General features: G+C 50.8%; 1 protein-coding gene across 1 annotated transcript; it reads left to right on the top strand.

Annotated features, from left to right (window-relative positions):
- Positions 1–22,985: 22,985 nt before the first annotated feature.
- Positions 22,986–63,353, top strand: SMAD6 (SMAD family member 6). Its single transcript, XM_032699885.1, has 4 exons — positions 22,986–23,837; positions 26,538–26,594; positions 28,319–28,396; positions 62,727–63,353. The coding sequence occupies exons 1-4, from the start codon at positions 23,093–23,095 to the stop codon at positions 63,266–63,268; spliced, it is 1,422 nt and encodes a 473-aa protein (XP_032555776.1). The 5' UTR covers positions 22,986–23,092; the 3' UTR covers positions 63,269–63,353.
- Positions 63,354–70,114: the final 6,761 nt, after the last annotated feature.

Raw genomic sequence — 70,114 nt, 5'->3', positions numbered from 1 at the left:
TGATAGGCAGCTCTGTGGTGCTAAATGGGAGCCATCAGAGTTGCCAGACTGACGCCAGGCCCTTCATCAACTGCCTCCCAGATAAGGGGGGAAGGCTGCAATCTTCACGTAACACAATGTTTCCCCAGTGGGTGAACTTGAGTATTCCTGGCTGCATCTTTCACAGACATGTCCTGGGGCCAGCGAGGGGATAATATACAGTTTCATGCTACGAGGAGTCCAAAAGTTCAGTGTGAGGGATCCTGTGGCAGCCACACGTGGCTCACGGTGTCTGCCCAGGCTTCAGCCTTCCCTGGAACAGCTCCAGGTACCATCCCAGCAGAAGAGGGTGTACCCCATGGATGGTGCTGGTGTTCCAGGCTCTGAACTGCCCTGCATTCCTCAGGGTGGGAGCCTGCCTGGCCACGGCACACCCCATGTGATAACCCACCTCAAACCCCTCGAACCAGAGAGACAAAAACAGGAAAAACTGACCTGCAGTGAAGGACCCACTCAGGCTCCATGGGGATGCTCCAAGAGAGCCCTGCCAGGGTCCCCATCACTGCCAGCTCTGCCCTTGCAGGTCGACTGATGGGCTGAGCCCTCCCAGGCCCCTCCAGGGCAGAGTGGAGGTGCCTTCAGCGATGGAACTGCAGGTTGTGTGTTGCTCCGGTCTGAGCTCTGAGCTCTGGCTTTCAGGACGGTGGGAGTGGAGCAGGTTCTTGTTCCCTGAGACCTGGTGTAGTGCTGGTAGGGTTTGGTCCATAAACTTATTGTGCAGAGCCAGACAGATGCTCTTCTGCGGGCCTCCCACCCCCAGGATATCCAAACCTTTGGAGGTGTAAGCCAGCAAAATCAGTCACCCCAGCCCGTGTGGCCACTGCTGCTTTCTGCCACTGCCTGGGATCTGCAATAATGGTCACAACCCGTCTCTGTGCTTTACTTAGGTGTGTGGTGGATGCTCCTGGTACCACAGCTGCCTCTGTAGCTTTCCAGGGATCCCTGTAGGCTCAGCACAGTTTCTTCCACCATTACCTTCCCTGCATGGTGACAGCTCCAGTGAATGAGCCTTCTAAAGGCTTTTAGGACTTGACAGTGGGTGAAGACTCTCATAAAACCTATAAACCCTCCCTAGTGAAATGTATTGTGATCAGGATCTCAGGTACTCTGGTTCCAGTTAGTTCAGAATGTGATCCAAAGGCACCTACAACTTACAGGATCCAATGCCAGCTGTTTCTAGGAATGTGCTGGAAGCACAAGGTAGACCTGAAGGCTACACAGACAATTGCATTTCTTCCTTAAGCCTTATCTTTTTCCACACCCTAGAAAAACCTTAGAGCTTATTCATTCATTAAAACAGAAGGGAGCTTTCCTCTAATCTTCTCTGGGTGACTCAGAGGCTGTCAGAGCTGCCACAGAGGCGTGACCAGAGTGTGTGTGGGGATGTTGACCCAAGTTGCCTCTGGTCTTTTCAGCTTGGGTGCCCCAGCAGTGTTGTCATGGCAAGAGTGGATTTCCACACTGGTGGGAAAGAACTGAATCCCGGGGACAGAATTCCTTGGGTTTGAAGAATGCATCCTCGCCTTGGTCCCGATGGGATGTCTGGGCAGCCCCCCACGGCCACACGTGTGACACAGCCAGGCTGTGCTCGCTCACAGCCACGTGTGGGCTCCTCTTAGTCATTGTTTGCAAGGATTTGAGTGATGGCCAGGGCTGATAGAAACGTCCACAGAGCCCTGAAGGTTCATAACTGTGGGCACAGAAGAGACTCCTACTGAAAATCCTTAACCTTAAATCCCTAAATCCAGGGGTCGGGCCTTTCTTGGCAGCTGTTTGCTGAGGCACCCAGGGCTGGGATGCCAGTGGTCCCTCTCTGGCTGCTGGGAATGCAGCTGGAAGGTTGGACAAGCCACACAGTCAGATGTTACATGTAGTAGGTGTGAAGCTCAGTTTAACTGAGCTGATCTTCAAACAGAAAAAAAAAAATAGGGGTGACATTTGCAGCAAAGGTCACTCTCGATAAATAACGTCCCTCAGCTCAGTGCACTGAGTTTACTTGGGGCTTGTTTTGTTCTTCTCTTGCTTTGTGCTTCCTCTGCCTCTTCTTTTTGTTTGTTTGTTTGTTTTTTATTGTCTTTTCCGCGGAGTAACTGTACACCATTAATTTTTCAGTGAGATTTCACATTAAGTTTGTTTCTGATTTCTCTGAGCTGCCAGCTTAAGCTCTGTGAAGCTGGTGCTCAGTTTGAGGGGGGTTTTGAGTGGGTGCAATTCAGGTGCAATGCATTCCTCAATATAAAAATGAAAGGAGCATAATTTTGGGGGTACTGATGGATGGCATTGCCTCTAACATCCAGTGCATGGCTGCCTGGGGCTGGGACATCTCCTGCAGCCAGAGAAGAGCTAAAAGAGTGCCCAGAAAGGGAAAAGAAATACAAGTGCATTTCTTGCACACCTGCTGGGAGCCTGTACTTCTGTGTCTGTGTGGGTTAGGCCAGGTTTTAGAAGCAAGTTTAGAATTTCAGCTTTGATTTTGAAGGACATTCCAGCCACCCCTGTCACAGACATCCTGTCCCATGCTGATGCAGGGGAGTGTGGGCTGCTCTTTCCTGGGAGCCAGTTTGAAAGCCAAGTTTAAACATGCAGCCCACTGTTTATTCCAGTGAATCACGAGTGCTTAGAACCTGACCCTGCGAGCTCCAGAACATCTCCTGGGAGATCTCCAGAGCTCTCCCTGATAATGCAATTATCCCTTTCCAGTTGGAAGACTAAGGCAGCAGCTCTGTTGCTTGGAGAATTGCAGGAGAGGGCTCGGTGGTTTGGGTTCTGCTGATGAAAACCCATTAGGGGCGAGCTGGGCCCGTTAATTGCCCAACGTGTGGACAAACAAGCGGGTACATGAACAACAGATGCAGTTAAACACACACAGCCAGGGGCTGTTCCTGCTTGTTTGCTCTCTGCTACATCACAGGTAAATTTGAGGGGCTGACTTCAAGACCATCACCCTTTTCAGCAGCAGAACCCTCCCAGGTGGGAGATGGTCACAGCCACAGCATCACGAGTTCTCCCGTCACGTTGTCCATTCCCAGCCTGGTGGGAAGCTCAGGACTGCCAGTGGCAGGACACTCAGGGGTTTCTGTGAGGTCTGAATACAGCCCTGATTGACTGTAAATCATCATCTTTCTTCTTTTATTCGGACAGAACAGATCTTGGTGCTAATCATTGGGCAAGACCTGATAAACCCAGCACAAGCCATAAACCCAACTTCCACCCCTGGAAGTGTCCAAGGCCATATTGGACGGGGCTTGGAGCAACCTGGGCTAGTGGAAGGTGTCCCTGCCCATGGCAGGGGTTTGGAACAGGATGATCTTTGAGGTCCCTTCCCACTCAAGCCATTCCAGGACTCCATGACTCTGAGAGCATGCCCATATTCAGGGGGTTTATCTCTTTCTTTTACTGCACCTCCTGTTTGCTGCTTGGCAACTGGAATAATATTATTTCACACACACACATGTTATGTGAGGTATTACCTGCAGTTAGAATTTATTTATCATGTTCATTTAGCAGACCCAAACCCTGCCGTTTTGAACACTGCTCTCCTTGCAGCTGCCAAAAAGGAGGCAGCTCACAGCATTAAGGGAATGAGTCACATTCTTACACACTCAACAGGATTAGACATTTCACTCCTTAATGCTTAAATGGAAGGTCATTAAAACAACCCTGTGGTTTGGGGAGGATAGCAATTCCATAATTTGCTTATTTTGGTGGCAAGTGAAAAGCTTGGTTTAAATCTAAATGGGTTCACGCCGTGGGGGCAGAGCAGAGCAGCACAGCACAGGCTCTGCCTCGTAGCAGAGGGTGCAGTCAGTCTTTGCTGCCCCTGGTCCTGCTTCCTTGTGTTCATCCACGGCTCTGAAAAGTGGGAACTTCACTGACACTATCTGTGTTTATAGCAGGGTCCTGCTGGAGCTCAGAAGCTGGCAGTGCCCCTGCTCCAAGAGCACACTGTGCAGGGATCAGACAAAAGAAGGGATATGGGAAACACTGGGGACGGATCCAGGCTGGAGGGAGACTGTTACGTTTTATGTGGGGTCAGTGGCCACCACCTTTTCCAGAGGGAGGTTTAAGGAAGCCATTGGTACTCCCCTACATATATAAAAATAATTGATACTCCCCTACATGTATAAAAACAATTTGCTCCACGAGCAGCAGAAGTTTTGAAGCTCTGGTTTCCTCCGTGTTTTTACCTCGTGCTGGGATTTCTGGTAACAAGAAAAGCGCAGCCTCCACTTCCAGCTTTTTCTGACACAGTATTTCCATCCTGCCCGTGGATTCTTTGGTGTCACATCTCCTGAGCTGCAGCTTGGCCCTCCCCCAGCAGCAGTGCTCGGGGACTGTCCTGCTCCCAGCTGGGATGTTCATGGAGCCCCTTGGCTGTGGCAGAGCCAAACCTGCCACGCCACTGACAAATTAGGTGGTGAGGGACCCACGGCTTTAAAAGTCCCTGCCCTGTTTGGGGGACCATGTGCTCGTAGTGACATCCTCTGGGAATGGCTACAAAAGCTTTGGCTTTCTGAGAGGACCAGGGTAAAACATGAGAAGCGTGTTCTGGGTAAGGCCATGTGGAGTGAGATCTCCCAGTTTCCCAAGCTGAGTCTGGAGAAGGGCTCAGGGGAGGCTGGAGCAGCAGTGGAGGGTCTGGCTGACCCAGAGGCTGAAGGACATGGGAAGTGTGTGCTGAAAACAGCAGCCACTTCGGGCTGGGTCCTCACAGGGCACAAAACATCTGCAGCAGGTTGAGGAAAAGCACCATGAAAATCGTTTTCACAGCTAAACACCCCCATATATCTAAGACCTGTCAGGCTGTGTCTCCATCACAGACCAGAGTGTTGCTCCAGTGGGATGGAGCCATGAGCAATTCCCAAAACCAAACACCTCTCGCCTCCTCACGGAGCGGCTGAAGCGGAGGGATGGGTGATGAAACATTTCCCTTTAATCTACCCGGATTAGCAATTTCATTGCTCACTGGGAAGAATCAGCAGCAGGATAAGTGATGTTAACAGCAGCTAATCTGATGGTGCCAAAGCAAGTTCCTGCAGATCAGGCACATGGAGCTGGGGGGGAAGAGGCAAAGCCTCGCTCCATGGGGAGCAAGGGGAACGTGTTCCCAGTCTGTAGGTGAAGCACAGGAACAAGATGTTCTGAAGGCTGAGGGCAAGTACAGATGATCCTGGTGGAGGCACCAGCCCTCATCTGTGAGCAGTGATTTCATTTAAGAATAGGGAGGAAAATAGAGGTGACCCGTGTCAGTGTTGGTTGGGGGAGTTAATGCCAAGGGAGAGGCAGCTGTTGAACCAAAATGAAGCTGCCAGGCCTCTTGATGAGGGAGGTTCTAGAAGAAAGTGAAATCTGTAGTTATTCAGGGGTTTTGAGTGAAAGATGTTTTACAAGCTTTAGGCTCAGGTGTGTTTTGGGAGGTGGGGAGGGGGCAGGTACTGGTTTGTGGTTTGTGGGTGTAAGTTGAACACTTGGCTTGCACAGTTTCTTGTTTCACCAAGATGTCTGTTAATTTTTTAAGTTTTAAAAAGGAAAAGGACTAAACCCCTCTGTTCTTTGGGAGATCCATCCCAGAATGGCACATGTACTCAGTGTTTCAACCTCCTCTCTTGGTCTTACAACCATGTGTCATTTTTGCATGCATCTCCTTCCAAAATTAGTGCTAAAATCTGGTTCTGGCTTCTCCAAGATGGGTCCAGAGCAACTCCATTGGCTTCAAGTATCACTTGGAGCAAGATTTCACGCACGGTTTTCTTCCTTTTCTGCTTCCATGGGACCTCTGGTCCCACCTGTAGGTTGGATGTTGTACTTGCCTCTATATATTCTAAATACCATCTCACCCACCACCAAAGTAGCCTCTCCCTGTGATCCCTGACTGTTTCCTGCTGCTGGACACCCTTGGTCTTGTCAGAAGTGGCTTCAGCCTGAGAGTCTGATCCTGTACCTGGAGCAAGATTTGACAGTGAATGTGCACCAGGGGCTACAGCTGTGCTCTCATCCCCACTGGCTGCTTCAACTGGACCTTGGACTCCCAAATAACTGAGCTGCTTTTCTTTTTAAAACCTAAAGCTGATGTTCTGCAGAACCTGGTGGGGCCAGCACAGAAAACATTGATACCAAAGGACTGTCTCAACCTCCTGCCCGGACCCTGACTCCCAGCTCTGCGCCTTAACCACAGGGCCACCCCTTGTCCCCTTGCATATGACATCTCTAGATCCAAAACAAGCTGATAAAAGCCACCAGGCAGCATCCAACCTGGAGAAAGCATCTGCTGTGCCTGCAGACCTCCTTCAGCCCAGCCCCAGCAGGGCTGTTGTGGTCCATGGCTCCCTGTGTCACTGCTGAGGTAGTGACATTCCAGGGGTGGATAATCACTACGTGTGCCTGGGAAGGTTCCCAGGGATGAAAAGGCTCTGAGCAATTGTAGATTTTACTTTGTTTCCCCTCAAAGGCCGGCATTTGGCTTGGACTCTCCCAAGCAGTTAAGTTTATTAATAGTCTTGTTTCTGGAGCCGGAGTGACTCCAGAGAGGGGAGTTACTCCATGCAAAACAAAACAGGAAAAGCAAACAATGTCCAACTCCTGTGTGCTGGAGGGGTGCTCAGAAGGCAGCATTGTTCCACCTTCTCATGTGAAGCAGAGGAGACCCCAGACAGAGCAGCCCTGGCAGGAGCAGGGCCTGGAGGTCCAGCCCAGGGACACAGAGTGAAGCTTCAGGGATAAAATGGGACTGACTTCTGAAAGGGAGTCTGTCCTGGCCAAGCCACTGCTTTAAGCATTCGGTGGGAGAACTGAAAAGGGGAACTTCACAGGCAGCAGCACAGTCTGTTGTTTGGTGGGATCCGAGAGCTCGTCCCCTCAGAAGGCAGCGGGATACGTGGATTCCCATCATTGCTGTCGAGGTGTTTGCTGGGCAGTGACACCCATTCCATTGACAGCAGAATCGTTTAGCTTGGAAAATACCTTTCAGATCATGGAATCTCAAACTGGTTTGGGTTGGAAGGGACCTTAAAACTCATCTCGTTGCACCCCTGCCATGGGCAGGGACACCTTCCACTGTCCCAGGTTGCTCCAACCTGGCCTTGGACGCTTCCAGGGACCCAGGGGCAGCCACAGCTTCTCTGGGCAACCTGTGCCAGGGCCTCCCCACCCTCCCAGCCAGGAATTTCTTCCCAATATCCAGAGCAAGATCCAATCATCAAGTCCAACCATTAACCCAGTTGTTTCTTTTTGCAACTGATGTTGTGGTTTTCTGTTTATGCCTTCCAAGTCTCCTTCCCATCGTGGCTAATAAAGCCACGTGGGCTTGGAAGGACACGGAGAGAGGAAGCAGGATTGCTGCAGCTCTCCATCAGAAGCAGCCTGGTGTATGAAACACAGGAGACAGTTGTTCACCAGGCAAATAAAGCATGGAGCTTTTCCCATGGCAGGGAGGAACGATCCTCATCATGGAAACCCCAACATCATCCAGCTCCTGCCTTTCCCCTCCTCTGACTAAATATAAAATATTCTCCACGTGCCTCGTTCCGCAGGGATTCTGCAGCAGTTGGAGCATTGCTGACTTTTTTCACTGCCGTATTTCAACATGTGCCCCTATGACAGACAGCAACGTGCCTTCCATCAGGTTTAACTCTTGGATTTATTTCCCTACACAGGGAGAATAAGCTGCAAACATCCCTCAGACAGGGCCCCACTGAAGCCTGAGGTGAGTTTGGGGAATTCCAGGATTAAAAAACGTCATGAATTTTACTGACAATGCAAGGCACCCACTTAATGACATCAGCAACTTCCAGCAGCTCCAGAAAGGAAGGTCTATAACAACATTAAATCTGGGATAAAAATGAGTTATTGGCAGCTGCAAATTTGTGTTCTATTCTGAATAAAACCAACGATTTACAGTTTTTCTGGGAAATGAGGACTTGGACAAAAAATGTTGGTTTGGTTGGATGCATGGCTGGGTTTGCTCTCAAAACTTCGTAGCATTTTAAAAACAGAATCAGTTGGAAATGGAGATGGTTTCAACTCGAAGAGTCAAAAATGCTTCATTTTGAAACGCTTTGAATTTCTTCTGATCGAAATTCCGCATCCGTATCCTAAGGAAGCGACCGACCTTGGGCTGGGGCATGTCTGAGACAGCTAATTTGGAATCTTTAACTTAAAATCACTCGTGTGGGTGGAGGAGCTCATGAGCCATCACCAGGGATGTCTGAGGGAGGGTGAGCTGGGCACCAGGCAGGCTGGAGGCAAATTAACTCGTTAGGCCACAGACTCGTCAGCTCCTTTCGCTCCCTTTGAACGGCACAAAATTCCTACTCCTTAGTCACTACTTACACAGTTGCACACAGATTCTTTCTTAAGCATTCACATATTTTATGAAGTCAGAAAAGACTTTTAAGATGCAAAAAAACCCCCGATGGTTTTAATGAGTGTAACAATAAACAGGCAGAGACTAAAGCGTGCGCAGTCCTGGGGTCAAACCCACATGGAATTTCCACTGGCCTCAGCTCAGAGGAGCTTCAAGCCCGTGCTTTCACTTCCAGATCACACTGGACTGGTGAAAACAGAGTTTTTAGTCAGGCTTCACATATAAAGGGAGAATTTTGGGGGTCGCTTGGAGCTCATTGTGTGCTGGGCGCTGCTTTGGTTCAGTTTTTGCAGAGGAACCCTCCGGTTTGGTGGTTCCTGGTGGCATCCAGCACAGAACTTTCTTCACATGCCTTTGCATTTAACTGGGGCAGCTTAATTGTTACTCAGTGAAAGCCCAAATCTGCAGCAGAGGCATCACTCCACTCCGGGGAGAGGAGCTGAGATTAAAGAGCTGGCGGGGAGAGACCCTTATACAAGGGCAGGAAGATCATTCAGAAATATTCATAAAACACGAGGCAACTCTTGAAATATTTATTAAAAACGAAGTTTGACTGTTAATTCCCCCTCACACATCACCCGTGAAGGAGATTCTAGAGATGGGGAAATGAAACCACAAAGCCAGTAAGTGATTTGCCCGAGGCCTCTGCTGTAAATCAGGCTCTGAACTGGAGAGCAGCTCCTCCCTCAGTTGCCTGTCCCCAGACAGAGATGCCACCTGGGAGTGATGCTCATCAAGGTCCCAAACCTCTGTTCTGCAGGGAGATGAACCCTGCAGCTACACAAGGAGCACAAGGGAGTGGCTGTGATCTCGTTATTTCTCCCAAATCTTATCATGCCATGATGAGAGAACTGGCCTTCTCCAGCTGGGGAGTGCTCTCCTGGCCTTATCAATGAAAACACACCTGATTTTCAGTGCTTTCTGTAATCAGTGGGGAAAACGATTGGTGTTGGCAGTTTTCTGTTGAGAAAGAGTGTTTAAGTCTCTTTTTGGAGCCTTTCTGGTTTTGCCCAACTGTTTGGTGAACAGTTTGGGTGGTTCAAGCCCTACCTGTGCAACCACAAGGCCACCGACGACCAGGAGCGCCATTCCTCCTCCTGGAGGCAAATCCATGGATCTCCATTCCCTTTTGCGAGCAGGTTGGGCTTGGACCCCAGCACCCCTGAGCAGCCAGGCTCCCCAAAACCTCCCGGGCTCCCCCAAGCCGGGGCCGGGTGTCGGTCCCCGCTCCGTGCCGTGTCACACCGCGCAGCAGAGCCTGCGGAGCCTCGGCCAGATCCGCTTCCTCCCGTGGGACTCTGCAGATAACTCGCTTGTGTATTAAAAGTTGTTTACCCCGTGCTCAGAGCAGGATGCTTTCCTTATCTGCAGGCTGAGCAAATTCCCCCCAGTGCCTCCTCACGTCATTCCTGGCCCGCTCCTGGCTCCGGGCTCGGCGCTGGTGGCTCTGCGTTATCTCCGGGCTGCAGCACAGACAGACCCTGCCTGGAGCAGCCCCCGGGCTCGGCAGCACCGACACCAATGGCTTCAAAGGCTCCAAATTGCCCCTGTAATTTGAATCTTTAATGACACGTGGAAAAATCTGCAGGAGCTGGCCTGTGTCGTGTCTGCGAACGGGCTTCGTAAATACCGCGCTGAGGAATTTGGATACTCTCGTGTGTGTGTTGGTGATGGATGTTTGTATCCTAAAATAATGCATTTTCTGCTTTTCTCTATCTCTGCAGAGCAGCTCAGATCCACTGTGCAGCTCCTTTTCCTGACTCTTCCTTACCTCCAGCCCCTGTCCCAACTCACCAGTCGCAGAGTTTAGCCCCTGTCCCTAATTCCCAAAGCCAGCGGGATCTGGTGGCTCCTCCTGGGCCACCACTGTGGTCAAACCCCCATTCCCGTCTGCCTGAGATGCAAAAGCCACAGATGCAGAAAGTCCAGATAGAAAAAAGCTCGATGGAATGTATTTATCTGAAAACAATAGTGTGTCTGGATGGAAAAATCAGCATTTTACACCAATCATGTGGTTGTTATTAATGTTTTCCAAAACACCCAGAGGTACCTTGTGTGTTAAGTAAGAGCAGCCTGGACTGTTCTGCTTAAAAAGCAAAGAGTGCATCTCTGCCCCCAAAGCTGCTCTTGTGTTCCAGCCCTGCCCTGATGCTCAGACGGGACCAGAGGAATTTCCCGTTCCCCCAACTCTGCAGTCACGGGGTTCCATTTCAGCCCAAGACGCTGCAGCAAATCCTTATGGGTGCATTTCAACACTTCTTTTCAACGCTCCTTTTCCAGTCCCTTCCTTAAAGCAGTCCTGGAAGTGTGGATGGAGCCTGAGCTGTGGCCTTGGCGGCCCTGCTTGGCTTTCAGCTGCCACGTGGGCTGAGGTGCCATTCCCAGCGCCGGTGTGCCGGATGGAATCCTGTGCCATGTGCTCTGGGATGACCTTGCTTGAGCAGGGAGGTTGGACCAGATGACCCCACCAGTGGTCCCTTCCAACCTGATCCATTCTGGGGTTCTGTGCTCTGGGGGGATGCTGGGGGACACCAGTGGGGATGATGCTCGCAGGCAACGCTGGGCGGTGCCGTGGGCTCCAGCTGGGTTTTACAACCTGTGCTCTAACCAGCACAGAGCTGCCACGAGGAGGGATTGTTTGAAGCTGCTCCAGCAGCACAGCCGAGCTGGAGGGTTCATTTCCTCGGCCGTGGCGCTGCGGCAGCCCCAGAAACCCAAGATCCACTGATAGCCATGGAGCAAGGATTTCCATTTTTGGTGCGGGCTCAGACTTAAAATAGACAGTCTTGAGCAAGGAAGAAACTCTGTTGACAGAACATAGGGAACATTCCTCCAGTGTACTTTTGCAAAGGACTATCTCTGTCTTTAATCTCCACGGCGTTTCCTGCAGGTCTCCCGGGCTCAGCTTCCCTCTCATTGTTAGTGGCGCTTTTGGAAATGACCTCAGGCAGTTTGCAGTGACTGGCGACCCACGGTCAGAATGACTAACCCAGTCTGTCTCCATCCCTTGGACATGTCCCATTGACTAAATAAATGACAGGCACTGACATGTGAATAGAAACAAAAACAGCCTGACAAGTGAAATCTTAACTCTTTGGAGCAAAGAGACGTCTGGACGCGGGTTCATCCTGCCCGTGGAGCGAAGGGCATAGCTCCAAAAAGTCCTGACAATGGTAAAAATGTAGCCAGCCGCCCCTGAACTGCTCAGGACACATGCAGATTGGGTAGACAAACACCTCTAATATTATTTTTAATTGTTGAAAATTGTTTTCTGCAGCTTTTTATCTCGGCACATCTTTAATTAAAAGGGCAGCTCGGTGTTTATGTGGCCATTTGGGTGTCTGGGCTCAGCATGAATAATTCCACCGAACGTTGCGATCAAGGGTCAGTGATGAGAGAGGCTGTCACAGGATCCCAGCCCTGTGTTGTGCCCATAACTCACCACAGGTGAGCCTATAGGTGCTTCCTGCCATTCCTATTCCCACCCTTTGCACATAACCACCCATTGGAAAGGTGATCCTGGCTCTCCGAGCCTGTATGGACCCCACTGCAGTCAGCTTTAGGGAGGACAGAAGGGGAGATGTAACTTATAGGGGGGATGTAATTTGTAAGAGGGATGTATGGATTTATAGATTTATGGATTTATGCCCCTCCTAACTGGGGGCTGTCGGGCTTTGAATTCCTCATCTTGCCAAGGTCCCTCCATCCCCACCCCAGCTAAGCCACACCAGAGTTTGGGAACATGCCCTGCCATCCCAGCATGATCTACTTTTTAGGGCCCAGACCAGCTGCCTTTGAAATCTAACAATAGTTTTACCAATATGAATAGAATTAGTGTTAATAAGCTACATTTGTGGATTTTTTTTCTTGGTTGGAAAAATAGGAAAGTATTCTCTTTAATATCATCAGAATAGATTTTAAATGCCATAATTACAATAATTAATAATGCTGCTTAGCAGTTATTAGCACTGGGTGCATTGTTAGGATGTCTGTGTTAGCTAAGGTTTAATAATGAGCTTCATAGAAATCCAAAAAGAAGAAAATAATGATACGGGGAGTGGTTGTGGGGTTGTGGTCTGATGGCTTCTTGCTTTAATGTAAGTAAGAAATAATTCCCTCTGGCTCTCAGCATTTGTGGATAAGGCCATAAAAAAGGAAGGGGAAAAAAAAAAAAGGGGGGGAGGAAACCTCAGCTAATAAAAATGCCACCCTGGCTGAACGACCAGGAGGAGCGTTTGTTGTTTGGCTGATGAGGATGGAATAACCTGTGTGGGGACGGATGGCTCACGTCACCCTGTGCTCCTGCTCGTGGAACGTGTGTGTGGAGAGCACAGGGATGGTCCTCCTTGAGATCTGGGTCATTGTCACACACCTCGTGTCACAAGGAGGGGGTGTGGGCACAGCCCTTGACTTTGGGATGTGTTGGCAGGTCCTAACCTGGCCTTGGGGATTATTCCTTTTAATGCAGCACAATTTATTGTCTTTCCTTCCAAATGACTCTTGTCCTTAGCTGGTGTTGACCCGCTGCTGTCCCACCACAGGGCTGGGTGAAGCTCAGTGAAGAGAGAGGTGGTCCCATGAAAAGTGGGACAAAAATTACTGGGACCTGATTCCTGCAGATCCAACACCCAATCCCTGAACCAAGCTCTTCTACACTTTCCTCTCTCTCTCCTTACATATTTGGTCTTGGTTCACCACATCTGATCACTGAGCATCAATCATTTGCCAGTGAATAAAAAGAGGCTGAGAACTAAAACCCACTCACCTTATGTAGAATTTGTTTCCTATCAGGTATCATCACCAAGTTTCTGCTCCTGTCAGCGCTCCATCCTCTCCTTCTCATCCCACGTTACTCCAGGACAGCCTGATGGGTCATGGGACGCTGTTTCCAGCCAGCAGGTCAGTTTTCCATCCCTGTGCCAGGTCGGTTCTAACACGGGCTGAATTTGGGAAGGGTGGGCAAGGGCCAATGTGACGGATCAGGCTGGATGGTGAGGGATGGTCCCAGGTCATCACCCACCTAAGAAGGTAAATAATGGTCAGATTTTGGCTGGGAACTGTGCATGGAAGGTGAAAGGTGCTACACCAGTTTACACCCTCCAAGGGATTGACTCACCAAAGTACCAGTGAAAGAGCTTAGTGTCATAAATGCATGTCCAGCTATGGAAAATCCCAGTCATGGTGCCCAAAGGATGGAAATGGGTCTGCAGAGAGGACCTGCACCCCCAGAGCTGCCTGGCATGCCCATGTGTGGCCAGGATGGTGGCCAGGATGGCTCCCAGCAGGGAGAGGTGCTGCTGGCACCCACAGAGCCTTAGGGAAGGAGCTGCTGCTTCTGATCATCTTGCAACAGCCTGGGATGTCAGAGCCAGCAGATTCCTGGACAGAGACAGCTTCTCAGCACAATTGGAGACCAACAGAAGGACCAACCCCTGAGGGTGCCTGCTCAGAGAGGGGTTTTCTCATTCCATGGTGTGCCAATGGGATGGAGAAGATTCCCTGGAGACCCGACTGGCTTCCAACACCATCTCCATTCTCAGCAAAGCCTGTGCCGGGTGTCGAAGTAACAACTGTGCTACTGCTGGGCCAAACTGTGTCCTGCTGTGTCCTGGTGTCTATTTAAGGGTGATTTGCTCTCAGTAACACCCAGCAGTGCCAATGACTTCGGGGTCAGCTCCTTTCCTCCCTAATCCTGCTTTCTATTTTCACATACTTCTGCATGAGCAAGCCCTGGAGATCCCGCTGCCAGCAGAGACACTCAAAACACAGTTTCGACACAGAAGGAGATGCAGTTTTGGTTCTTTAGCAATGAGTGCCTCTGGCTCCCTTTGGTCCAGGCTCAAAACAAGAGAAGACAATATTCTCTTTCTCCCATAATGATTTTCATGTCCTCATTCTGAGGTTTCAAGAAATTTGGGGAAGCATCAGCGCCGTATGTGCTGATCCCGCAGCCGCGTCCTGGGACCGGCTTTTGAAGCCTTTTTTAATCTTCTCTTACTGGGTTCAGTCTCTCCAGCCAGTGACTCACTCACTATTTCTATTCTCTTCCCACTTCTGTTCCTGCTTCTCTAAAGTTCTGGTCAGTGGCAGCAGCTTTTGCTCATGTCTTTGTGGCTGCTTCTCCCCGAGTTATTATTGGAGATGCCTACGAAATAACAGTGCTGCTCTGTCAGACGCTGCTGCACCACTGCAGAAAATATTTACCAAAGCTGTGGTGAGCAGCTCTTTGCTGGAGTGACTGGCGTCTGCTCTGGGGCGGCCCAGACGCCACTCAGTCACTCCAGCAAAGAGCTGCTGCAACACAGCAAATTGCCCAGGGCAGCAGATCTTGGGAAGGGAGAAAAGCCAGCAGCCCAGTCTGTCTGTCTTTGTGTTTTCTGAGGGAGAAAAATTATCTTTTTACAAGCCTGCCCTAGTTGGCTCGGACCAGCCCTTCCCAGAAAATACCCTCAGAAAGAGGAGAGCAAACTATTGCATAAATGGACAGGTTGCCATTTAGGTCTGACCTTTCTCAGGTCTGCTTTGAGGTCAACCTCCCTTCTCCTCCAGCTCCACTGTGTTTTTAGCTCCTTCTTGTAGCAGAACACCACTGGACACAACAAACCTCAATTAAAATCCATTTTGGACCTACATATATATATATATATATACATACATACATATATATATATATGTATTTACATATAGTCCCTTTGCTCTCTGGACTATCTCCAAATAAAATAATCCTTTTTTTAATCCTCCCCCCCACCCGGGGAACTTCCAGTTTTGTGCTTGCAAATTGTTTGGGTAAACATGGAGAGGGGGGAAATTTATTTTTTTTAAGGACACTGGGCTTGGCACATTCCACAGTTTGTTGCTGGATCGGCGTGGTGGCAGCACACACAGAGCTGGGCTGTTTTTCTTACTCAAATAGTCCCTTTCCAGCTCAAAAATGACAATTCACCAAAGCCAAGCCAACAGAAAAGTAAAGGGCAGTTTCAGAACTGGGTGTTATCTGCCTGGAAAAGGCTCCAGAAAGGCAGACTGTCTCCACAGGCTGCTGGATAAATGATAAAAGGACAAACTCCTGCGTGCTTGTGAGGGGTGGTGTGATTTTTAGATGGCTCCTCTGGTTGTAATTCCCTTCCCTTGGAGCAGAGCAGCTGATTTATGTGATATTTGTGTGATACTGCTCAGCTCCTCCAGCCAGAGGGGTTTTTGGTGGCTGCTGGTCCTCCTGCAGCTGGGGAGGGAAGGGATGAGGCTGAGGGAGATGAAGAGTTTCTGTGGGTCTGGAGACCCCCAAAGTGCTGTCATGCAGGTGGGTGGCTGCATTCAGCCTGTCCATCTGTCTCCTGCAGCACCCTCAGAGGCTGCACCATCCTTGGAGTGGCTGAATGGGACTTTTCCTCCCCATCCCCTTCTCCACCTTATAGAATCATAGAATGGTTTGGGTGGGAAGGGACCTTAAAGATCAGCTTTAATGCCATGGGCAGGGACACCTTCCACTGTCCCAGGTTGCTCAGAGCAACATCCAGCCTGGCCTTGGACACTTCCAGGGATCCAGGGGCAGCCACAGCTTCTCTGGGCAACCTGTGCCAGGGCCCCACCACCCTCACAACCAAGAACTTTGTTCTGATACTCCATCTAACCCTCATCTGTGTCAGTTTGAAGCCATTGCCCCTTGTCCTGTCACTCCAGGCTCTTGTCCCAGTTCCCTCTCCATCTTCCTTGTGGGTTCCTTCCTGCTGGAAGGATCTTGCTCCGGTTCCTCCCCGTGCGAGTCCCAGGAGCCGATCCCGGTGCTCACACCCGTGGGATCCATTGGAGGCTCACAGTTCACCACGAGGCAGGAAATCCTCCCGGACAAAGCACTGGATTGAGGCTCAGGAATCAATGCCTTCATCCTCTCCATTCACATGCCTCGTTTTATTGGATCATCCATTCAAAAGGACAAGGAAAATCCCTGTCAGTGGCACCAGGGAAGACGTGGAAGGTCTGATGGCAGCCACGTGTCCGTGCCCAGTGGAAAGCCCATGGGCTGCCAGCCACCTTCCCCATGTCTCCAGGGAAGGACTCCACACTTCATGGAGCTCTTCATCCTTTTCTGCTTTGCTGAGGTGACTCTGGATTTTCTGAAGGTGTCTGAGGCTGCTCAGAGAGAATTGGTCTTCCCAGATGGGATTTTCAGCACCATTGGGAAAGACAGGAGAAGATGCTTCACTTGCTTCATGTTTCACTGTGTGACTGACACAGTCACCCTATGACTGACCAAGAGCCAAGGTCCCTTTGGCTTATTCCCCCATGGGAAAAGAATTAAAATTAATCTTCTATTAAGGGGAGAAAAACACTTTTCTCTGCTGTGGAAGCTGGCACTGGGTTTGGATGAGGGCAGCCTTCCTGTCCTAGGAAACCTGAGACACCAGTGCTTTCCTTGGATTGCAGCAGGGCTTTTCTGGGATGGCTTGAGTTTGTTTTCCTAAAAATGAAAGCAGCAGCACAGGGGATAATCCTGTACTCGTGGCACTGCCTCACTTGTGGCTTTTAATCCCTGTTTGTCCTGCCCCAAACCAGGGAGCTGAACCCAAGATCTCAGATCAGGGCTCTCATCTCCAACCTTAAAGTTGGACTCTTTCTCCCTGAATAACTGATTAATTATTTATACAAATTGGCCCAGCTCCACCTAGAAGGGATTTAAAGAAATCCATGTCCCTGCTCCAGGCAAGGGGCCTGTCCTGGGATGGGGACCACCATGGATAGGGGCCACCACCTCCCATGAGGACCAGTTGGGAGATGATTTCCCCCCTGTGGGTTTGACTAGAAATCCAGGCTTGCTCCCAAGAAAACTTTTGCAAGCAGCAAACTTGTAGTTTGCTACCAAAAAAAAAAAACAACCACACAAAAACCCCCACAACAGAAAACAACCAAACCAGTTTTGGTTTTGCCAAACTGACGTTTTCTGACCCAAGAAAACATTTTGTCAAAAAAACTTCCCAACCGCTCTGCTGGGAATGTGCTCTTTGCCATCAGTCCCCAAGGCTGGAGCGCCGGGGTGTTGAAATGTTACTACAGCCCTGGAAACTGTGAGTCAGCTTGTCCCCACCCACAGCAGATACTCGTGGGAAGGGCCTTGAAAAGCCTGGAAACTCAGCAGCTCCTGCCTTGTGGAGTTTCCATTAACCCATTACCTTTAATTCCTGGTGAAATGAGGCATTTGGCGAATTTCTATTGGATTTTGTCTCTTTTTTTCTCCTTCCTGATTCTGATCAGTTTTGGAGGATACTTCGTTTCAACTCATCCCTGAGCAATTTGGCTGCTGTGGCCCCGATTCACCCCCCCAAGGTCCATGGGCAGCAAATGCAGCACCTGCCGTGGTGCCACTGGATCTGGTGGGGTTTGGATGGGATCACTGGATGAGGAACCTTGATCCCACCTGGAGGAAAGGTGCCAGTGCAAAACTAATCACTGGGCTGGGATTTAAAGGCAGCAAAATGGGCATCTCCTGGCAAGGCAAGAGATGTCCCAGGTTCTCTGTGTGGCTCTGCTCCCACTGGGAATGCAGCAGAAGCCACGTGGATGCTCTCAGCCCTGCCAGCAGCTGCCCATGCCACAGTGGCCACGGTGTTGTCACACATCAGGGATGCCCCAAACAGATCCAAGGGTGGGTGTGATGCTGCCCCTCTGCTCTGGAGCCGGGTTGGGAGAGCTGGGAATGTTCACCTGGAGAAAAGAAAGATCCGGGAAGACCTGAGAGCCCCTTCCAGGGCCTAAAGGGGCTCCAGGAGAGCTGGAGAGGGACTGGGGACAGGGGATGGAGGGACAGGACACAGGGAATGGCTTCCCACTGCCAGAGGGCAGGGTTAGATGGGATACTGGGAAGGAATTCCTGGCTGGGAGGGTGGGGAGGCCCTGGCACAGGTTGCCCAGAGAAGCTGTGGCTGCCCCTGGATTCCTGGAAGTGTCCAAGGCCAAGTTGGAGCAACCTGGGACAGTGGAAGGTGTCCCTGCCCGTGGCAGGGGGTGGAACTCCATAACCTTTAAGGTCTCTTCCAGCCCAAACTGGTTTATGGTTCTACCTCCCAGGAGAGGTGGCCCAGAGTGGCTGCACCCACCGGGATGGGCTTTGCCACGGCCGCAGCTCACCCAGGATGGGGGCACGTGCTGAGGTGCTGGGTGAGATCACACCCCCTGCAGGAAGGGTTTCAAGATGCCAGGGAGGTCTGGGGATGTGGAATCCAGCACTTGGGAAATTCTCCGTGGAGGAAAATGCTTCAAACATTTTTTATTTTTTATTTTTTTAAACTTTGGATTTATCAAAACGCCTTGTTCTGAGTTTAGCTTTTTCCATTTTGAAGAGGGTCCAAGCTCCCATCACAGTGTGTTACTGCACGGAGTGTAACATTTGCAAGAGTAAAATGCAAAGTCGGTTTGAACTGGAAAATCGTGGCAATGTCATCAAAACAAAGGAAACGGGACATTCTGATGTTGTCAAAACTTTTTTTTTCCCCCTGGTTCCTTTCAAAATCAGCTGCCAGCAAAACCAGCCTGATTTTATGAGGCGTTTTAGTTTTTGGCAGTTGTGGCACAGCAGTTTCGTGGTGGTTTCTCTGGCTGGGCTCAGACACCCCGTGCTCCTGTTCCCTGGCAGTGACATGGGGGTGCAGTTTGTCCCCCCAGCCTCCAGCACCCCTTGGCATTGAGATAATGGGGGGATCCATTTCTCCACCCCATTTCTGAGGCACTAAAATAACCTATAAATCAAGCTGTTGCAACATTATATATGTGGCAATTATAACGTTTCATTTATTCGTTATTTAATTTTATGTTTTGACCCCTGCATCCTTCTTTTTGACCAGAAATATACAAAATAGTAGAGATTAAAAAAAAAAAAAAAAAAAGAAAAGGCAGAAAATGATGAAATTGATTTTCCTTCCTGAAAACCTGGAGCATTCCCAGTCTGTGCCTGCAGGTTTGGGCTCTGCTGATGGTGCTGAGGGTGGTGGTGTGGACACAGTTGCAGGGCTGGTCCCTTTTCTCCCCAGTCCTGGCTGCAGTTTGGCTTTGGGAAGAGGCTCCAGTGCCCTCCTGACCACCCACAGTCCTCCTGGACCCAGGAGGGTTTGGCTTCCTATAGTACCTGGGAGATCCATGTCAGATAAGACTGGCAGGCTTTCAAAAGCTTCTCTCCAGCTTTTCTGCCAAGACCTATAGGATGTGTTCCAGAGCATCTCCCAGGAATGTTTGTTATTATGACAGGCAGGGGAAAAAAAAAAAAGGGGGGGGGGGAAGGCAGTGAAAGAGCACATTGCTGTTAATCACTAGAAATCCTTTAATAACCAACATTACTATAAATTATATGTGCATTGTGACAAGCACAATTGAGGGCTCTGTTTTTCTTGCCCACATTAGAGCAGGGAACAATGTGCTGTTGTTGCAGGAGCCGGGATGGATGGCACTCCTGGTGGAATGGGGACTCCATCACATACCTGTGCCCCTGGAGATGCTGGGCTGCTCCAGATCCCATGAAAGCTCCATTGTTCTTCCTGCCATAGTGCACATCCATGATTATATAGCGTTGGATAAGCAGTAAGACGCTGCTTGCTGAAATAATACCCTGTCCTTGGTTTAAGCAGCGCTATATTTAAGATTTATATATATTTAAATGCTGGCAATTGCACATTGGTGGCATGTTATAATTTGGATGACAGTTTGTAAGGACAGCGTTGGGAAGAAAAGCATCAGCTGCGTTTAGGGAGGTGAATCTTGGGGTCATGCAGGACAGGGAGGTCAATGTGGATTTTAAACAAGTGTTGGAACCTCTCTGCAGCAGCCTCAGGATGGGCAGGGATCGTGTCTGGGTCCAAGATCCATCCCTGGGAGTGTCCAAGGCAGGTTGGATGGAGCTTGGAGCAACCTGGGCTAGTGAAAGGTGTCCTTGCCCACCCCAGGGGGTGGAATGAGATGGGCTTTAAGGTCCCTTCCAGTCTAAACCATTCTGTGATTCCATGAGATCCAGGAAATCCCAGTTTCTGCTTCCACATCTGAAGCTGGATTTTCTTTGCAGCTGTTTTGTGCCTTTTCACTTGCTTTTATTCCCTAACATGAAAAAGGCATTTCCCCAGCCCAGTGGGATGTTGGGTGACCTCTGTCAGGGGCTCCAAACCGTGCTCCAGGTGTGAAATGTGGCTGCTCTGGGGGTGGGTGAGTGCTGGGTCTGAGCCCCCCCGGACAGCATTTCCACATAAAGTGGGTCAGTGCCCAAAACCAGCGTCATCTGGGTTTACTCACAGTTGTTTCCTCCTCAAGGCAGGAGCCCACTGGAGGAGGACAGTGCTGGATGGACCATCAGTCCCTTGGCCAGAGCAGTTTGGAACCCAATGGCAGAGGCAGCAGGTCCCTTACAGGTTTGACATGATTTTTGAGATTTTTAACCAGGGAAACCACACATTTCCTCAAACCCACCCAAAAATGGCAGGGAAAAAGGAGCTTTGCCACTGGTCCTAAAAGGTCAGAAGGGGCAGAAGTGACCCCAAAGTCATAAGGCCTATTTCATACTGCAGTTATGTTGGTGCAAACTTCTGTGGCACACAGAGTATTGATTCTAAATGGAGTATTTAGGGATCCCTAATGTTACACTGATTAAGTTTTCCATTTAAAAAAAAGTACTGTTTTTATCCATATTTAAATTATGTTCTTGGGTGTATTAGGGCAGGTTTGGGGAAATGTGACAGAAATTTAGACAGAAGCCTTCAGGTATGGAAAAAGCCACTCAAAGACTCCAAGAGAAAAACCCCTGACCATTCAGGTTGTCCAGGATTTGTTGGTTGAAATGATTTTATTGGTTTGGTTTTGGGCTGTTTTTCCTTTAACTGATGGAGAATTAATTGCCCAGATTTATTTTTGCTCGTGAGTGAAAGTACTCAGGCTGGGTGGGAATCGCTGATTTAGGTGTTTAATTTATTTTATATTGGTGGGGGTTGCTGGGGGGGGGGGGATGTTTAGAGGAGGGTCTCGTCTGGGGGGGTGTTTAGGGGAGGGTCTGTTGTACTTCAGGGTCACACCGGGAGGGGTGTTTAGGGGAGGGTCCCACCCGGGGGATGCTTAGGGGGGTACCACGCTCACACTGCGCTTCCCACGGGCACCTCTCGCCGTAGCCGCGTGAGGGGGGATTCCCCCCGCCACGGAGCCGCCGCTCCCGTCCCTTTTGCCCCCCACTGCCCCCCGTTATCGCCCCGTTATCCCCCTGTCCCCCCGTCCCGTCCCCGCGGACCCCCGCGCGCCGCTCCATTCACGGGCACTGCGGGGTGGGAGAAGGGGGCGGGGCCTCCCCCGCGCCTCCACCAATGGGCGGCTCGCGGCGCCGCGCGTCACGCGGGCGGGGGCCAATGGGGGCGCGGCGGGCCTGAACTTTTGGCAGGGCCGCCAAGGCGCCGCACGGCGGGGGCGTGTCCGGCGGGGGGGGGCCCGAGCCGTGAGCGCCATTAACCCCCGCCGCGCCGTGACCTATTTTCCCTCGTCACATTCCCACCCGCCACCGCCGCCGCCGCATCCCCGCGGGGCTGCGCTCGGAGGGCACCCGGGGAGCGGCGTGCGTGGGTGGGCGTGTGAGCGAGTGCGTGGGTTCGCGCGCGGGGCGGGCGGGCGCTGCCGCGGGGCGCGCGGTGCCTTTAAGGCGCGGCGGGTGCGGGGCGGGGCGCGCGCGGGGCCGGTGGCGCTCGGGGCCGCCGCGCTGTCTAGACTGGCACATGATGGGGCGGCAGCCAATGGCGGCGCCGCTCGCGAGGGGGCCCCGCGCGCGCGCCCCGGCCACACAAAAGCCGGCGAGGGGCGGGCGGGCGCGAGCGGGCGGCGGCGGCCCCGGGAGCCGCGCACGGACCCGCCGGGCCGGGGCCGCGCCCTGCGATGCGGACGAGGGACGCGCTGACACCGGGCTGTTCTTCTGCTGCTGCTGCTGATTCTTCGCGTGTCTGATTTATTTCTTCGGGTGTATTTCCTCCCCCCGTTTTTTTTTTTTTTTAATTTTTTCGCTATTATTTTTTGCCTTTTTTTCCCCCACTATTTTTTTACTATTTCTTTACTAATTTTTTTTATTTCTTTACTGTTTTTTTACTCTTTTTATTTTATTTTTTTTTTTACGATTTTTGCCTTCCTATTTTCTTCCTAATTTTCTTCCCACTTTCTTCCTATTTTCTATTTTTCCTTCCTATTTTTCTTCCCCTTTCTCCTTCCTAGTTTCTTTTCTTTTTTTTTTTTGAACTCCCTTTTAAATTTGTTTTTTTTTTTTTAATATATATTTTTTCTTTTTAACTATTTTTGGCTGAAGGGGGAAAACCCCGGCGCCGGGCAGCACCCACACCCCGCGACCTCGTACGGTGGAGCGGCCGCGGGGTTGCCCCGGGCTCCCCCCGGCCGCCGCCGCCGCTCCCCGCCCGGCCCGGCGTTGGCAGCCGATGTAGGGCACGGCGCGGCGCGCCCGAGCCCCAGCGCCGCCACGGGAGCGGCCCCCGCGGCGCCGTCTATGCCCGCGCCGCCCCGCCGCCCCCCCCATGGTGCGCTCCGAGAGCCGCTGGGCAGCGCCGCGGGGACTCCGGGCTGCGCCGGGGCTGCCATGAGATAGAGCCGGCGGCGGAGCGAGGAGCCCCGCGGAGGAGGGCGCGGGGCGGGGGGGAAGCGGCGGAGAGCGACGCGACCCCCCGGCCGCCCGCGGGTCGTATGTTCAGGTCCAAACGCTCAGGGCTGGTGCGGCGACTTTGGAGGAGCCGCGTCATTCCGGACAGGGACGGCGGAGATGGGAGCGCCAGGAGCTCGGGCCACCACGACCTCGGAGCCGGCGGGAGCTGCAAGATCGCGGAGCGGAGCCCCTCGGTAGCGCGCTCGCTGCTGCTGCGGGAGGCGGAGGAGCGGGGCGAGGCGGCGCCGCGCGGGGACCCCATGGCGGAGCGGCGCGGGGCCCGGCTCCGCAACCCCGCCGGGGCCCCGGAGAGCGACGGCCGGACCGTGACCTGCTGCCTGTTCTCGGAGCGAGAGCCGGGCGGCCCCCAGCCACCCCCCGCCGCCGCCGCCGCCCCCTCCGGCCCCGACGGCGCGGCCGACGGCGGCTCCCCGGAGCGGCGGGGCCGGGAGGCGCGGGCGCGGCTGCTGCTGCTGGAGCAGGAGCTGAAGGCCGTCACCTACTCGCTGCTGAAGCGGCTGAAGGAGCGCTCGCTGGACAGCCTGCTGGAGGCGGTGGAGTCCCGCGGGGGGATGCCCGGAGGCTGCGTCCTGGTGGCCCGCACCGAGGTGCGCCTGGGGGGCCTGGCGGCGCCCCCGCACCTCCTCCTGGGCAAGCTGTTCCGCTGGCCCGACCTGCAGCACCCCGCCGAGCTGAAGCCCCTCTGCGAGTGCCAGAGCTTCGGCGTCGCCGACGGACCCACCGTCTGCTGCAACCCCTACCACTTCAGCCGCCTCTGTGGGCCAGGTGAGCAGCGGCGAGTTGGGTTTACCCCCCGAAAACACACGCCGATTTGGGGGTTCGGGGCTTCTGGGCCCTTCCTGGGCTTATCTGAACCCTCGTGGATCAGCGCTGCCCCGGCCCCGCGGGATGCCCGGGGGGAGATGCGCCTGGCGCGGGGTCCCCGCCGGGCATCCCCCGCTCCCCTGCCGCCAGCGGTTCCAGTTGTGCGTAAAAAGCCCTTTCTCTTTTTATTTCCTTTTTTTTTTTTTTTCCCCTTCCCGCGGAGTTTCCCCGCGCTCTGGGAGCCGGAGGGGCGATAATCGGCGGCTCCATCCCGCTGGCGCCAGCCTGGCTCGCCCGTATCGGAGCCGGGCGGTCACCGCCGCCGGCTTAAAGCCGCAGGACCCGCCGGGCGCCTCGGGGGGGGCTGCGGGGATGCCCCCGCCACGGGGATCCCCGACCCGCGGGGGAACCGGGGCTCCTGCGTTTCTCGGGGGTTTCTCGTGGTTTTTTTTTTTATTGGGTTTTTTTTTTTTTAGCGTTGGCAGACTGTGAGCGTTTTCAAGGAGTGCGTTTGGTTTTCTCGAGGGTTTTGTGTTTCTCTCAGCAGCGCGCGATCGTGTTTCCATGTGAGCTGGGAGCAGTTAAATGGAGCAGAGGCGTGCTCATGGTTGAGGTGCAAAAATCGAAGTGATACTTACAGGGCTGGATAAAACTCTGCGACAAAACTGGACAGTTGGATTCGTGCTGACAGAGGGTAGCATTGGGTGGGATCTTAAGAAGAAATTCTTCCCTGTGAGGGTGGGGAGGCCCTGGCACAGGTTGCCCAGAGAAGCTGTGGCTGCCCTTGGATCCCTGGAAGTGTCCAAGGCCAGGCTGGATGGGGCTTGAAGCAACCTGGGCTAGTGGAAGGTGTCCCTGTCCATGGCAGTGGTGGAATGAGATGATCTTTAAGGTCCCTTCCAACCCTAACCCAAACCGCTCTGATGCTGATGGTCCCTTTTTTTGGCAAGAACTTGGATTTTCTCTCTTATTTTGCAATCTGGGCTCCCGCCTCACTTTGTGCTTTGCATCATTTCTTTCAAAGAAACTTCTCTGCTGGGCGTGCTTCCCCCAAAGGTCGCTAGAGGCTGGAGGCAGCTTTTTTACTCCAGTTGGATGAGAGTTGCGTTTGTAAGAACGGGGCGTTTATTTTAGAAACGAGTGAAGTTTCCCAGTGACTTTGCTGCAGCCGTGGTGGTTTTCCCAGCCGTGTGCGGCTGCCAGCCCTGTGCTGGGAGTAGTAGAAAGCAGAGCTGTTATCAAGCGGCCCCTTATCGCTTTGATAATGGGTGACTGTGCCAGGCCCCACCCGCGCCGGCTGGGCGCTGGTGGCAGGAGCCAAGAAAAGGCCCTGATGCCCTTTTCCACAAGTGGCTCCCTGCAGGGATCATCCGCGTTCGTGTTTCCCACCCAGTTTACTGTGGGGTGACGTAGCTGGGGGGTGTGAAGGCAGCGAGGTGCTCTGAAGAAGGTCCCGTGGCAGCAGCTGGGACCAGCACGGCACAGGTCCGGCTGTTACATCCCCATGGGGACTGTGGCACCATTATTTTTTATTTTTGAGACTCCTAAGCCCCCTGTGAGAAGAACATCCTGCTCCCTTAGGGGAGATGGGGAACCTTTTCTTACAAGCAGTAGATGACCCTAAAGCCATCCCATGGGGAAAGCTGAGGTTCTCTTTGAACTCACCCAAGCTGAGCTGCAGTTGTTGGCCGAGTGCTTTGAGATCAGGGTGGGAGCTGAGGAGCACACTCGTGTTTTGGGTGTCTGGGGTTAATGTGATGCCACTGATTTTCAGTACAATTTCTCACTGAAGTCGGTGCCTGCTCAATGCTGGTGCCATGGCTTAGCCCAGCTGGCTGCACACTCAGTTTTGCCAAATTATAATTCAAGAAACAGATCATTGTCATATTGTGGAAAAGAAAAAAAAAACCTAATGAGGACATGGAGTAATGAAGGGCCTTCATCAGTCTTTTGCATGGTCTTGACCCTTACAAGGATAGCAAGAGCCAGTTGAATGACCTGATTCAGCAGAGCACTTCTGAGGACTTGCTGAACTTGGAGCACATGACTGCTGCAGTCCTGCTGCCTAGAGCTGAGTGTGTGCTCAGGAGCTTTGTGGGATGGAGGTGGGGGTGAGCAGGATCATGGATCTGCTGCTGAGCCACTCGTGTGCCAGGGGCTTTGGTGGGAGGGACCAGAATTTGGTGGCTTGTTGGCCGAAGCCAGCCTGGCTCTGGTGTCAGCCTTCATGGGCCAAGAGAGGAGCATCTTTTCATCACCCAACACCCTGTTTCAGTACTTGTGTGTTTGGGGAGCTCTTGTTAAGTCCATGTGTGTTGGAGCCATGGTTGGAAGGTTGTCTCCCAAGGCAGTTGATGGAAACCTTGTTCTTTGGGAAGCACCATCATGATTTGTGTGGTTCAGACTGGGTGTCCAGGCATGGATATGGGACAGGGGTGTAGGGGACACTTGCAGCGTTTTCAGTAGTAAAGCCCACTTTGAATGGTCAAGGTGGAACCCCCCATTCCTCAAAATTTGGGAAAACTCTTGGTCTCCAGTTGCCTCCGAGTGTTTTGTTTTTGTTTTTTTTTAACCTTGGGAGAGTTCCTACCCCAGAAGAGAAAGCGGGAGGGTTTGTTGATAAACTGAGCACAGCACTAACCTACAGTTTTGTTTTTCCAGAGTCTCCACCACCTCCCTACTCTCGGCTGTCTCCTAATGATGAGCAAAAGCCACTGGGTATGTGTTTTCCTTCTTTTGATGTCCGGGGAACTCTTTCATGGTGCAGTCCCGGTGCTGGTTCTGAGACAGCCCTCCCTGGCACATCAGGCAGAAGCCAACAAGTTGGGATTTTATGGCTCCTCGTTATTTCTGAGCAAGCATCACCTGACAGGCTTTAAGAAGTAAATGGATGTCAGTTTATCCTCCCAAATTACCATGTAGACACATGCATATTTTCCAAAATAATATGAAGCTCTATTTTTAATGAAGGCGTAATGAAAGGTTACCAGACGTCATGTTTTGTCTGCGTGTGTAATCTGTGGGATGATGGAGCAGAGGGGGAGTGGGAGCCTCCTGGGTGCCATTTCCATAAAGCCCTGGCTGCTCTGCACCTTGGAGGAACCAGCTCTTACCTTTCCTCTCTGCTCATTACAATGAGATGTAAAGTCTTTGAAACTCAGCACCGTGTAATTTCTGAGTGGGGTATGACTTTTCCTGCTGAATTATGGGAGGTTTTCAAAGCAAAGGTAGTGAAAGTGGCTGGGGTGGGTACCTGGGCACAGAGTGAAGGGTGCTGGAGAGCCTGGCAGCCTTGGAGCCTGGTCCTATGTGCTGGGACGTTGGCTTGGAGATGTTTCAAGTTGGCATTGCTGCGTCCTGCCCATATTTCTCAGTGCCTGCTTCTTGCTCAGTTAAATGGGAAGCAAAGCTGTGGAAAAGAAGGGAGGAATGCCATGTCCCATGTGGGTTTTTTGGTGGGATCAGTGCAGCTGTGGGATTTCTCCCTTCATCTGTGCCCGGTGCCTCTGACTTCTGGGCGTAGTGACCCAGGTGAGCCATTCTTGCTCCCCATCAGGGAGGAGGCAGACAGGGTTTGGCAGGGTGATAGGAATGGGACAGTGTTCCTGCCTGTCCCACCCAGCCCCGAGGGAAGGCGGGAGCTGTCCTGTGCCAAAGGTGAGTCCCTGCCCTGGCGTCTCCCTGCGGTGCAGCCACATGGGCACCGTGCCTGTCGGAGGGACTGGTGCCTTCATCACCACAGGGCCGTGACCTGGGTGTCCTGCAAAGCCAAACTGGCTGCTTGTGGGATTTTTTTTTTCCTATTTTTGTTAGGTGTGGAGGCAAAAAAAAAAAAAAAGGAGTTGTCCCTCCCTGTGCTCCCCCTTCCAAGTTAATTCCCTTTGGAAACTGCTTGTGCTGCAGGGAGAGATGATAGTGAGCAGCACGTGACTTTATTAAAACAACAGCCAGGGATTGAAATTTGCTTCACTGGCTTGTTTGATTGGAAAAATAATAGTTAATCTGTGAGCAAACAGTTGAGCACTTAATTAGAGGGGTGTAAGCAAGAGAGAATAACAAAGACTCTTAACTTGTTAAAACAAAGTTTCCTTCGCTTCAGCAAAGAGGAAGGAAGGAAGGAAGCAAGAATAAACAGCTTCAAGAATTTTAATGGTGATAATTAAGTATAGTAACTCTGACTTGTTTAGAGGCTTAATGTAACTTTATCCAGTAAGCACCAAGTTCCTACTTGTTTGATCAACTTAACTGGAGTTATTTTTGTGGTGGAGGCAATTCAGAGTTTGCATTTGTAGCGTGGTGGAGCTACAAAGTTAATCGTTGCTTTCTGGCTCGGTGGAGAGTTTCTCTCAGGGAGGAGGTGGGAAGCTGGAGAGCCACTGGTGCTCATGTAGCCCTGGCAAACACAGGAGGACTAAAAGTGCTTTTTTTTTTTTTTTTTCCAGATCTATCAGATTCCACGTTGTCTTACACTGAAACAGAGGCTACAAACTCGCCCAACGTCACGCCCGGAGATTTCTCAGGTTGGCAGATGTTTGCGCCTTCCCGCCCGTGTTGTCTGAGCTGGGGGCTGGGGCAGCACAGCAGGAGGGTATGGGGGGTGTGGTCCTGCAGTTGGTTTGTGGTCTTGGTGTGAAAGGGAGGGAGAAGAGAGCAGTTACTTGAGTTGGTTGGTCAGAGACACCAGCGCTCCGCGGGCTGTGATAAGGTGCCGTTCGTGGGACGAGCGGGGACGTTTGGGAAGTGGCCACGTGTGTCCTTTGTGGAAGCCACCTGGACCTCTCCCAGGCTCCAGGGCCGTGAGCTGCTGTGGGGTGGGGCTGTACACCCTCCCCATTTCCATGGCAGGAGCAGTGAGGCCATTCCAAATGATGCTGCCTTGTGGTGGTTCTTGCCGAGTCCGTCCGGCTTGTGTTACCTGTTGGGCCCTGGCCCTGCGGTGCAATCCCTGCTTTCGTGAGCAGGCTCCCAGCTATGGTGCCATTGAAGCTCCTGAACAAAGCTTGGCTTAATTAGGTCCTGGTTTTTGCTCTGCCCCACCCCTGCAACCTTTCATTCATTTAATGGGGCTCTGTGAGGCCTGGGGTGGTTTTACCTGACAGCAGGTAGAGTTGGGGCTTTCCTTGGCTCCACATTGGACTCTGGCTGCAGCGATGGTTCCACACCTTTCTCCTTGGTGTCGCATCCCAGACAGGGGGTTGACCACGCAGGGGACAGGAGGGACCTGTCTACAGGATGAGGTTTAATTTCTTTGGCTGGTTAATGGTCTGAGAGCTGAGATGAAGGAAGACAAACCTTGGTCCTGGTGGGGCCCCACATGCCTCCTTCAGCGACTGTGGTGGGGTAGGATTGGGCAGCTCAGTGCCCAGTTGCCAGATTGCTGAGCACATGGATTGAATTTGCTGCTCTCTCTGGGGATGCTGTAAGTTGGTGGTGGTGGACCACTGGGGCACTGGTCCCTTAGCTGTGGCTTTTCTCTTGGTGTTCTCCACCTGCAAGAGCTTATGGACGGTTTGTTGAGACTCGTGCCTTCCTTGGGACGTTCAGGCCGATCCCGACTCTGCAGCTCTCCGAGGAGCGTTCAGGCAGCAGTGCTGTGGCATGGTGGCACATTTGCCTCCGGGGACTTTCCCTTCTCCTTCTCCTTTAAGGTCCTCCAGCCGTGGTGGGCCGGCGGTGCTGCCGCGTGCCGGATCCAGCCGTGCTGCCCGCCCGGCTTTTGTTGTGCTGCCAAGTGTCCATAGCAGGGGAACAATTGATAGCCAGGCCTTGGATCGTTCAGGCCTGTGCTGTAATAAATGTGTGTTTGCAATTCCTAGCAAACATTCCCGGGGCTGGAAGCGTGTCCATAAGGGCTCCCCGTGCCCGTGGCTTTTATCGTAACGTGATAATTGTCGTTAATTAGAGCGGCCGGGTTGGAGAACGGGGGGGGGGTTCCTGAGGATGGAGTGGCTCAGCTGCCCTCATGGCCGAGTCTTTATGGGACGTCTGGTGGGTTTTCTGGAATAGAGGAGGGATTTTTAACTTTTCCTTGAACAATATAATGATAACATGTGACTGAGATTGTATGAAATCGGATCCCTCTGCTCCCCCTGTGCCATTTCCAGTGGTGTAACTTTTAATAAGAGTCTGGGGCTGGGTGATTTATTTTTCCCCAGTGCTCACGATTGCTGAAAGAGGATAAGAGCTCTGCTGAATTAACCCATACGTGTCATCACAGGGAGGTAAAAGGGAAAAACCCACTTAGGCTCCAGTCTACCTGCCACGTTTCAGTTTGTTTATTCTCCATTTCAACTTATTTAATAGCTCTGCTTGAAGTGTAGGTCTGTGGAAATGGTACACAAAGCATGTGGTCTTCCCTGCCTCCTCTTGTGTACCAAAGGAGCTCGGTGTGCATTTAACTCCTCTTCCAAAAATAAGTACATTTTGGATCTTGCATCAAGCCACTACTATTTATTGCTCCAGCTTTGATCATCAAAAAGGCTTTTCCTACTAAAACCACAAAATTCAATTTTGGATAACAAAGAGAACCATTCTTCTTCTGTTGGTCCTTTACTTGATGAACTTCTGAACAGGAAGTTTTACCATGAAGGCAAAATATGATCTCTGTCATATGTAGAAATTTTATAAAAAAACCAAACTCTTTTTGAAGTAGAACCTTTCATGGTCATAATAACACTTTTAAGAGGAAAAGTCTTCAGTGAACTAGCAGGCTTGCTATGAAATTCTGAGGAACAGCCAGTGCTAACTGGAAGCACAGGTTGTGGATAGTTGGGTGGATGTGACCTGTGTGGTGACCTGGGTCTATGGATGATACCCCAGAGCCCTCTTCATCTGAGGTTCAGAGTATTTGGGTCATGAAATGAAGTTGGCTGTCCGAGGATCAGTTCCAGCCACAGCATTTCCCTTGGATTAGGGATGCTCCTGTTTCCTGAGTGAGGTGTGATGGCTTGGGAAGAGCTGGGTTGCTGGGAAAAGGCACTTGGAGGTGTCTGACCCTGAAGTTTCCATCTCCTGAGCTCAAGCAGTGTCACATTCAGGCCCGTGAGAGTACAAAGAGGGGCTCCAGCTTTCCCTCATTAGATTTATTTCTGCCTGGGGAGCGGAACTGAACAGAACCTGCTGTTTTGGGGGTTGTCTTCCTAACCCAGGTGGTTCCCTGTGCCTGTCCCCCAGGAGCTGGCAGAGCCGTGGCCCGTTTTGGCGTCCCCGCGGCTCCCAGCCGGAGCCGGGGAAATACCAGGGAAAGGGCAAAATCCAGCAAGGCAGGAACAAAAGCTCAGCCTCGTGACTCATAATTGGTGGAACATTTGTAGTAATTTTTTTTTTTTTCCCTTCCCCTCAGACTTGGCTCCTCCAGCACATGCCAAGAAGCTGCTGTACCCGTTAGACTTGCCAGGCTTGTAGAGGGATGTGCTGCTGCTGCGGGAACTGGTTTGGGATGGTGGGGACGTGCTGGAGCAGATGTTGTGGGCTTTGGGATTGCCTGCCTTCCCCTCAGTCCCACAGGGCTGTCCCTCACCATCCCTGGGAAGGACCCTCTCTTAAACACCACGGGATAGCCCCTCTCCTCTTGCACAGCACCTGGAAAAGCCCCAGGAATTCCTGCCAGCAGCCACCAGAGTTCTTGGTAGTGGTGGCATTAAATACTGGAAGTCCCAAGGACTGTGCAGGAGGGGAAGGGTTGAGCACAGGTAGGAGGGCAAAAGGTGGTCTTGCAGCTCGGGATCCTCCTGCAGGTCTCTGTCCTGCCTTGGTCATCCCCAGGGAACGTGCTGCTTTATTTTTGCCAAAAATACTATTATTTTTTTTCCTAAACTTTGAAATCATTTCACTTCCCCTGTGCTAAAACTCTGCTGGTGAACCCATTTATAGCTGAAAATGTGCATCCAAAAGAAGAAAGGATGAGTTGGTTTGTTGGAGGAGGAATGAATTCTCTCCACACTCTGAAGCTGTGGGAAGTTGTTTCCCACCTGAAAGTGGAAGCACAGGTTGAGTCTATTCCCAGCAGCTCTGCTGAGGTCCAGAGGATGATGTGGCAATTAGCTCTGCTTGGTGGCTTAGTCTGATGCTGGTGGAGGATAATTGGGAATTAACAGAGAGAAGAAATCGAGTTACAGAATATTCTGAGTTGGAAGGGACCCACAAGGATCATCGAGTCCAACTCTTAAGTGAATTGTAAACAAAGAGACTGAATGGGCTGGAACTTATTGAAATTATTTCTGATTATATGATTTTTTTTTCAAGGCCTGGGAAGATGGAAGAGATTTTACAGGACAGTGGTGGGATTGGAGGTGTTGGATTTGGGAAGCAGGGTACCTCCAGAGGGAGGAAGAAGGCAGGAACATGCCTGTCCATCCCAGCTGGTGACTCAGCCCTGCTGAAGTGATGCCACGGCTCCAAGCAAGAGCCAGAGGGGGGGTTTTTTCTGCTTCCAGCAATATTTAGGATGAACTTAAGGAAGCATATTTTAAAACCCACTGAATGGAGAAAGTGAACGTCTCTCTTCCTCTTCCCCCCCTAGAAATAACAGGCTGCAGGATTTATGCTACCAAGGAAATTTATGAAGATCCTGTGTGTTGGGAGTAGGAAAAAAAAAAAACCCTATTAAATATGTCAGGCGGATACGTGTGGCAACTGGGCAAACATGGCCCTTTCCGGCCTGGGGAGAGATGGTGGAACTACCTGGGAGGAGTTAAAAAAAAAGAGATTTTTCTCATTAATAGGGCAGCAATTTCTTCTGGGGAGGGAAATGTTGGGTTTGTTACTTTTTGTTACTTTGTGTCCCACCGTGGGCTGGGAGCTGCAGGTTGGGTCTGACCCAGCAGCACCCTGGAGCCTTTTCAACCTTTCTTCCTCCCGTCCTGCAGAAACAGATCCATTAAAAAGCAGGCAGAACATCTCTGTGCATCCAGTTTAATCACAGACAGATGTTTATTTGGGCCAGTGATGGTTTTAGTTTCTTTTCTCTTTCATATTTAACTGTAAGCTTGCTGGCTTGTCTAACCCTGTGCAGTCTAGAACAATCAGGGTTTGGCTAAAACTTCTCCTGGTCGGAAGAACGAGCCTGTTGCCAAGAGCTACTTCTTTGATGCAAAAAAATACATCCTGGAGGTGCTTTGTCAGATGTTTTTATATTAAACAGTTTTCCTCCATGATTTTAGTTTGCCAATGGGAAATAAAGGGCATCTATTTTTTCCAGAGTGCTTCAGAGAGTGTGGAGCCTTTGCCCATGTGGCCATGGATGGCCTTGGATGTTGGAATCCTCATGGGAGAGGATCCTTCTGGATGTCTGGGGCAGCTTCAGAGCAGTAACCTGCCTTCACTGTGGGTTTGGTCATGTGCAGCTCCTGGCCCTGCCTGGGGCAGACATCAAAGGTCACTTCTCAAACCACAGGCTGAATCATGGAGTTAATCCCTGAAAGGGAAGGTGGGGAAGCTCTGGGAGACACATCCCTGGGCTTTCAGCACTCTCCCTTTCAGAGAGGTGCAGGTGTGCTCTTTTATTCCACAACAGAGTTCTTCCTGGGTTGATGATGAATCCACTGGAGCCAGTGGATTTACAGGAGAGTGGGAGGGTTTTTATGCTCACCACAGGTGTGGAGTTCAAACATTCCTCCTGGAGTTCAAACATTCCTTTTTTTTGGAGCAGAGGGGAAAGGGATCATTGATTCTGTAGCTGATTGGGCTCCTCTTTGTGTCCAAAGGCTGTTAATGGCAGTGCTTCATCCATAAGTAAAGTAACCAGCAGGGAATATTCAACTTGGGTTCATAATAAGCAGCTGAAGATGTTCTTCAGAGCACTGAGGCTGAGCAAGCATCAATATAGGAAAAACCTTTCAAGAAGTTAAACAACTTGCCAGCTGAAGAAAAGCCCCCTGGATCAGGGCTGGAAGAGGAGGTATTCCCTCTAGGGGGTTGTTTCTCCATTAAAACCCTGTGGGACAACTCAGGTTGGACCACCAAACCCAACAGCTGGAGCGTCGAGGGCAGTGGGAGCTTTCTCTTGTGGGTGACCATGCTTGGGTGGTGATACACCTTCATGTTGACTCCTGTGCCTAATGTCCTGTCTGGAGAGGTACCTGTGACCCCATCCATGCAGAGCAGGGGCCTCTGGAAGGAGGATGGAGTGTTGGCAGCTGTAGGAGAGTTTCTGTTCATAAAAAATCTCCTGTGGGTGATGGGCTCCCAGTGCAAGGCTTTGGACTCGAGATGAATGCAGAGCTGAGCATGGGGAGGGGAAATGAATTTTGTGAAGGATGAGGAACCCCTGGGGAATTTGCTGGAGAGGGGAAGAGGTGGTTTGTGCTGGAGGGAAATAAAGGTTGTTCTGAGGCAAGAAAGAGCATCAACAGCAGCCTCCAAAAAGGTTGTCTTTCAGGAGGAAAGGTGTCTTCTGGACAGGGAGATGGAGAAATGTCCCTTTGTTATTGGTCATGTGAAGGCACTGCAAGAGAGGTGACTTTGTCCAGCACATTTTGTGTCAAGGAGGATGGATGGGAGGGAGCTCCCAGAGCATCCTGTGCTCAACCAGGGCTGGTTGGTCCCAAGGAGCATCTTTAGTTGATGTTCTTCCTTTGAGCTGGTGAAACAGTGGTGAACTCCCTCCTTCCCATGTGTTTTATCTTGTGAGGGACCAGGGAGTCATGATGTTCCAGGGTAGATGGGGCAACTGCTGGAGAGTTGGGAATTGAACTGAAATCTTCCCTGTCACCTTCCATTGCTTCATGTGTCAAAACATCTTTCCCCTTGGATTATTATGATGGCTGATACTACTGTTATAACCATCCAACAGACAGCACTTGAAAAATGGGGATAATAAGAGCTGTCCCCAAAAAAATGTGGGCAATCAGAGCTGTCCCTTAAAAATGTGGACAATTGGAGCTGTCCCTAATCCAGAAGAAAGATGAAAAAAAGCAAAACCAGCTGCCAGAGCCTTGGGATCATCTGCCTGGAGCAGCACAGGCTGCCTGGTGCACAAGGTGGGTGGAAGAAGGTTGGTCTTATCAATATTTGGCCCTGTGCTTAATGCAGGGATTAAAGCTGCTTTGCAGATGATCCCTCTCTATTTATGTGTGGACACACAGCTCCCTGGCTCTGAAGGAGAATTTCCCGGGATGGAGCCAGGTGGGATGATGCCCTGAAGTGAAGGTTCCATGGGCAGTATTTGGGGAGCACTACAGGCAATACAGTGAACTTCTCAGTGTATTTCTGCAGAGAAGGAGAGTTGCTTTTTCTCCCTCTCTCACCTGGAACTGGGATGGATTTTCACAGCTAGCCTGGATGTTTTCAACCTAGAAGTTCTTGGAGTAAGTACAACACCCAGATAAAATATGTTTTTGTCTGTGGTTCATTGAGTACTTATGATGTTTGGCCTTGAATCACAGAATAATCACATCCCTCACTTCTCCAAGCACCTAGGCATCACTCTTAAAAAAAGAAACATCAGGAAGTAAGCAAGTTACTTAAAAGTAAATTAGTTTAATCTCTGTAGCCAAAACATTACATTCTTGCACCCTATTAGGGGTTGGATAGGGCTTTCTAGGTAGTAAAAGTTCTTTTGATGTAGCTGGTTGTGTTCTTTAAGCAGCACAGATCCGATGGTAGGTCTTTGTTTGAACTCTCCTTTTTCTCTGTGCCCGCATTTTGCTTTTTTGAAGGGATTTGCTGAATACTGGACACAGTGTATTTATGACCTTTGAAAACGGTGAATGTTTTGAAGGAGGAATTTTGGCTTCTTCTAGGGGGGACCTGTAGAGAGAGGCTTGTGTTCACAGTCACAGTAATAGATTTTTTTGTGGCACTTTGATGAGTGAGAGGTGTTTATAGGCTTGATTCATAACCGAGTTACTAAGGTTTTCCACGGAAATAACTTATTAAATGTGTGGCGCTCCCCGAAACGATTGAAGTCTGGAGATTTGCTGTTCATCAAAGGCACCTCCTTTCCCGGCCTCCAATACCTAACTCAGCATTTTACCTCTGGAGGATGCTCAGATCCAAAAGAGGGGGGTGTGGTTTGGGAGCTCGAGCTGGGGGTTTTTAGTAAGAAATTTAAAAAAAAAAAAAAAAAAAAAGGCAAACTGGAAAGGAGGAGGTAAAAAAAAAAACCCAAAACCCTCAGGAAAAACATCCCCCGTCGTTCGGAGCCGCTGATGGTTAAACCTGGTTTTCTGGAACACTGCTTATTTGTGTGGATTTTACTTTGCTGCTCCACAGCCCAAAAGTACATCCCTTTACTGCTGCTGGCCGGGCTGCTGAGGGCTTTGAAGTGCCCCGAGCCCCTGGAACCGCAGGTTCAATTTACTGGCAAAGGAGACTCGGCTCTTTGTGCTTCCCAAGTGCCGGGATCGGCGGGAATTAGGCACGTGGCCGCCGTGATTCCCAGCACTGCCGGGTGTCCCGCCGTGCCACGGGCTCTGGGAGGGAGGAGAGGAGTGTGCTGCTGCCTCCCTGCACTCTGTGGGGATTGAGGTGTTGGGTGGGGATGAGGAGGAGGAGGGTCGTGGGCTCATTGAGGTCCCACCTTGCTCACGGATGATTGGGTTCGGATGGTGCTTGTCCCAGCAGTGCTGTACTGGAGGTTTTTAAGATCAGACTGGTGTGGCACTCAGTGCCATGGTCTAGTAACCAGGGTGGTGGTGGATCAAGGGTTGGACTTGATGATCTCAGAGGTCCCTTCCAACCCAGTTGATTCTGTGATTCTATTTGCTCTCCCTCCTGTTCTGTGCCTTACACCTGGTTGGTTCATTGAATCTTGAAATGGTTTGGGTTGGAAGGGACTTTAAAGCTCATCTCATTCCAACCCCCCTGCCATGGGCAGGGACACCTTCTGCTCTCCCAGGTTGCTCCAACCTGGCCTTGATCGCTCCCAGGGATGGGGCAACCAGTTTCTCTGGATAACCTCTGTCAGCATCTCCCACCCTGTCACAAGTCCTTCTCCAACTTCCTTGTAACCCCCGGAAAATGAGTGTTTAGCTGGGAAAGACCATCACTCCTAAGTTAGAGCACTCAGAGAGGGGAGGCTGATGGGAAGATGTGCAGCCCATCACCAGCACTGGAATCTGGGCTTTGGATGCTGAGAACTGTTGAATTCCTGTTTGGGTTTTTTTGATTCTGTAAGAACAAAAACATTTCACATGGAAATGCCTGTCTTGGCTGACCTCTTGCAGAGCTGCTGACTGGTAATGGCCTTTGCAGCTCCTGGGGCTGGAGCAGGGATTAAACAGGCTCCAGCCTTGAAGTGCTGGAGTTTGTTGCTGCCCCACCACCCCCTTCCCAGAGGTGCTTCTCCTTCACTGAGAAGCTGAGCTTCACTCTGGTTCCTTATCCTGGGCTTTGACTGTGGGAACATATGTGGGAAAACACCAGCAGCATCAGAGGATATAAATACAATTAAACCAAAGCTCTCTTTTCCTGTCCCAGCAGCTCCTCAGTCAGCCCTGCACTCTGTTTCTTCCCCTCTTTTTTCCCCTTTTTTTCTTGAAATACAAAAGAATTACCTTTGATACACAGACCTAAATTCCCTCACACAATTCCTGCCTTTCCACAGGGATGCAGTCTTTGTCTGGGAACAAACAGGCTGTGGCACTTCTCCGTGCACTTGGCATTTTGCGTTTCAGGTTTTTAAAAGCCCAGGGATGAAACCTTCCAGAAAGTCAAATTCCCAGCAGTGCAATTGAGAGGGATCTGTAGGGAGTTTGTTTCTCCTTTCACTGCAGTTTTTTGTTCCTGGGGGATTCAGGAGGTCTTTCCTGATGGTACCAGGACCCCATGTGCTCCTGCCCTGCAGCATCCCCTGTCCCATTCCCAGTATGGGACATCCAAAGCCATCCTTCCCTCCCTGAATGGGAATTCATGGAAGTGCCCTCATGGCACATTTGCTGTCCCACCTGGACACTGATACTGGACCCACAGCAGCTTGGCCATCTCCCCTCCAGGGCTTGGAAGAGCAGCCCTCCCCTTCCTCTACCTGTTTGGGTTTGGAGATGTTCTTCCTCCTCAGTGCTTGTGGCACCTCAGGAGGATCAGGCTGCCCTTTCTTCCAGGCTGGAGAAGCTGGAGACTTTATCCTGCTGTGGGGGCATCTCCTGGTGCCAGGACTGCCTGGGCAGGATCCCTCCCAGCCCTGCGGAAGGGTGGGAGACACCCCGGTGTTGGTTTTATCTCCGTATTCCATTAGCAGGAGCAAAGCCCGCCAGCAGAAAGGCTATTTTTCAGCTCTTTCCATTTATTAAGGTCTCATTTGCTAAGATTTTTCCATTTGAGGAGCCAAAGAATGTTAAAGACTTTAGGAAAAAAGTGCCAGCTGCTTTATGCTTTCACATCCAGTGATGCAAACCACTGTTGTCTGTTTGGTGAGGGAGAAAAGCCCCGTAGGTACCACGGGGGTTGTGGCACTTTGGGGTCTGGTTGGTGGGTGGGGAGGCCCTGGCACAGGTTGCCCAGAGAAGCTGTAGCTGCCCCATCCCTGGAAGTGTTCAGGGCCAGGTTGGAGCAGCCTGGGACAGTGGAAGATGTCCCTGCCAGGGCAGGGGGTGGAAGGAGATGATCTTTTAGAGATGAGCTTTAAGGTCCCTTCAAACCCCAGCCGGGCTGTGATTCTCTGATAGAGCTGAGCTGTCTTCAGATTTATTCCACCTGTCTCCGGAGGCTCCCGGAGGGATGGACGTGCTGTTCAGAGCACATCACTTTCCTTTCCTTCCTTTCCTTTCTTCCCTCTGGCTCTGCAAAGCCTGGCCTGCCCGGGGGGAGCGCCCGGCTCTGGGCTCAGACAACGACGCGCTTGTGAGACCCCGCGCCGGGAAAAGGCAAGTTTGTCCACTGGGAAGAATGAGGCAGTTGATTCCTCTCCCCCTGCTGAGGCTGGGGGGGGGTCTGGGAGCATCCCTGTCCTGCACAGGGAAGGCAAACACGGGCAGTGGTGACTGGGAACTCCCAGGGCTTTGCTTTCCCTTATTCCTGGATGGATGCCGTTGGCATCGCTCATCCCCGGCTTCCCCCAAGCTCTGTGACAGACACAGTTGTTGTGCCCTGATTTTTTCCCTCTTGTTTTTGTATTTGTTGCTCTCTGAACACTCTTTGATTTGTAGGTGACAATGAACTATATGTACTTTTTTCCCCATTCTTCTTAAAATCCAGAGAAGCCATGCGGTAACCCAACATTTTTCCAAACCTGTGGAATTACACTGAGTAGCCCCTTTCCTTGTGCTGCAGATTTCTTTAGGGTCCAACTTGGTCTGCTTGGAAAAGGGAAATAAATATGTAGGGAAAGGTCTTTAATTAAGTCTGAGCAATAAGCAAAGCCCAGGGGAAGGGCTGTACTGAAGTGTTAAGGACACTTGGGAATGTCAGATGGACATAAGTGATGCTGGGTGGGCTGGTCCCAGAGCATCCTCCTGGGCCTGACTGGGCTAATGGTGCTCCCAGCTGGCATCCAGGGACCCACCTCGGTGCTGAGCTGTGTGTTGAGTTGTACAGTCTCTGTGTTGGGATTTTTGACGGAGTAAAACCGTTGTGACCCTTGTGGTGTTTGCAGGGTGTGTGACTTTGGCTGTCCTTGCCCATCAGAAAACAATGCTGTCACCCTGGGAGTGCTCAAGGCCAGGATGGATGGAGCTCTGAGCAACTTGATCTAGTGGAAGGTGTCCCTGTCCACGGCAGGGGGCTGGAATGAGACGGTCTGTAAGGTCCTTTCCAGCCCAGATCATTCCATGATTCTGGGATCTATCCCATCTCAACAGGCACTGGGCTTATGAGCAAAGCTTTGCCAAGTCTCGCAGCAAGTAGTCACTGGTGCTTATAAAAAGCTCAGGCTCCAAGATTAGATCTGGTTGGGTTTGTCTGGTGCAACAGCTCAGTGCATCCAGCTGTGGAGAGAAGGAGCAGATGTGAAAACTGGGAATTTAATGTCTCAGACCCAAACCCTCCCTATAAAATGTGTGTCTGCAGCTGCCATTGAGCCGTTCTGCCACGGGGCTGATAACAGTAAAACTGAATCCACCAGCTTTTCATTTTGGCCTCTGTTCTGGAGAACTCTTTCTCCTCTGAGATTTTATGAAGCCCTGAAACCAAGTGCTGAGGGGGACGAGGTGCCTGTGCCAGGGTGCAGGAGAATTCCTTGGTGGGGAGGCCAGGGCCCAGTTTCCCTCAAGTTGTCACAGGAATTGCTTTCTGAGATCTGCAAAAAAAAAAAAAAAAAAAAAACAAACCAACCGAACAAAAAAACCTCCAACAAAACTTTATGAATCGACCGGGAAGGCAGTAAAAATTAGTAGTAACAAGCTCATTTCAATAGAAATGGGTTTGCTGCTCTGCTGGCTGCCAACCATTTATGAGACTGGCTGGGTGCCGTGGGCAGGGTCCAGAGCGCCACATCCTTCCACCCTCCTGCTGCTGGAAACCATTTGTGACTTCAAAAAAATAAATAACCCTATTGTGGAGCTTGTTTTATGGTTGGGGCCTGAGTTGGGTGACAGCTCTGGAGTTGCAGACTTGGAGGGGGGGGCTTTCTCCTCCATCTCGGGTGGGTTCCTGCAGGGTTTCCATGGTGCAGGTGAGGACACGGGGTCAGTGTTGTGTCCTTGGCACATTCCATCTGCTCCTGGAGCTGGTGCAGGGGGAAGAGTTGGGTCAGTGTGGCTGTGCCAGTGCAGGGGTGTTGCAGGGAGCGTTGGATGCTGTTGGGGTTGTGCCAGGAAGAGGTTTAGGTTGGAAATTAGGGAAAAGTTCTTCCCCAGAAATGCTGTCAAGCTCTGGAACAGGCTGCCCAGGGCAGTGGTGGAGTCACCATCCCTGGAGGGATTTAAAAGCTGTGTGGGTGTGGCACTTGGGGACATGGGTCAGTGGTGGCCTTGGCAGCTCTGGGGGAGCAGTTGGACTCTGGGGTCTCAGAGGGCTGTTCCCATCTGTACCATTCTGTGCTTGCTCATGTTTCGGGTGGGGCCATCCCAGCCCCACCAAAGCCCAGGATTGTGTTCCAGTGAGCCTGGTGATGGCTTGTTTGGAGGACCAGGCCCCAGAACAAGCCCTTTTCTGCTGTGGCCTATCTTTGAATGTCGTGGGAGTTTCCTAGCAGGGGAATCCATCGACTTTTCCGTTTGCATGGGGCTTATTTCAACACTTGCACAAAGGGATGGGCTGTGCTGGAAGCTGGTGTCCATCCTGCCCTTGGCAAAGGCTCTGTCCATCACTCTGTCCACCTGAAGCTGTGCCAGGTGTTGGGATAGCTACTGGTCTGCAGGCAGCGTGTCACCACCATCCCATCCCATGGGAGTGAGCATGGAGTGGGATGGCCCTTCTCACCCCATTGGCAGCACATCACATCTATCTTCTCTTAACCCAGCTGATTTATACCCAAACTTGAGTTTTTATACTCAAAACATTTACATCCATCTCCTGGAAGAAGGGAGAGAACCAGTTTCTGGAGTGCTTTGGGACACTCTGCTAAATCCACTTGCATGTGACCGTGGAAACTTCCCCCCACAGGAGAACAAGGAAATTCCTGTGTGAGTACAAAGTAAGGTAAAGATCCTATGAGCACGGGGAGCTGCTCTTCCCCCCATTGTTGAGCTATTTTAATGGAAGGGAAGTGTCAGCACAAGTATGTTCAAAAAAAAAAAAAAAAGTCTAACTAGACTTATAGACTAGGAGCACACTGGGCAGCTTCTTCAACTCTGAAACAAGAAAATTAGAGTTGCTCTTCATTTCCCAGTAATTACAGCCACATATTTTGAAATATCCGTGGTCTTTTCCATGTTGAATCGCCGGGACAGACCTTTCGAGCCGGATTGAATTCAGCTGTGCTTGAAAGGGTCGGTCATTTGAGACTTCCAACATTAAAGATCTTTGCAAATTAGTTTTGCTCTTTGCCATGCTGAATTTGTTTGTGTAGAAAACCTCAGTAGATCTGGTATGTGCCTGTCTTTGAAGGGCTCTGCATCAAAGGCTGCTGCGCCGGGTGTTTTATGTGCTGAGCTCCACGATCTGCGAGGCTTCGCGGGGAAGCATCAGATCCTGGCTTGGTTAAGACCTGCAGGAAGGAAAAGCTGAGCGTGGCTTTTCAAAGCCACCAAGCAAACTGGATGCCCAGGGCTCATTCCTATAGGAAATTAGTGCTGGACTTGCATGTGCTGGTGTGTGTCATTGATACAACCCTGAATGTGGTTCCCTCCCTGCCCCTTCCCTGCTTTGTGGGCGAGATGAGCCCGTGGGTGATTTCCATGGCACTTGGAGATTTAGGGATAGCTGGTCCCAGAAAATTCAACTGAGATCTTGGCAGTCAGAAGGCAACCACAAGAAATGCAGTTGGACTGTAGCAAGTATTCCAAAAAAAAGGTAAACAGTAAAAATAATATTTCAAGCTTCCTGTTTCTTGGCTTGAAATGTATTTTTTTCCCAAAGTAGTTTAATCTCAGAAGGAAAAATGTGAAAACATGTCTAATGTTGGGGTGTTTTGCATGTTTGTAGCAGATCTGTCACCAAACAGGTTTTGTTGCCGTGGGGCAGGAAGCCCTTTCCCCTCCCACCCAGTGTATCCCAGTGGATCCCAGTGTGGAACTGCTCAGCTTAAAATACAGAAACGCCAGTAAAACAAAGCAAAATAAAAGGTGCTAATGGAAGGGTTGAAGGGCTGTCACCTCCCAGAGCCTTGAGCTGCCCATGAAAGGGGTTTTCAGTGCCCAGCACAAACCTGCTGCAGGTTTCTGTGAGCGGGGAGTGCGTTGTCTGCGTTCAAAGCAGCAGCTCCGTTCCCAGGGGTGCCTTTGGGCTGTGCCTGATGTGCTGATGGGAAGGGGCTGCCCTGGCTGGATGTATGTGATGGGATCAATCCAGGTTTAAATGAGGACAAACTAACCAGCACCAGAACATTGCTGAGAGCCAGCAGATAATCCCGGATCAGCTGTGGGCTGGATCGCCGCCGCTCCATCGCCGCCTTGCAGAAAACGCTCGTTCCTCTCCTCTTCCCCCTTTTCTCCCTCTCATTGAGATTTCGACACAATATTATTTTAATCCTGGTTCTCTTGCCCCTCCTTCTCCCTCTCCCCTTCCCTGCAGGCTCTCAATGAGAACCAGCTGGCTTCCAAAGTGATTTCTCCTCGGAGCAGGAGCCAGCTGAGTGCGGGGGCCGGGCGAGGGCGAAGCTGGCACCGCGCGGGGCCAGGGCGGGTTCAGCCCCCGCGGCTCCGCTGCCTCTTGCCTCTCCACCAGCCTCCAAAATGCTTTTCCTCCTGGCTCTCTCCTCTTTGAACACTTGGGGTTTGTAGTCTTGGGGTTTGGGGCTGGTTTTGGGGCCATCCCACCTCAGAGCATCGCCTCTGAAGGCTGTAGAGGGAGGACCAGGATGTGGGATGTGCCGCACGGCTCCCCAGCTCACTGCCGTGGCTCGGCCACCTCTGCCCATCACAGAGAAGTTTGTTAAAACATGATGCTTATTTGTTTCTTAAGATCTTTGGTGGGTCAGGCTGTGTTGGTGCAGATCCCTTGGTTTGAGTGTTTGGTGGGTGTTGAGCACAGGAAGCATCCACTGGGATTTCAAGTTGTGTTTTCCACCTCGTTCAAACACCCAGGAAGGTTTTAGGCATTCAGAGGATACTTCCAAGGCAGGCAAGTGAGTGAAGTTGGTTCAGGCATTAACAACTCACATGTCTCTGCTGCAGGAAGTACCAAAACTCCTCCTCACATCCATCCTTCAGTGCCCCAGGATGGTGGTGAGGTACCTGTGGGGGTTTATTGCCTTAACAGAGGGAAGGAGCATTTCCCCAGTGCCTGGGTGAGAGCAGCCACCTGAGGGAAGCAGCACAGGCTCATCTTGGAGCTTTTATTCCTTATTTCTCCTTTTAAGTCGCATGTAATGCCTTGGTCACATGAGTAGTGTGAACAGCCTATGTTCCTACCCTGTGTAGGGCACGTACCGTGCAGGCAGCAGAAATGGTTTTCCAAAGTGCTGTGTCCTTATCCCGGGTCAGGTGATGGTGCAAGGGTGGGACTGTGTCTCCTGATGCTCTGGTAGGAGTGGTGCAGTCGTACACACTGGAGATTTGGTGTCCTCCACAGTACAAAGGCAGCAGTGAGTGTTGAATGCAGATACACTCCCAGACTGGAAGCATCAGCTCACCCTTGGGTCCCTTGGATTGCTTCCCTGTGGTACAATTCAGCAGAACATGATGTGGGGAGAAATTCTCAACAATTCAACATTTCAGAGCTTCTGAAACAGGATTTTTCTGAGCAGTTCAACCCAGCAGCTCTCTGAGGAAGGGGTGATGAGAGAACTCTTCCCTTCATGTGCCAGGATGCCCCTTGAAGAGAGCTCAGCCCATCGCCCCCTTCCCGAGGTGCCACCCAGCCCGGTGGCATTCCCACAGCAAGGGGGGAAAGCAAGGCTGGGTGTTTGGAAAGGCAGTGACTCGAGTGCTCCCAGAGCAGTGCCTCTCTGTTTGAGTGAGGTCGTGGGTGTTTATTTGAGGGAAGAGCAGCTCAGCCAAACATCCTGCTTTTAAACTCGGCTTTGCAGCCATCGGAAAGATGCCTGCAGCTATATTTGTGTGCAGCCTCTGACTGCTGCCCTTCCTAGCTTGTCTCTGGGCATGGAGGGGATTTGCAGGGAGGGCTTAGGAACAGGCTCCCATGTCTTTGGGGTTTCTGCTGCACTGAAAGCTCTGATTTCCTTGTCTTTGCACTGGAGAACTGTAGCACGTCCATCGAGCTGTCCAGTGTCAGACAGGGAACTGGGTGTCTTGCAGGGCTCTGAAAATCCCCCCTTCCTCAAATATTTAAGCCCTGAGTTTTGAGACAAAATAAAAATCAGTGGGAGCTGCCAAATTCGGGGGGGGGGAGTCTTGGTTTTGGGTCAAAACCGCTGAGGTTTTTCCCCCCCTTGTTTCAGTCCTAAGCACAGCCTTGCCAGAAACTTGGCTCAGCTCCCCTGGCAGAATTAGGGACGTATTTATGTTTTGGGGTTTGTAAGGAAACCTGAAACCAGGTAAATTTGGCCAAAGACAGGAGTGTGGGGCTGTGCTCTGCTCACCCTGACACCAGCCTGTGCTGCCAGGAGGAGCAGGGCAGGGATGTGCCTGAGGGAGGGGACAAGCAGGACTTATTTTTGTAGCCATCTTTCATAGCAACAGGCTAAAATAGAGTAGTTGCTCTGCCTTCTACGTTGCACGTGGAAGGGAAACCCTTTTTGTGCTGAGCAGAGACCCAGTGGTGGCTGGGATGGATCCTCCTTCACAGTCCTTCCTGCTGCAAGAGAAGTTTGTGGCAGTTCTTATTTTAACCAATTGATTCTGGAATAATGGACACATGAAAATGAATTGTAACTTGGCCGTCTCCTGCACACCAAAGCTTTGTGCTTTTTCAGCCTCTGGTTCCTCTAAATAGTTTGTTTAAACCTGTATCAGCCTCTGGTTTTTGCAGAGCTGGGGCATTGTAGCTGTAAAAGACCATCACGAGGAGGTCTCACTGACCTTCTGCAAGGCTTTGGGGGGTTGCTTTGTTTTTAGCAGCACTGGAAGGTGCTGCAGACATCCCTCAGTTCCATAGGTGTAGCTAAAAGCCACCAATTACACATCAATTTTGTGTCTGCAGGTGGAAGGATCCACTAATGTGTTTGTATTCCCAGTCCATTTCCAGCTCCATTTCCTATCCAGAGTATTCCAGGAGGATGGCACGTTTGAGTTCTCTTAGTGAGATGTTGCTTTTGCATGTAATTAAAGACCTGATCATTTTTGGGGTCATTTTGATGGTGTTTGGGAGCACTTGTTGCGCTTAATCTTAGATTAATACAGATGTCCGTGTCTGAGGTGTTCTTTTAGGTATTTTACTTCAGTCAGAGGGGAGAAAGAGCCACTTGCAGGGCACAATTTATCTTCTCTTTATGGAAAAGAGGTAAAGGAAGTCACAGAATCAACCAGTTTGGAAAAGAACTCTTGAGATCATCAAATCCAACCTTTGACCCAACACCACCTTGTCTACCAGACCATGACACTGATGCCAAATCCAGTCTCTTCTTAAACACCTCCAGGGACAGTGACTCCACCACCTCCCTGGTGGTCACATAAGTTGTTCCCAAAAGTTTGCAGGCACCAAGGTCTGGGCTTGCTCCCATAGACCTGAGATGCTGTGATTTATCCTTTGGTCAGCCCAGCCAGGGGAGAGGATTTGGGTGGTTGGGAGGCAAAGTGAAAGGGAAAAGAATATCTGTTTTTCAAAAGGGGGAAGTGCAGCGTGTTGGCCACTGAGACAACCAGCAGAGTCCTCCGTGACTTCCCTCAGCGCCGGGCTCTCTCCGGTGTTCCACAGAAACTGGGGAGCCTGATGTCACGGGCGGAAAACAGCCCCTGTTGTTATCAGAGGAAAAGTCGAATTTCTTGTAATCTTTTCCTGGGCTGCCGCCCCTTCCAGCCTTCCCGGCGGGAACCTGCGAGCACATCCCCAGCCCCTTCCTGATTGTTTTTCCAGCCCCATTACACAACGCGCCCGTTGTTTGGTTTTGCAAATTGCTCATGAGCAGCGTCAATAGCTGGGGATACACAGAGAGGGGAATGGACTTTATTTGGGTTTTAGGGCCTTCGGAGTGAATGGTGCCAAAGTAAATAGGGAGTTTTATGCGGGGCCGTGTTAACCAAACAGCCCTGTGAGCTCCCGGGGAGAGGTTCAGTGCAGAGCAGCGGGGATGGAACCACCAGGGTACCCGGAGCCATGAGCAGGACTCGGGATTCGGGAAGAATAATGTCCCCTTGGGCCTGGGTTGTTGGTTTTTTTTTTTTCCTTCCTGATGGATTTACAAGGGAATAAGAGCATCAGGGCTGGTCACAGTGTACTGGGTGACTTATCCCAGCTACGTTCTGCCTTTGGAAAGCATGTTATGTTTATCAGGCTCTATCTTAAGAGAAATTCAGGTTTGCATTCCTCTGCTACTGCAGTAAAAACCTTGCCAGTGTTTCTACTCTTAAATTGACTCATGGCAAGTTTAATCCCCATTTGTTCTGGATCTCTCTGTAGTTCCTCATTCCTTGAAGCTTTGTAGCAGGGGCTGGGAGAGGGCAGGTCTGGAGTGTCGGTCTTCATGGTTGCATGAGTTGTACCTTCTCAACAAGCTCAAGGACTTCAGATTTTCGTCTTCTTGGAGCTGTTTGAGGGCACTGGTGGCAGATCCATGCTCCGTGTCCCGATGAGTAAGGCTGACCTCATCACTGACAGCACCACTGGAGCAACCCAAGAGCTTCTAAAAAAGACAACTTGAATTGCAGGCCAGTTTCTGCTCCGAGTTTCAGCTGTCTAAATACAACCATGGTGAAGTCAGTTGAGTTACTTTGAATTTCTGGTCAATATTTGGAGCAGAACCTGGCTGTGCCCATGTGCAGCATGGAAGGATTTATTTGTAAGAAGAGGAAAATATGATGGTGGTTGGAGAATAAGTGAGGGGTGGAGAATAAGACTCAGCCTGCCCTGTTCATCCTGAATTTTTACTGTCCTGAAAGAGCTTTCCCTTTTGCAAACAGGTTGCCTCAAGTGGCCTTGGTGGCTTTCTGAGGGCACTGGGTTATGACAATAAATTAAAAGCGAAAGGCACTTCTAGAAATGCAAGGAATGCGAAAATGTTTAAATGATTTAGTAGGAGAAAACTTTATTTAAACATTTAATCGAAGAGCGCGCTTTCATCTTTAAGACATCACTGTTTGAACTCCCATCCAAGTTTTTTCCGGACTTTCTGTTGCACTTCATCATATACAACAGCAAGCTGTGCTTTGCAAAGGGAATAAACTTCCAGTTCCCTCATTCCGTTTGTTGTTGTTGCCTCAAACACACCTCAGTTACAGCAAAGAAGCTGTTTTGGGGGAAAAGCTCCTAAACATGTTATTTTCTCATAAAAAGATCTCATTTATTTGAAGAATTGGAGCTGGGAAACACTGTGTCCAAGCAAATTCCATAAAGCTGCACGGCTTTCCATATGGAAACCGCCCTGGATACAGATGTGGCAGCCAGCACGTGGGGTTTTTTTCCCTAATGCAAGGGAATATTCACCTCTGGGAAGTGCATCTCCCCAGATATCACCACGAGAGCAGCTGGGCTGGGTGCTTGGCACTGATTTGGTTGCAGACATTTGTACTGGTGAGGGAGGCAGAACTGATCTGTAAGGAATTGGGCTCAGCTTCAAACCTGCCACATGGCATTGGAAAAGAACCATTTAATTGTTACAGTGGGTGTGTATTGGTGGATTATTTTTGAATTCCATGATTTTTGCCTGTATGATGTTAAACCTGGTGCTGCATTTGGAAGAGAAAAATCTTAGGACTGCACCCGTAACATCAATATTTTATTGCCTTTAAACCCGGCGTCGCCGGAGTCGCTCTATTGCGATGACCACTGCGTGTAACCAGCGTTCCATTTTGGGGTGAACCGAGGGGATCAGCTTTAGTAATTCTTTTTTTTTCCTGAGACTGTGACCTCAGGGCCCCTTGGGTCCAGCATTAGCATTGGAAATGTCCCTGTTTGTGTTCTTAAAGCCGGCTGAGCGTGCGCCGCGCCGATGGCCTGCCGTGCTCCGGTGGGGAGATTTATGCTTCCTAAGTACATTGTAAAAGTTTTATAAAGTAGCTTAAATATTTACACAATAAGCATTTAAGGAAACGGTTATGTCTCTAAAGGAGCTGCTGATCCTTTGGGTCCATCAGACCATGGCCGTGAGGGGTTTTTAACTGTCTGACCTCCAGGAATTGCCTTGGTGGTGTTTTGTTTTGTTTTGTTTTTTTTTCACCTAACTGGTTTTAAGCAGGCAAACAAATGGAAACTCATACACAGGAACCTATAAATAATGTTAATGACCTGGCCTGTATCCTCAAAAGCCAGGAAATTTAGGAACATGACGGCGAGCTGGCCCTTCGCTCTCTGAAGGGTGGAAAGCGTAGCTGGGAGGATTTCTTCCCAATATCCCATCTCTCCCTGCCCTCTGGCAGTGGGAAACCATTCCCCCTTGTCCTGTCCCTCCATCCCTTGTCCCCAGTCTCTCTCCAGCTCTCCTGGAGCCCCTTTATACCCTGGAAGGGGCTCTCAGCTCTCCCTGGATCCTTCTCTTCTCCAGATGAACCCCCCAGCTCTCCCAGCCTGGCTTCAGAGCAGAGGGATCCAGCCCTGGGATCATCTCCACAGCCTCCTCTGGATCCACTCCAGCAGCTCCTCGTCCTTCTTTGCCTTGCACTTCCCCCAGGACAACCACCTTTCCTTTGCTCCCAGATTTAATTTTGCAGGGCTCTGGTGATGCTGCATCTCCACTCTGCTGTGAGGGGTCCATGCAGCTTTTATTTCTTACTTCATCCAGCAGCAGGCTGTGAGATTGCTTGGATTTCCACCCTCAGGAGTCGCTCCATCCTGCTGTGAGTGCAGGCCTGGAATCCTAGAATGGGATGGATTGGAAGGGACCTTTGGAGACCATCTGGTCCAACCTCCATGGGCATGTTAAGGAAGATGTGAGGGTCCAGCCTTTGCTTGGTGTGCTTCAAGGAGAGCATCCCAGCCCCCTTGGGATGGCCATTCCCTTTCCTTTCGGGCCACCGTGGGATGGATACCCCTTGGACAGAGATAGGAGAAGCCTTGCAAGTGTGAAGAGCAGGGGGTGGGTGCTGCCTGCTCCTCCCCACCAGCACCCACCACCCCTTTCCTTGTGCTTCCTGAGGCACTCGGGCTTTGGGTTTTTTTCCTCCTGCTCGCACGGCAAACGGATGTTTAGATCCGAGAGGAAATGGGATCGCTGTTTGCTCGGCTCCTCGTGGAGCAAACAGCCCTTCAAAATAACTCCGGTGTCGTAAGTGCCAGGAAAAACAGCGAAGCCAAAAGGCTGAAAGCAAATAATTGGGCTTTTTTGTGAAAGGGCTCCTCTTCAGCGCCCGAGTTTGCATATCAGGGCTGCTCTTTTCACGTTTTGTTTTGAGGTTTTGCAATTCTTTGCAAAGCAAACAAGAGTCAGTTTGTGCCTGAGGAGGGATTTCACTGATCCCAGGGTGCTGCTTCCAGGTGATTTCCTTGGGAGGTGCAGAGCTTTTGGGTGGGGAATTGTAATTGCTGTAGTTCCAGAGCTAAAAGTTGGACCCCGAGTGCTGGGTGTTGCCCTGGAGGAGGTGCCCTCCGGGGTGTCCCTGTCCCTGTTCCCTGCAGGGATGGCTCCTGCAGAGGCCTTGGCTGGCGCTGTGGGAAGAGCAGAGTGTCCCCACACAGCCCAGCCCAGCCCTCCTGAGTCACCCCGGGCAGGAAGGGCACTCAGCAGGTTTGAAAAGCTGGCTGGAAGGGCAGGCAATGCCCTGCCTGCCCCAGGGCTGAGGTTTACCCTGAATTTGGGCACATGGTGCCACCACCACCCTAAAACACAGAGGAGACCCCAGAAGCAGCTCCCTGGGGTGAGCACTGATGTCCTGCTTGGTAGGACACACATCCTGTCCCTTCAGGGACTTCCCCGAGGCTGGTTTGGGCACTGACCAGGCTCCCCAGGGCAGTGGGCACAGCCCCAAGGCTTCCAGAGCTCCAGGAGGGTTTGGCTGATACTCTGGGGCACAGGGTGTGACTCTTGGGGATGGGCCTGTGCAGGGATAAGGGTTGGACTGGATGATCCTTGTGGATCTCTCCCAGCTCAGCGTATTCTGAGGAGCCCAATTCCTGCCACCCACCCTTCCCATGGCACCCACCCCTGATGGACACCCATGCAGGACCACAGATGGCCCCGGCCCCTGGCTGGCCCCTGGGCTTGTGCAGGGGGGCAGGATGTGTTTAAAACATCCAAAGTGATGAAGTGTCACCCGGACTGAGCTGTTTCTCAGATCCGCAGCCGTCTCCTCCCGGATTTCAGCTGCTCAGCTTCCAGGAGCAGGGCTGGCTCCGTGGAAGGGGGGCTGCAGCCTCACTGGGATGTACCTGAGCTCCACAGACACTGTCACCCATCACCCACCCCCACCACGCAGCCCCTGGGTGCTCCCACGGTGGAAAGTCCTGGATTTTGAAGATCTGATAGAGAGAACTCCGGGGTGGGAGCATTTCCTGCTCCCTCTTCCTCTCCCTGCGGAACAGCTCGTTAGGGTAATGACTGCAGACACCGAGGTGGGGTGCAGGGGGAACAGGTACTTTTTTTAAACTTTATTTTTTCCTTTGGAAATGCAGCCTCTTGCAGTCATGCTGTCACAGTTAAAATAAGGTTTAAATTACAGGGCTGGCTGTGGCTTTTTCCCTTTCTTTCAGAATTTTTGCCAACTTGCAATTTACTTAATGAAATCCTGCTATTTCGTTTAACGGGGATATTTTTTGCAGATGTTGATTTAACCCAGCTTTATAAAATATGTGAACTGTGCAGTTTCTTTCCTATTTTTAACAATTTAAGGATTCTGGTGCAGAACCTGACAAGAGTTTATAACGTTGATATTTGTTTGTACCTCATGCAAACCATGAGGCTTACACATCATCCACAGAAATAGTGTGAAATGTTGCAATAATGAGCCAAAGTTGTCCAAAAGGGGGAATTTGTGTTGCTCGTTGGAGCTTTGTGAATGTATTTCTGCGAAGTATCCGCCCCTGGTTTTACACTCAGTTATTCTTCAGGGTTCGTGCAGGGGGTTCTTTATATATGTGTTATATATAGAATGAGGAAGAGAAATGGGTCTGGTTTAGGCTGGTGACAGGCTGCCTTTTTAATGTACAATTCCCAGTATAGTTCCCCCCAGTGTGCCTTACTTTATTTTGTCAAATGGAGTTCCCTGGAGGAATCTGATATTCCTCTTGCAGAGCTGTGGAGGGTGTACAGTGTTGAACTCATTAAGCCATAACGATGCGTTCACATGCTCTGTTAATCTCCCTGTCCTTGATTTACAAAGAGCCTGACCTGCTCTCCTTCCCCTTTTCCTCTCCATGGGAAGGTCGTTTGCTTTGGTGCTTTAATTTGCAGAGTTTCTGAGGGCAGCCTGTGCTTTCATCCCTCCTCATGGAGGAGTTGCAGCCACAAATCCTGTGTAGATCGGTCCTGAAAAGGTTATTTTTAGCTTGAAAATTCAGCTGCCCTCAAAGAAAGATGAGGCTTGTCCTACAAAGGTGGGAGGGTTTTTAATCCAAAGGATTCCACTGGCTGTGGAATAAATACGTGGAATATAACTCATGCTATGGCATGGACTGACAGCTCAAGGGGGAATGGCTTCCTGCTACCAGAGGGCAGGGTTAGGTGGGATACTGGGAATAAACTCTTCCCTATGAGGATGGGAAGGCCCTGGCACAGGTTGCCCAGAGAAGCTGTGGCTGCCCCTGGATCCCTGGAAGTGTCCAAGGCCAGGTTGGACGGGGCTTGGAGCAACCTGGGCTAGTGGGAGGTGTTCCTGCCCATGGCAGGGGGTGGAACAGGATGAGTTTAAGGTCCCATCCAACCCAAACCATCCTGGGATTCTCTGACAACTCATTAATCCTTTTCTCTTTGAACATCCTGAGTGAAGCTGGAGTATTGGGGTGTCTGGGTTTTGTATTAGTGCAGCAGGACAGGATGTATTCCATGGAGTTCTATGTGTATTTTGGCATTTCCCTGTTTCCCTCCCCTTTTTTTTTTTTTAAAGAAACTGTGGTTTTTAGAAATGAAAACAAGTCCTTCTTAGCCAGGGAGGGTAATTAGTGTGAGTCACCTCCACTCTCCATGGGCAAGTACAGGGTTAGGAATCTGGTCATTTGGGAGGTGACACTGAAAGATGGGGACTTTCAGAGGCCACATTCTCAGTTGCTGCCTCTCAGGGCTCCAGTGATGCTCCTGAATATTCTGGATTTCGTGCAAATACATTGATTTTCCTTCCCCATCCCCTGCTTATGCTTTACGCAAATTTTCTTGCCATTTATCTGCACTTTAATAGCTTTTACAGCACCATTCCAGGGAGTATAAAACATGACAGATGGACTCAGTGATCTTACAGGTCCAGCCTTAACAATTTTATGATTCTGAGACAAGGTCTGTTCGGTCTTTGGGGGTGATCTTATCCCAGCTTAGCACAAATGAGTGTCCTGTGCTGCATCCGCTTCTCTGGGTTGCTCATTTGTGGATTTTCCAGAAAAGGGCCCCTCCATGGCACGAGGGTTGTTATCCATGGCATTCCCAGTGGTGTAGATCCTGAGATGCCAGCACATCCTTGCAGCTTCCACTGGGGATGTGAGGGACCAACTGTGGGGCTTAAATCCCAAGATGCTTAAATCATTGTTTAGTCTTGACTTTAAGTGGGAGTAAGAGCCCGTGGATGCTGGCCACGAGCAGTTGTGAGTGGAGTGAGGGCTGGAATAGCCCCAGAAGATGTTTACACATAAATACATGACCCAGCTATCGGGAGATCTGCTGAGTGGGTGCACATCACACACGCAGCCCTGGGCACGTTCTCCAGCCTGGCCACGGCTCTGCTGATGTGCTGGTGCGAGCAGGAGGGCAGGAGCCATCCCTGGGCTCCTTCCAGCCCTGCAGGACCTGCCTCTGCCTGGCTGGGTGCCTCCCACCAGGCTCTTCCCACAGCTACTCCCACCGACCCCATCCCCATTGCTTTTAATCCCTCTCCATCAGATAAGAGCCCCGAGACCTCCCTGTGCAGGTTTATCCCTTCAGGTTTATCCCTTCGGCATGACCAAGTTGGCTGGCACACCAGAGCGATTGTTTCCTTGCAAAGGCCACGCTGGCACCCAAAATCCTTTAATTCCCTGTAAAACTTTGGCAAATCCTCCACGAGCGAGGACTTGAAGGATCCGTGGGCGTCGTGACACGTGGCGGAGCCGCGACTCCCTGATCCCGGTGGAGCCACGACTCCCCGATCCCGGTGCCTGCTCAGACAGAGAGGCTCGGGAGAGCTTTATCAGGAGCAGGATCTTGGGCTTTGGCCAGCGAGAACAAAGCCTGAATTTCCATTCCACTCAGCCCCTGTCTGCTTCCCATATATGTGAGGGCCCTGATACCGTGCTGGAAAAAAGCAGCGCCTTTTTTTGGGCTCGCTGGGGGAGAATTATCAGATGAGGGGAGGCATCAACGGTGGAGCCCTTTTGCAGGGAGGGGTTTGATTGGAATAGAGGACCCACAGACAGTTTGGGGCCTGAGATGAAACCCCTGGTAGAGGGTTGGGTTGAAAGCCCAAGATTTTTGTTCTCCCAGAGCTCCCAGGCCAAGCTCTTGTGCCCAGCACCAGACTCTGCACCCAAGGAGGAGCCAAGCAGCTCGTTCCCAGCCTGGATGGAGAAAAATATTTATTGGGCGCCTGCTTGTGGGCCCCCAGGGAGCCTCCTCCGTTGCAGGTTGTTTTGCAGGTCGGTGATAGTTTCCTAAAGCTTTCCCAGTCCTTGATACTTGCAGTGGGGTTGGCATGGAGCCGACACGCATCTGCCTCGGTCTCCCCTCGGACGCCACCGTGCCTGCGCCGCGTCCTCGCCGCGGAGAAATCAGGGTGGCCTTGGGTTTTTTCAGCCCTCTCACGTCATCTCTGCAGCCCAGCAGCTCGTTCTCAGGCGTAAATCCCATGGAGGGGGGATAGTAGGGCGAGATCCCGCTCCGGAGGGAGCAGCTCGGTCTGGAGCGCAAGGCAGGCTCTCAGAACGTATCTGAGGGTGGTGTTTTGATTGGTATTGCTTTGGTTTTCCTCCCAGGGAAGCATCTCCGCTTGTTTTCTGGTTAGGAAACCAGAAAAACACGGCAGAGCTGCTGCAGCCACCGCCTGCTTGGTGCCCCCTGTCCTTCCTGTGTGAGCTCCGAAGCCCCAAGTTCCCAACTTTGCTGGTGTTTGGGGAAGAGGGTTTTGTGTGATCAGCTGGGACATCTGAAGGAGGCCTTGTGTAGGGGAAGATGGACATTTCCCTCTGGAAAGGGCAAATTTGGGTTGTTAACAGAGGGAGCTGAGCAAAATTTGGGGCTGGGGCTGTGCTGAGAGTGGTGAGACAGCCCTCCTGGTTTGGAGGAGTTCATTGCCCTTGGATTGTCTAACAGCTGGATGAAAAAAGGCATCCTGGGCAGGGTTAGTGGTCCTGCTGCTGCCAGGGATGTTCCCATGTTCTTAACAAGTGTGGAAAATGAGGAGGCTCGAGCATCTCCAGGAGCATCTCTGCAGCTGGAACAGGCCCCCCAGGGCAGTAGGCACAGCACCAAGCCAGACAGAGCTCAGGAAGTGTTTGGACAATACTCCCAGGCACAGGGTGTGACCCTTGGGGATGGTCCTGTGCAGGGCCAGCAGTTGGACTCGATGATCCTCATGGGTCCCTCCAGCTTGGCATATTCTGTGATGTCCTCACTGACTCGGCACCTGGCTTCCCAAAACTCCTTCACCTCAGTGCCCCCTCCATCGTGGCAGAAACCCCTTCATTAGAGGTACTTTCCACCCTTAATGGTTCCATGACTTAATGGTGGTGTGAACCAGGCAGGGTTTTGGTTTGGGTGCAGCCTCTGGACCATCACCCTGTGCTGAGGTGATTCCCAGGCTCAGCTCCAGCACCCAACGTGCTCTGCCCGAGAGGCTCGATGGAGGTGGAGAGGGGTGTTATTCCTGTTTCTCTTCAGAGGGACCTACTAATTAGTTTCTGCTTTTAAAATGCTTTGAAGCCTCAGCCGAAACTCCTCCATGAGTGAAAACTATGATTATTTATATTTATCCCATTTCTCAGAGGCTCTGGGATGCTCCGTGTGCCGCAAGCTCTGGTCACTGGGCGGATTATCTCCCTCCCCCAGGGCACCAGGGGGGATTTCTGAGCACCTAAAATTCCTCTGCAAAGCCAAAATGGGTTCATGGGTCTGAGAGGCAGAGGAGAGCTCGGGAGGTCCCCTGGGATTTGGCCATCCCAACCTCTGGGATTGCAGCAGGCGGCCCCGGATTAATTACCAGCGTGGGCTGGCGCGGGGCCAGGCGGGAGCGGCGCAGGGGAGGGAGCCTTGGACATCACAGCAGGGAAATCTGCCACAGGGGTGATTTATGGGGTGATTTCTCCCTGTTTCTCAGCGTTTTCCAGGCTCTGGGGATAAAAAAAAAACAAACCAAAAAAACAAAAAAGGGATTGCACACATGGTTGTTTGGAGGAGCTGAATATGTGCAAGTTCGCAACCTAAACATGGAAAAAGGGGATTTTTTTTTCCCCCTTTTTTTTGTCCTGGCATCCCTCACCCTGGCAGTCCTGCCCTGTGGAGAACACTCGGGAATGAGCCTTCTCCCCTCCAAGTGGAGTCAGTGCCTTCTCAGCTGGAAGGAAAAAACCAACCCCGACTAGATGATGCTCAGAAGATTTTCACCAAACCTCTGGATTTTACAGCATATCAATTAGTGGGGACCTTCCCTTCCCCCCACCTCATCCCCTGTTGGTGTCCACCAGCTCGTTTTTCTCCCCATTTTTCCAGCTGGTTGAGTCACGGGGCGAGGACACAAGGGGCTCTCACGGAGATGCCAGACACAACCCCGGGATTTGCTGGGCTCGGACTAACCCAGGGCTGGTTTCCAGCAGTGGAGAAGTCTCAGCCAGGCTGTGGTTGCTGACGGGTCTGGTGCTTTGAGAAGTGGCAGCCGGGGAGGTGGTTCCCTTTTGGGCTCCTTTTGAAGGTGTATTTATGTTGTTGTGTTGGCTTGGACATGCCAGATCCAAGCTGGTTATGTGCACAGCCCAGGGCCTGGAGAGAGATGAATGTGCCTGTGAAAGCAAGAGGAGCTCAGATTAGATGGAGACTCAAAATAAAAAAATCACCTAAATCTCTGAAAACATTGGCATTTAGGAGTAACACATTAAAATGTCACTGAAAAATCCCTGAGTTAGGTTTTTCCAGTTTTCTTACTTTCTAGTCTTTTCACCCCTTGGCTGAAAAGAGCTTTGTAAACCAGGGGAGCTGGGGGGGAAAAAAAACCTGTTAAAATACCTTAAAATCATGTTCTGGACTATGGATTTAGTGGCCAGAGAAGGTACATCAGAAGCAAACTCCTCGAATTTAGCTTGAAAATGCCCTAACTGATGATGACTTCCAAATTTCCGGGCAGAACTAAACATGGCATGTGTTTTTCTTTGAAGGGTATAAAAAAAAAAATTAGCATGAGCTGATGATTTTGCAGAGTGGTTTCTTTTATGCAGAGAAAATTGTTTTCATCCTCATTCTTGGCATTGGCTCCTGTCCTGTGTTGCTTTTGTTTCTTGGGCTGCCATGGAAATGTCCCCCTTTCCCCCCCAGGCCTCTCCACACACCTCTTCCACCGGGCTCTGGTGCTCGTCAGACCCTTTTTGGAACTAATTTAATTAATTAACCCAGTGCAAGTGTTCTTCTGAGTTAATCATCTACTGGGTTAACAAATTAAACGGGCTGACGGAGGAGGATGGGGAGCAGCAGAGCTCTGCTCCACGGGAAAGGCTGGAAGAGGAGGAGCAGGATGGTGGATCCTCCGTGGTGGATCCAGTGGCAGCGAGGGCTCTTTCCAGCTGTCTTCCCTTGCTGGTGGTTTTTGTGGGATGAGGGAGCTGGACTCATGTCCATGGCTGCACAACAGCCACCTCCAACATGAGGAACGTGCCGTCAGCAGTGCTGAGGGTGGAGGAGTTGGGAGCGCCCACCACGACACCAGATAAATTGTAATATAAAATCACATTCTTGTTTTGGAGTGGAGATACGAGCTGGGCTCAATCCACACGTCTCAGTGGAGTAAACCAGAAGTTTGGGAGAGAGTTAGGTGCTCTGCAGCCTGGAAAGGTCCAGCTGGGTGTCCCTGTGGCTGACCCGTGGTCGTTGGCTGGGGAGCTGGTGGCAGCTTTGCAGGGCCTCTGTGAACCAGGGAGAGGTTTTCTTTGGTGCAAGCTGGGACATCCTCTGTTAATTCTGGGATTTAAGGACAAGGTTCAGGGGGAAGATGAGGGCTGCCCAGCCTCCTGCTTGCACCCAACTGCCTTCTCCTCTCATGAGCCCATTGTCCTGCTGTGATACCCAGTTTCTTGCTTCATTGGAGAAACCAGGAAGAAATTTGAAAGGGGGACTGAATTGTCCTTGTCCTCATCAAGACTTTCCATGGCTTCCTTGTGGAGAACCTTCTGCTCCCTCTGGTGTCCCCAGGGCCACCTCAGGGTGGCAGCCCAGCTCTTGCCTCCATTTGCTCATGGAATTGGGATGTTCCCTTCAATATATGTGTTGAAACCAACACTGGGTTGCTCCCATGGGCCAACAAAGAGCTGCTGGCCAAGACAGGACTCACCAACTCCTGCAAGGGTGGCAAGGTGCCTGCAGAGTCCCACTCCCAGTGAGCATGGACAGATGGAAGGTGACCAGTTTGTGTCCCCAGGGCATCTGTGTGGGGACCCCTGTGCTGGGGACAACATTCAGCTCCTCCCCATCCTCTGGGGCTCGTGCTGTGGTTGCAGCATGGGGGCTCTGGGGGGGCCCAGTGACACATTCCAGCTGGAACTTGTAAGGCAGAGGTATTTTAAGTATATTGGCTTAACCGAAATGGTTGTGAGCTTTGCTGGGGCAGATTGACAATTAATTTCTTTTTTTTTTTTTTTTTTTAACCCAGGGCCATAAAAATTCCATTTCTGCCGTGGAAGGTTTTAACCCCTTCCTTACCCTGGAGCTTGTTTCCAAGGGTATTAATGGGGGATTATTGTAACTGATGGCTCCCTGGTGAACTGTTAATAGATTTTTGGGAAATGTGTGTGTTCTTTGTGCTGGGCTTTTTATCTGGACCTTGCTCACAGTGACCTGTGTATGGTTATAACCTTCCCTGCTCCTGTGTGTTGGGCAGTGTAAACATAGATCTGTGCTATGGCAGAGGGGAGGAAGAAGACTGAGCATGGACCTAATGGAGTCTAAAGTGGGATAAAACTGCACGGAAAGACGTTGAGAAAGGATGTAACTGAGTGTGAGGCTGCCCTGTGACACAGAAAGACAGGAGGAGGGGACATGTGGGAACACTTCTGACTGTCCCACTTCATCTCCAGGTGCCCAGCTGTGCGTTCAAGCCCCTGTCACGTTCAGAGAGTGCAGTGATTTATTTTTTACGGGCCTGGTCTTCCCTGTGGGTGCCTCTTAAATGTGTTTTGAGAAGACCTTCCTCACAGCCATACGTCGTGGGGGCCATTTGACCTGCTGAGAGGAGCTTTGGTGGCTTTGGAAGAGCCGGGGCGTTGAATCACAGCTATTTATTTCATGTGTTTCGTGATCTACCCATGTTTTCCATCCTGCTTTTAAGTGCAGCTTCAAGCAGTGGGACTGTGCAGCGTTTTTGTTTTGGAAAAAGGCATCTTTCTTTTCTCTCTTTGTGCACTGCTTTGAACTTTACTGGCATAAAACGCTGTCAAATCACAAATAGTCTCAAACCTCAAGTTATTTTCTTTACCTCCGCGCTCGGCAGGGAGCGACAGCAGCGGTGCTGCTCGCACCAGGAGATTTACAGTGTTTGCTCTTTGCATTTATTCCCAGACCCCGAGCTGTGCAAGGCTCTTTTCCCATTAAATTCTGGGTTTGATTCTCCTATCTTGTTTTTTTAATCTTAAAATTGTTTGAATTCCCTTCTGGATGTGTCTGCTGCGAGGCATCGCTGCAGCAGAGGAAGGAGTAAACACAAGCTGGCGTTTCAGCCCTTCCATCTGATGGATGGAGGTGGCTTTGATGGAGGAGATAGCCCTGACTCCTCCCTCAGTGGAGCTGCTAGAAGTTGTAGCTGCCTACAATGATAGTTGTTAAAAACACATCGTGTACCACTACGGGACTGAAATATTTTCCTTTCTTCCAAAAGCAAGCTAACAAGCCTGCCTCTGTTCCAGCAGAAAGGGTGTGGAGGGGGGAAAGAACAAAAAGCGGGTTTTCTTGTCTGTGCTTTAAGGGCAGGGTGGAAAAAAGAGGAGGAAAAAGTGGAATATTTATTTAGAAGGCAGAGGACGTGGTTCTGTGGTGGCCACCCCTGCTGTCTGCGGAGTGGTAGTGGCTGATGGCTGGAGGCGAAACTAATACTTGGCAGGGGATGAGACACAGCACAGGCCCCCCTGGTCTGGGGGCTTGCTGGAGTGCTTGCTTTATGTCAGGGCTGTGGGGTGAGTTCATCTTTGCAGGATTTGGTTGAGTGCACTGGGAGATGAAAGAAGGGAGAGGAACCCACCACGGCACAGGGAGCGCTGGAAGAGGGATCCTCTCAACAGCTTTGTGCAGGCAGAGCGTTTTTAGATGAGCCTTTTAGTGTCTCCTTTTGGGGGGTTTGTTTGCCTGGGGGCCACAGGCAGGTTGCTTTTGCGTCTGATAAGTGGATTTTAAAGCCTTTCTTCCCCCCTCAGCCAGGAAAGGTGGATTAGAAAGGAAACTTCTCGCTCCTTGAGGTGGAGTTCCCTCAAACGTCCTCACGTGTTTGAAGGAGCACAGGGCATCTCCAGGAGTGCCTGGAGCTGGCAGAGCTGGCACTGCCAGGCAGGAGCTGCGATGGGATGACAGAGATCAGGAGCACATTGGCAGGGGGATGCATTCACGAAGGGATGGGTGGATGGACTGAAGCTCCTGCCATGGATTGCACAGAAGTGGTTTTAACAAAGCTAGCTCAGATGCACGAAAGCGGGAGGTGTAAAAAAGCCCTCCCTTGTTTTCATGGATGATTTTGCCAAAATATTCGCCAGTTCCTGGAAAGCAGAGATGACACCAGGGCTGGTGGCACCACCAGAAAGATGTTCTTGTAGGATAGACACAGGTTGAATCCTGCTTTGCTTTCCCCCTTCGCATGTTAATTTGCAGTAAACCACGGGAAAAACCTCTTTAAATGTTTATTGCTGCCTGTTCCCCTGATTAACTCAGCTGATGGGGAAACTGGAGTTTTGAAGTTGTCCCATCCTTAATGTCTGGAAGGGAAATTCAGGGGCTGAGTGGTAGTTCCTAAAAAATGTAATAACAAGCCCAGCTTAGCTAATGGGCATGGAGGGCTTTGAGGAGGTTGGGAGGTTAAACAGATGCAGAGCTCAGTAATTGCTACCAGCCTTCAGATGAAAGGCCCTGAGCTGGTCTGTGCCCCCCCCCCCAGATCACTTGAGTGGGACAACAGCAAAGTTTAGTGCCTTAGGAGACTTTTGGAAAGGCACTGGGAGCATCTCTGTGGGAAAGATGACTGTGGAAACTGGATGCTGTGGAAGATGGATGGGTCTCTGAGCAACCTGGTCTAGTGAGAGGTGTCCCTGCCCATGGGACTGAGATGATCTCTCCCAAAATTGTGACCTGTGAAGGGGTTGGTTCAAGATGGTGAGCACTGCCCACAGCAATGGACATCCCAGTTACCCCCTCCCCCCATTTCCCCTTAAATTTGTGTGGTTACAACTCCAGTTAAATCCAACAAAGCCGCTTAATTCAGAGCTGGGTGATGGGGAGGGGTAATTTGAGCCTGAACAGAAGCAGGGCTGGAGGGGCTGTGCCTGAAATCCGGTGTGTCAATGGGCTCTCTGGAGCAAAATAATGGCATCACCCCATGGGTGAGTTAATGGGACATGATGGCAGGGAGGCACAGGGGTCAGCAGGCCGCGGGCGCGTGAGGGATTGTCAGGGAGCTTAATGCCGGGCAGGGAGCTCGGAGCAGAGCTCCTGGCTTGGAATTCCAGGCTGCTTTTCTGTTAGCTGGCGTGGTAGGAGCAGGAATGATGTTCAGCAAGAGGTTAATTTGCCCTCTTTGGGGCTCTTTCAGGGTTGAGAGTTCCTGTCTTCCTTCTGGAGACATCATAAATTGTGGAGGTATTGTGGATTAAACAGTGTCTGCCCCCCCCCAAATGTGATTCCTAGAAAGAAGAGACGTTTCTCATTGTCTGGAGAGACTTCCACTGGGGTTTTAGGAGGATATGTGTAGTTCATAGTAGCTACTCCCTTGGCATGAAATGCTTCCTCAGATTTCATGTTCCCTGTGGGAACATCAGCATCACTGTCGAGGAATATTTACACAGTGGAGATAATGTTGGGTCAGTCATCCAGGCCTGTTGTGGACATCCTGTGCCCCAGCTCAACACAAGCTGGGCTTTGAAAGTGAGGGTGCACCACCAGGGGTACAGGATCTGTGCTGGCTCTTGGTGGGAGACATCCACATATCCTGAGGACACGGGGTCCTGGCTGCTGGACCCAGAACTGAATGTTTGAGAGAGGAAGATGTGTTGAGCTCCATGGGGGATGATGGGTGTCTTGTTGGGTCACCAGCCTTTGCTTGAGCCATCTGTCTTGGTGGTGTTTGACATAATTGAAGATGAGGTTTGGGTTGAAGATGGACTTTGGGGTTGAGTACAAGTTTTGGGTTAAGCATGAACTTTGGGTTAAATATGAGTTTTGGGTTGAGCACAAACTTTTGGGTTGAAGATGGACTTTGGGCTGAGTACAAGTTTTGGCTTAAGCATGAGTTTTGGGTTGAGCATCATCTTTGGATTGAGCACGAACTTGGGGTTTAATACAAGTTTTGAGTTGAACACAGGTTTGGGGTTGAGCACAAACTTGGGGTTAAATACAAGCTTTGGTTTCAACATGAATTTTGGGCAAAGCATGGAGTTCGTGTTGAAGACAAATTTTGGGTAGAGCATGGAGTTAATATTGAATAGGAATTTTGGGTAGAGCATGGAGGTTGTGTTGAACACAAATTTTGGGTTGAGCACAAACTTTACATTAAATAAAAGCTTGGGCTTGGACAAGAATTTTGAGTAGAGCATGGAGCTTGTGCTGAACACAAATTTTGGGTAAAGGATGGAGTTTCACATTGAACACAAATGTTGGGTAGAGCACGGAGTTAGTGTTGAACATGAATTTGGGGTTGAGCACAAGTTCAGTTCTCACGTGAGCAAAGCCAGTGGGGTGGGAAGAGCCTTTTCCTTCCCCTCCATACCTGTCACAGGTGGTCACAGCAAATCCTGAGTATCCTCTCTTTGCCCCCGCAGATGCCAGCACGTCGCCCGATGCCGTGAAGAGGAGCCATTGGTGCAACGTGGCCTACTGGGAGCACCGGACGCGCGTCGGCCGCCTCTACACAGTGTACGAACAGTCTGTCAGTATCTTCTATGACCTACCTCAAGGAAACGGCTTCTGCCTCGGACAGCTAAACCTGGACAACAGGAGCGAGACTGTGAGAAGGACTCGAAGTAAAATCGGCTACGGGATCTTGCTCAGCAAAGAGCCGGACGGCGTGTGGGCCTACAACCGCAGCGAGCACCCCATCTTCGTCAACTCCCCGACACTGGACATCCCCAACTGCAGGACCCTCATCGTGCGCAAGGTCATGCCGGGCTACTCCATCAAGGTGTTTGACTACGAGAAGTCCTGCCTCCTGCAGCACACGGCCGACCTGGATTACGCAGACGGGCCCTACGACCCCAACAGCGTCCGGATCAGCTTCGCCAAAGGTTGGGGGCCCTGTTACTCCAGACAGTTCATCACGTCCTGCCCGTGTTGGCTGGAGATCCTACTCAGCAACAATCGATAACGGTCGGCCCTCTGATGAAAGGAAAGACACACGGAATAAAAAAAACACCCCCCCCCCCCCAAAAAAAAAGACAAAAAAAAAAGACACAGACTATCCCAAATATCATCTACCTAGATTTAATATAAAGTTTTATATATTATATGAAAATATATATTATACTTGTAATTATGGAGTCATTTTTACAATGTAATTATTTATGTATGGTGCAATGTGTATATGGACAAAAAACAGAAAATGCACTTTGGCTTATATAATTCTTTCAATACAGATTTTTTTTTTTTTTAAAGAAGAAGAAAAAAAAGGAGAAAAATTATACAGCAAAAATAGGAGAAAGCCCTAATTTTTGATGTATGGTTTTTTTGAAATATTATTAATACCCAGACAAAAAGCTAATACCAGTCACTCATTGATAATAAAGTATTCGCATTATGGGGGGGGATTTAATTGTCTTTTTTCTTCCCCCCCCAACTGAGGGCCAGCAGTGTCTGCTGGGGTGCTCTGCAGTCAGGGGGGGTTCCAGAGGGGTGCCCTCTGTCTCCCATCCCAGCCAGGACCCCAGAAAGCCAATAAATAAGTTGGGAGGCTGCAGTTGGCTCCAAGAGGAGGGTGAGTGAGGACAGCTGGAGAGCCAGGGAGCACTTGGATAAGGGGAAGTCTCCTGTGGCTGTTGTCACTCAGGGCTGTGTCTCTGATAACACAAAATGTGGTGGGACATGGTGAAGGGTGAGTGTTTATGATAAAGTTTGTGCAAATTAATGCTCATCAGTGCAAAGAGAAAAGCAGAATTTATTGTGGCCCTCAAAGCTGCCCAGTAGGAGCAGTTTGGAATATCAGCCTTTCACGGGGCTTGCCTGCGAGTCCAACATCTCCCAGGCGTGTTTGATGGTTGAGAAACAAACGGGAGGTTTGGAAAATGCCTGGTTGGGTGGATCCTCTGTTGGAGCATGGTCTGGGTTTCAGGAGCCTCTCCAGTAACTCAGAGGAGGGATTGGATGAGTCGTGTGCAGATTTTTTGTCCCACAGATCTCACCAGTCTGTTGTCCAGGCAATAAACTGATTCAGAATTGTTTGGGAAGAATGTATTTGCTCCGAGGAGCAGTTGCAGCCAAAAAAGTGTCCTGGGCAAATGTGCTTGTCTGGGCTGATTTACACTCTGGAAATCCTGGATAAAATCAGGCCCTTTGCTGACTTGTGCCTGAACTCCATCCCTGTCAGCACAGGGCACCCACGTGCTGCCAGGGGCAGGTTGGACACTGGCTTGGCTTGGTTAGGGAAGTTATTTATTGCCAGGGAGCAGCACTGCCAAGTCTTAGAGTTGTGTTCCAAATCCCTGTACCTTTGATTTCCATGAAGTCCCAGCCTCTGGAGTGCAGTGACTGCGAAGCACCTCAGCTTTCAAGGTTGCAGGAGGTGTTTTTGTCACCTTTGTATTTGCAGAGAAAAACGTGCAATGAGACCTCCTCAAAGTCAGAGTAAAACGGGATCTAAACTTACTACTCCAAAAGCCCTCCTGAGCGAGGATGGGGAATCCTGGAATCCTGGAATGGTTTGGGATGGAAGGAACCTTAAAACTCATCTCATTTCCACCCCCTGCCATGGGCAGGGACACCTTCCACTAGCCCAGTTTGCTCCAAGCCCCGTCCCACCTGGCCTTGGACACTTCCAGGGGTGGGAAAAGGTGGGAACTGCATCCCCCAGGGAATCTCACAGGCCTGAGTGGACGCTGGGAGAGACCCGAGCAGAGGAATGTCCCAATGACATTTCCTCAGTCATTTTTCAAATTATAACCACATTTGATGTTTAATTGGGACCACATTGGTTGAGTTCCTGCAGCATCACTCTTAATACTTGACGTCATGGATTTTTGTTTGTGTTACAGCCATTCTTAGGGAACGGTGTCAAAACATGTCACTCTTGTTTAAAGCAGCTTTCAAGAGCTTTGCAGGGATTTTTTTTGTCCCTTTTGGCTTGGGTTTGGTGGGTCCTGCCATACCACCCACCTCCCTTGTGGTATCACTTTCACATGGTCAGTCAAGAGGCCATTTTTATGTTTGGGGCTGTTTTTTAGGAGATTCTTAATCTAAATAATACCATCCTCATATTACCTGGGAAGAGTCAGCCAAAAGCTGACTTGCTTCTCCCCATTTCCTTTTTCCCAGCATTCCCCACCACCTCCCAAAAGGTTTTGCATTCACATCCCAAGCTGGCTGCTGCCTTCCTCCCTGTCCTCCTCCTCCTCATGTGCACACACCAATGCAGCAGCACCGTCATTATCCACTTCATCCATCTTCTGGACAAAACAGCACCAAGGATGCATTTGAGGGTTAACTTTGGGCTCTCCCTTGTGCAATCCACTGATGGTGCTTCGTTTTTCATTACTCATGTGCTTCCCCAGGAATAAATCTGGAGTTTTGTTTTGACAGCAAGGCTTTAAAGGGAATAAAAAAGGATTTTTAGGGTGAGGCAGTGAAATAAGTATCCTTTTCTGTCTCGTTTTGCCCCTTTAATCTCATAATCATACAAATTTAGGATTCTTTTAAAGAAGCTTTAGGACTTCAAAGCTCTTGAACTCCACACTGGACAGTCTCAAGCTCAGCTGGAGCCTTCCCTGTGCACTGGGTTTGACCTGAGGGCTGTGAGTTGGCACCTGGAGCAGCCCTGTGGGTTGAGGGCACTTCCATCAGGGAAGGATCAGTTATTTCCCTGCCAGGGTTTGCAGGAGCAGCTGGACATGGTTGGAATTAATTAACGAGCTGATGGGTTTCTCCTGTGCCCACACAGCTGTTGGTGTTTGCCCATCTGCCCCAGCCCCTATAAAAGCAGGATGGCCACAACCCCTCCCCTTTCTCAGCAGACTCCTGAGGTTCTCCAAGTGTGTTTTTTCCTCTCTTCCTGAAGGAATCGTGGTCTCCCAACGCTTCAGGTAAGTGGCACGTTTTCTATTCTTGTTCCTTCAAGGTCTGTTATATGGTATTTTATCATTTTAAGGGTAGAAGTCCCACCAGTCCTTGGCAGGAGGTGCTGGGCTGTGCTGGGCTGAGCTCCTGGTGCTGCTGTGGGTGCCTCAGTGCTGAGGTGCTGCAGGGTTTGTGTGGTGCCTTTTGAGCTGGAGCTGCTTCACTTTTGTCCTGAGAAGGTTGTTGGGTCACCTGAGTGGTTACATATCACTGGGGGCTTTTTTTGGAGGGATGTTTTGGGCAGTGCAGTGGGGAAGTGTTTTTATCCTGTGGTGGTGCTGGAACACCGACTGTGCTGCTCCAGGGGGGGTCAGGCCGAGTTCAAGGAGCTGGGGGCCAAGGCAGGGTGTCTGTAGCACCCCTCAACCCTGCATGGGCAGAGGGGACACAGGGCAGCAAATCCCTGAGCAAACACAGCTCTCCCCCTGTGCTGAGGGGCTCCAGCAGTGCACTGACCCCAGAGTTCGCTCTGACTTCCCGACGGCTGCAGGGAGAGGTTGTGGTTTTGTTGCAGGATGAGGGTGTTGAGTGGGTTTGGTGCCTCAGTTGAACTCAAGCTGGTGACTCTCACCCCTCCAAGGCTCGGGTGGAGCTTCCCCAGCCCACAGGCCTTGGGTTTTTCCTTGCCAGTGAGGAGCAAGATCTTGATCCTGCAAGCAGAGCCCAAAATGAATGGTCTGACTCACCTGGCTGCTTTATGGATCATCTGTGGAGGTGGTGGGACATGGAGATGTTCTGAGGTGTTGCTTAAGCAGTGGAACTGGCTGGACACCTTTTTCTGTGGGTGTCAAGACAGTGGTAGAGGCATCAGCTGGTTTCTCATGGTGTTACTGGTGCAACCAAGAGGCTGAAGGCTGCCCAGGTTGTTTCTACCTTCCCTGTGCCAAATGTACCCAAAGTCTACTCCAGTAAAAGTCCTGAATTAGTAATTCCATATTGGACCTGAGTCCTTATGGCTCTGATGTGTGCAGTGTGTTTATTTGACAAGATCCTCTTAATTTAGTAATGCTGGATTTTAAAACTGCAGTAGGCTGATGAGGAGCAGCCAGTTACTGCTGGTGGGTCCCAGAGGCTGCTGCTCCTCCTGTGAGAAGAAATTCATCATCCCTGTCCCTGGTATTCATTGCTGCTGTGCCTGAGAAATGCCTTTTACTGGCCAGAATGGAAAAGAAATTAAAGCTCAAAGGATCCACATTGAGCTCTTCTTGAAAAGGAGAGGCTGAGATCCCTTTGTGGCACAGGTTTAGCCACAGTTTTAGAGGGACTGTCAGTCTTCAGAGCTGAATCCTTCTTCTTAGGGTTTTATCTCTGCTATAAAAATGTGGGGGTCTTGTTCAATGCATAATTAAAAGCTGAATATTGCCCCCCATGTGTGGGCTGGCAGGGAAAAATAAAATCACTGTTGATGGGGAGGAAGGAGCTGGAGGTTTGTTTTGGGAGGTGATGCTTGGCTTCATGGTCTGTGTGAGTAGTGGAACATCTCCAGCTCTTTGGGATGTGGATTAATGATTTTACAGAGGTGCAGAATTGCTCAAACATGTACCTGAGCTTCCCAAATCCTCAGTGGGCCCTCCAGGCTCAGCTGTGCTCTGTGGGGGAGCTGTGCGTGGCCTCAGGTGGGACTGAAGTGGAGGAAGAGCTGGAACAGCTGCCCAGGGCACGGAGTGGTCCTGGATCAGGGGATGGAGCTGCTGCTCTCCTGGTGCCTCTGAGGGGTAGGATGAGCCTCAGGAGCCAGAGTGGGTTGGCTTTTTTTCCTGACAAACACCAGGACAAAAAATCATAAGTCTCATTGAGGTAAAAGTCGAGTGGAGGGAGCTGGTGGAAGGGACAGGGCTGTGGGAAAGCGCTGCTGGTACAGAGCGTGGCCTTGGGGTTGGAGCTGTTGGGTTTGGGGAGTGGGGCTGGTGGAGAACCTGCTGCTCTCTTCTTTCCCCTGGCTGGTTTTTAGCTGAGTTTTCTGACAAGATGGGTTGTTGGGTGGCTGCAGAGCTGTCTGGGGATGAGAAATCCCAGTGCCTTCACCCCAGCGTGTCCCTCCTGTCCCTCGTCCAAGCTGTTTGGGAGCAGGAACTGCCCTGTAGATGAACACCCATCTGCTCTCATGGATGGCCAGTGGACCACAGCTTTCCTAGAATGCAAAAATAAGGATTCATCTCTAGTTCCCCTCCCTTGAGGTGGCCTGGGCTGGACCTGGTGGTCCCCTGGAAGGGAGCTGTGCTGGGGGGACCTGTCGCTGCCAGGGGGTCGCACAGTACCACGTGCTGCTGGGTGACATCCCAGGGCTGGTCCCTGCAGCCTCTGCCCTGTCACCAGCACCCCCAACCTGCATCCAGGAACCTGAGTCTCAGTGGTTAAGTGCAGAGCATCCAGAGTTAATTCCTATAAATAACTCCTGTTGCTTCCCTCCAAGGTCTTATTTTCCGTCTGGTGTGTGATGAAGCCTCACTCGCTGCTTTGTGGATAATCCTTCCTATATTCCTGATTTATGTGTGTGCACAAAGTAGCATCTGTGCTATAGACACTGTGGGAACAACCCAAAATTGCTCTGAAACTCGACTGGCTTACAATTATATTGGATTCTATTAAATTAAAACACATAGCACATATATTACACAATAAACCACAGCTATTTCATGGATCAAATTAAGTTTTATTTGGGCAAATTACAACCTTTCTTACAGTTGGGCCTTTGTGAAACCATTCCTTTTTAATAAAAGCAGGCATTTTTGGCAAATGCTCTTAAAGTGTGCATTCCCAATAATTGCATATACTGTTGCTATTCTTTCTGGGATATATGTGGCTAATTATCTTCTATTTAGGATAGGTTTAAATGAGCAGTATCTTCCCTTTTCTCTTCCCCCACACCTCCCTTCTGCTGGAATTTCTTATTACTTTCCATTTTTATTAGCTTGGCTATGGAAGTCAGCAGAAAAAAAAAAATCTTCTCATTAAAAGCAGGAGTGTTTTTCTGGGAATTTCATGGGGAAATGTGACTCTTGTAGCCTTGTAGCCTCCCTCCAGCCCTGGCTCAGGGGGACACAGGTTTGGGGGACAAAGATGAAAATGAATCTTGGAGGAGCAGGGTGGAGCCTGGTGTGGGGGTGTGTGTGTGTGTGATGGAGCTCTGGGAAGTGCATCCTGGTGGTGGAGAGGCAAAGCTTTGGAGAAAATAAAGGTGTTTGTTGAGGAGGAGAGGGCTTGGGGGGCTCCAGCTGCTGTGGAATTGCATTTGGGTGTTGGAATTTTTCTTGTCTGAGGAGATGCGGGCTCTGGTTGGAGGCTTTAAGGCTGGGACATCTTGTAGCCCCTTATTAAATCAGCATAAATCGAGCTGCAGTGTTTTCCTGTGCAGGGACAGGAAGGGGTGTGTGGGATTCCAAACCCCGTGGAATGTCTTTTGCAATTGCTCGTCCTCACACAGTTTTTGTCACGAGCAAATAAGTGGTTCAGAAATTGTGGGGATGGGCAGACAGGGTGGCTCAACCCCATGTTTCCTTAGGAAACTCGGTTAAAAAATAACCCCCACCAGCCCCTCCCTCGTTTTGGGAAGAGCTGCTCCACTGTTTTTCCTGCCTCTCGCTTTCCCCTCACTGCCAGACCAGGCTCAGAGCTACCACTTTTGTTTTCCTGGGAATGATTTTTCCCACAGCGTTTTCAGGCTGGACCAGGAAACAAAGGAAATGTCCTGAGTGCAGTTTTCCTCAGTGTGATTCCTGGACCACCAAGATGGAGATAAACAGCGGAGCAGCACCCGAGCTCCCCGATTCCTGAGCACGGCACAAGACACGAGACCTCTGCAAATTTTAGGCTGGTGTTTCCTGACCCTGCAGCACCTCAGGGTGTGGGAAGGGTGCTCAGGGCGGGATGGGGACGATGGAGCTGTCGC

This window comes from Chiroxiphia lanceolata, chromosome 12, assembly GCF_009829145.1.
Source record: "Chiroxiphia lanceolata isolate bChiLan1 chromosome 12, bChiLan1.pri, whole genome shotgun sequence".
In the NCBI taxonomy this organism is placed as follows: Eukaryota; Metazoa; Chordata; class Aves; order Passeriformes; family Pipridae; genus Chiroxiphia; species Chiroxiphia lanceolata.
This window is presented reverse-complemented; position numbering and strand designations above follow the sequence as displayed.

Bases quoted from the DNA above. Each gene is read 5' to 3' on its own strand.
- SMAD6 (XM_032699885.1), top strand. From the start codon at position 23,093: ATGTTCAGGTCCAAACGCTCAGGGCTGGTGCGGCGACTTTGGAGGAGC. The intron at 23,838-26,537 runs GTGAGCAGCGGC...TTGTTTTTCCAG, and splicing joins CAGCCGCCTCTGTGGGCCAG to AGTCTCCACCACCTCCCTAC. The intron at 26,595-28,318 runs GTATGTGTTTTC...TTTTTTTTCCAG, and splicing joins TGATGAGCAAAAGCCACTGG to ATCTATCAGATTCCACGTTG.